Source organism: Schistosoma mansoni, chromosome 1 (genome assembly GCF_000237925.1).
Source record: "Schistosoma mansoni strain Puerto Rico chromosome 1, complete genome".
Lineage (NCBI taxonomy): Eukaryota > Metazoa > Platyhelminthes > Trematoda > Strigeidida > Schistosomatidae > Schistosoma > Schistosoma mansoni.
In genome coordinates this window covers 36,313,904-36,381,416 of record NC_031495.1, presented here as the reverse complement: position 1 = coordinate 36,381,416, position 67,513 = coordinate 36,313,904, and the positions used below count along the sequence as shown (strand labels likewise).

Genomic DNA, 67,513 nt, shown 5'->3' with positions numbered 1-67,513 from the left:
TGTATGGTGCTTCCAGGTTTTCGATGGTGGTCTAGCTTCAATTGACTCATACTTTCAACTATGCATGTTTAAATTATTGATCATTAGGTATTTTTGATAAGTTGAGCTTTAAATCAGATTGATTACACCCATTTGCGGTCGGTGAAACAATTTGACCGGCTTTTAAACAGTGTATCAAAGATTCAGAATAAATTAAATATTTTAAACGTATGTTAGCTCACATAAGGAAAGAAATCAAACTTATTTCACTTATCTTCAAATTAATCATGAAACTCTTCTGGTATAAAGCCTAGAGTAGGAATTCAATCTACGTTGTTTCACAGATAAGAATGAGTTTAGAAATTGAGTGCATACATTTGGCAAGTGAGCTAGTTGAATTTGTTATAGATCATGTGTTACAGAAAGCGAAAACAAAAGATTATTGATTACTCTTCGATCAATATTTTGATATTTGATTAAATATTTGTGGTTAACCGGTAAACTAAAACTTGATTGAATACTTTAACAGATTTTAGTAATTTTTATATTTGAAATCATGAATCAATTGAAGCTTGACCACCATTGAAAACCTGGAAGCATTGGACGGTCGTTTCGTCCTACTGTGAGACTCCTAGGCAGAGCGCATCCACGATCCCGTGGACCTAAGACCTAAAGGTGTTGGATGCCGGCCCAGTGGTCTAGAGGTTAGGCGTTCGCGCGTGAGATTGATAGGTCCTGGGTTCGAATCTCGCGAGGTGGGATCGTGGATATGCACTGCTGACGAGTCTCACAGTAGGACGAAACGACCGTCCAGTGCTTCCAGGTTTTCCATGAATACTTATTAACTTAAGTTATAACTTGAAAATCAACCACCGTTTCAGTCAGTCGACTTGTAGCTCTGTCACTGAAAGTTCATCTGCTTCAAATTTCTTGATCGTTATTTTGAACTGAACACGTCAGTCAATTCAACAGCTTAACAAAACATTTAGATTGTTTGGTCACTGTTTATAAACATTTGTTTATTTCAGGTGGCTACGTATGTATATTCTGTAAGGGTATATTATTTTCTACCTCAGTCACTGACATTATTCATGAGGCAGAATATAGGGTCGACTATTTGACTGTATTGAGGTTTCCAAGTTGACTTGGGTATTCACAAAATCTAATCAGGACTATATTTTAAGGAGTTATAGTCTTCAGAATATCGCCATAATTACCGTATTCTTTTATTTTGCTTACTTTTTACTTGAGAACTGTAAAAATCTTTTTAGCTCATGTTGATCAACATCAGAAGACTATGCTATCCATATGCAGTTCCATTTCTTCTGATCATTTTATTATTGTGATCACTGAAACATAAGTTTGATCTTATGAACGAATTACTCCGTTATTTGAATGACTAGTGGTTATAAAACAGTGTAAATTGATTATTCTCATAGTTATCCTGAAGTTACATTGGCTCTCTCATTCTATGTGACTCATATGAATTTAATGTGATTTAGATTATAGCAAATCTCCTACAATTAATTTTGTCAAGCCCTTCAATTAACTTAATTTAAGACAATGTTATTAGAACAGCAACAATCCGTCTGTTTCTTTGTATCATTATGATCACTATCATGTCTGTATAAAGTGTATGCTTGATCACATGTGACAACCTACGCACATGTCTCTCTCTAGCTTAAATGTTGATTGATTAAATATCGCATGATGAATCATTCTCTTCCCCATAAATATAGTGCTTGAATCTTATCAATTACTTTAGATCCATATCGGTTCGATTTAACTCTGGCTGCACCTCTGTATTCTCTTGCTCTCACTCATTAGCCTTCACACTCGAGTTCGTACTGTGTGCTTGTGACTTTGCTATCTGCTCCATCCAATAATAAACTGAGGTCGCCGCTTCTTATTGCCTTCTAAATTCTTACACCGTCGGCATTTATTTAATAACGGGGGATTGATAAACGAGGCCTGAAGAATTATCTCGAAGCCGAGTCACCCCAAGATGATATTGATTTCAAATGGTTGATTTTTAAACTAAAATTAAACCTGAAATGAAACGTAAATGAAAATCTTTAGTCAAGTGACGTACTGTCCTAGTTAACTTTCAAACAGTTTTTATCATTTCATTAATCTACAGAATCGTATATCGCATTATTTTAATCTTCCTTTAATAATCTCTGGATTTCATGTTTATTCTGTGAAATAACATTTAGGTTAATACAAAATAGTTCAACGATTAATGTTAATGTACTTGTATTTGTAAACAATCGAATCATTAAAATATAATGTTCCAGTATCAAGATGCAAACAATCGTTATATTAAGTTATCATCCACTTTCTTCTCTGGGAAAGTTTTATTACGAAGAAACTAGTTATACAAACGTATTTGTTAGTTATCTAGAAAAGGTAAATAACTGGCTTTTTTTACTTTAGTAATTTATCATTATACATATAAATATATATTCACTTTATGGTGAAACAACTTTATTGAACTTTATAAGAACGTTAGACATCTTTAGAGCGTGTATATGCAGAATGAAGATAGTAAACGCTCAGACTGTAAGCGTTCATTTCTATAAATGTTAGATCTATGCTGTACGCGGCATCTGTATCTTTGATGATGATGTAGCTGTCCTATAAACTAATAAACAGTTAATGATGTGGTAATGTTTCCTTGCTGGTTTTTAATTGCCGAAAAAATCCAAACGTTTTTGTTATTGAAAAGTTCGAAAGTGGATATAAACGTTATTAATTTTCATTGGAATCACAAACCGATCTAAGTTAGAGGACCATCGTAACCCTGGAAGCATTATACAGCCGTTTCTTTTGAGTATTGGACTCTTTAGCAGGGCGTATCCACAACCCCGCAACCGGGAATCTAGTCCAGAATCTTTGGTCTTGCTTACCAACTCATAAAATCTAGATCACTGAGCGGGAATCCAATGGCTTAAGAGTTTAACTATAATCAATTCTCGATAGTTACTCTGAAGAAATTGATAGTTATATTATTCACGACGAATGTTTGATCTTAGAAAGTAAATTAAAATAATTGTTTTTTTTTCTCAGTCTTTCACAAATTAGTAACCTTGATTTCTTCTTCCGAATCCAATTTTCTTACATTCACTTTTTTAATCAGTAATGAATATATATGGTGTGATCGAAACGTTCAGTAAGAAAGAGATAACACAATATGAGGCCACAATCATAAAAGACTGAATAGGTATTCACAACAGATTTAAGGTTAACTTTTTCTTTTCTTTGTTATCACTAATTTCTTTTGTTTATATCATAATTGGTTTTTATACATATTAGTATTATGAAAATTTTACATTCACGACAGGATCTTTCATTCAATTTAATTATGATAACTCCTAAATAAAATGGTCAGTTGATAAAGGAATTTCACTGATGTTTGTATTATAAGATACTTCTTACTGTTTTGTGATATTTGTTTGTTGTTTAAATTAAACAAGTATGGAGCATATTATGAAACGACTTACAAATAAACCCCTCTTCTGTGTTTGATTGGTGTTCTAGGGATTATGGACATCGAATGATATTTTGTTAATACATTTTTAAGACTCTTGATATTCAAATCAAACACTCTAATTATATAATTTAATTACTCACATTCTAATTATGGTGTCGTATTCCTATATTATTAAACAAAAAAATAATCACATTGAGTTTTGTTTGTTTGAATCTTCTCATTGATGTTTAGGACTGCCACTGATCAGTCTCTAATTGGCATATGTGCATACTGTGCGTATTGCCTCGATATAGCCTTATTTCACAAGCATTGTAAGCAAAGATGGATAGTGGCCAGCAGCTGACGAGTTCCAAATAGGATGAAACGCTAGTCACTATCCATCTTTGCTTACAAAAAAATAATCTGTTTTGTTAGCTTGAGTTATGTTATCATCATTCCAAAGAATTCTAGGTTTTGTTCTATCTATTCAGAAATATATATCTGATTAGCTTCTCATATATATTCGTAGGAACATATATTTTTATATTATTATTAAAGTTGTTGTATATTTCTTTTATAAATAGTCAACTTAATATTTAAAAACATGAAGTTCAGCGAAAGAATTTATTATCAAGCTGTACAACCATATATATATATATGAAAATGTCTTGTTAAAGTATTAGTTCCGTGAGGAATTGTAAAGCTGGATAATAAATTCGTCGAAAAGAGATCCCTTCGCTGAACTTGGTGTTTTAATGTTTACATGAGAATTATCTGTCAACTTAATATTTACGAATAATTCGCCTTGAAAGAGACTATTAAACATTTCATTCGAAGATAATGATCTGCAAATTCAGTAACTATGTTATTGAATTACTTAGATATATTATATCTAAACAAATCACTCACTATATTATTCTGTAACTAAAATTGTCATCCACTGAAAAACAATTGTCAGGTACTATGAAATGGAATCACCTACCAAGTTAATAGCTTCCAAACTGAATGTTGTTTTATTATTGAGACGCAATTAGATTGCAAGATTTATCTGTTAAGAACTATGTTACTGCCTATGTGGTATATTCCACCTTGAAACTTACCACCATATTATCGAGTAAATTCAATTCTTTTTCTCTGAACTATACAAATTCTCACAAAACACTGACGTAAAAAGAATTGGGATGACTAAAATTTGAATACACTTACTTCAATAAGCAATCCATGGATTATTAATTTCTCTCTTGTTATCTATTCAATTATAAATAAACATATTTCATATAAATCAATGATATTGGTTATATACTTATTATATTTACAAGAAATCAATAATGGAAATCATATGCCATTGAAAGTAGATAAACTTTCTCAGTATAATGCGTATAGTTCACTTTGATTTTGTGAATACCAATGTGCTTTTTTATTATTACTACAAGATATATGTAATTTACATCTTATCAACCTTCATTAATTATGATAGATGAAGTAAATAAGCTATATCTATTTTAGCCATTAAAATCTACATTAGTATTTAATCATAATCAACCTAATATAATAGTTTAATCTTTGTATATATAAATTCATAATATTTTCTTGATTAGTTGAGTAGGGAAAACAAATAGCATATATTTCAATATATATACTGGTTAACAATCCACCTAAATAAAGAAATTCGCTGAATTTAGTGTTTTGAATGATTTATGAGTTACCATGTGTCGTTTTTTCCATTGCTCAACGAGACTGATCTTGGGATGTTAGCAGAACTGATATTTGTAGCGCCATAGGAAGTACGATCGTAGTCTAGTTACATATTATTTCTAAAAGTTTCTTCGACTTAGCATTTAGTACATATCGTGTATAGTGGAGTCGTTCCATCTATGACTTTTAAAACTTATGTAAAACGTATTGAAGTTATACTTGGTTATCTTCATTATATGTCTCGATTTTTTATAAGTAATTTGGTTGTACATTGTACTGCTTGAATAACATCTTCAAACCCTAATCTTTCCGACTACTGCTTATACTCTTACTACTTCTACCACTATGGGATTTGAGCCAACAGCTGCATCTCTGTGCTAATGTGGTATGGCAACTCGAACTGATGTACGTACGTACGAAGTTCTACGTTGTGACTGACTGAATGACTACATATTGCATAGTGCATGCATGAATGAGAACACTAATATATATGTATAGATATTTGTCTTTATTTTCATGCATCGATAAGGTATCTTTTCCAACATCTACTAAAAAGTCTGTTTTTATTATCTATTTCAAAAATCCTTCCGAGAACCACTTTAATCAATCATCTTTGTCAAAAGCTGTGGACACGGATTAATTTTATTAGGAAGGGTTATATTAAGACCATGTAGTTGGGGAAAATTATAAATATTTCAAGTGTGACACATTTATATATTTCAATCATCTGTGTATAGAACGCAGTCTGTTTATCTATCATCGTGGATACGCACTGCTGAGGAGTCCCATAGTAGGACGAAACGGCCGTCCAGTGCTTCCAGGTTTTCCTTGGTGGTCTAGCTTCAATTGACTCATGAATTCAAGTATATATAATATTGGTATTGTTAACTGAACATCTATGAATCACATTCATTCACAAAAAAACATGCTCTTATCATTGATATGAATTTGCAAACCTCAAAAATTGCTAAATGCAAAGAATGTAAATTTAACTGCTATTGAACTAAAATAGAACAAATGTGCACATGATCTAGAAAAAGATTTGAAATAACTGATTACTTGAACATATCAAATAATTGCATAATACATATAAATGACTAATGGAATCACTCATTAAAATGGATATGTTATTCATTCTAACCAGATGATTAAGCAAAAATTTCAAATCATACTTCACGAAAACCATTGCAAATGGATTATAAAAAAAGGAGTGAATAGCATTGACAGATTTACTGCTGTTCATTTTTATAAATAGAGCTTCTTTCTGAGATGAAAGTTTTTGTTAAATTATCCAAATAAATTATTAACCAATTAAACTGTAAAGAAGAAATTGAAAAATCGTTTACTTTGAAAAGGTCAGTGATCTCTTTTTAAAAGCCAAATGAAAATAACTTTCCAAAATTCATGGCTATGATTTTATTTAAACTGATGCCATTATATAAGTTTTAGATGCATTACATGTGATAGAGAGTTGGGTAATATGATGATTTACAGTGAAAACATTATTGAAGTACAACCGAGGTATTTTGCTAATCACTTGAAGTTATTGAAAACCTTCAATAAGTTTCTCTTTGCCTCTTCTGAAACCGAATCGATTAATTAGGAGTTTAATTAAGAGTTGAATTTCCATTTTACGGTTTGTGTTATAGATATGGTTGTGGCCCCAGAATATGAATGTAGCTGCTATAAAAAGTAATTAAGTACCTTTCCTCTCAGTTTGAGGTACAGATACAAGTAAATTCATGTTGAGAAATAAACAATGTATACAGTTTAGGAATTTAATTTGTAAAGTTGTGAGTCTGTAATCTGACTTTTTCATCCATTTCAATCATTATAACAATCTTAACCTCTAACTGAATTGTTTTATTTGTACTAACTAGTTTAAGTAGTTCGCTTAAAAAACACCACCTTCTCACAATAAGATTAGCACATTCAAACCACAAAAATCTGAAAAATTAAATTTATAAGCTTAAATCACAGTGAATAAAGTTGATCAATGGGTTGAACAAATAAGTGACCAAGTTATTATCCTAAAACATATAATGTATAACGTAGTTAAGGGCTATTTTTAGCTTTGGAGAATATATTCATTTGATCATTGTGTCTTACTATTCAGAAATCAGATATTCATTTTAATCTCGACTTGAACATTATCAAAAAAATGTTAACCTCACATCTATTCTCTATAAAATGTTCGCCTTTCAGAGAAACAAATAGAATATTTACGATATCTAAAAGTCCCGGGAACAGAAAGCTGTACTTTCTTAAATTATAGCCTAATAATGTTTGGAAAAACAGTGTTTTTTTATGGATCATAAAAATTAAATAAAGTGCAAACAAAATATCCTTTTAAAGTAGTTTAATTTGACGTCATGCAAATTAAATCATTTCTTTCAAGTCATATAACTAAAGACAGGAGAAAAAAACCCAAGCTCTTACACTTTTTGATGATGGACTGTCATACAACACTTAACATTCTGCCCATCTGTTAATGACCGCTTGTATAACCATTTGTATTCTTTCTGTACAACTCATATGGTTTATTATGTCTGCAAAAAAGTTTTTTAAAATATTATTATAATTAAAAAGTTGTCTAAACTACAATTGGTCAATTCACGTTACCATGACTACATCAATTGACCAATCAGCTAGGACTACTGGTTACAAAAAGAAAGTATTAATAATTTGTTTCCCTATGTATATAAAACCAATTATGACGTAAAAAGTGTCCGATCCGAACATGTTTTATGTAGAGATTCCATTTAATCTGAGTAGACAGTAATCAAACCATTAAGTAATCTAAAGAATTTTATTCAGGTAGATTCATATGGTTTTTCAGTTCTAACAATTTAAAATCCTTGTTAGGCTTTTTAAACCGAATTAAAATTTCGGCAACTGATTTATTTCATTGGATTTATTATTTTTTTTTGTTTTTTAATATCACATGATCCTAGTTAGTTTTAATGATGAAAGTTTTTAAACTTTCATCTTTTTCTTATTTTGTTTGTTTTTTTTTCTTTTTTTTCAAGAAAAAAGCAATTAATATGAAGAAATTCAATTGACGAACAAGGGAGTACTTTCACTACCTTCATTATTGAAACCAACGCAAGGATTCTTTACTTTACACATATCCTTTCTTTCATTTTTTTGTTTTTAAAAACTTGGACGTGTGTATTTACTTTATAGGAGATTACTGGGTTTTTTTTTAATTTTGTTAAATTTCAATAATGAACACATTGTCTATCAATAATTCAACCAATCATTTACCTATCTAAAGATGCTTGTAAACAATCCCCACAATATTACTTACTTTGTTTTCAAAGTTATTCTCTGGCAGAAAGTACAAAGATTATCCAACAAAATAAGCTATATGGATGTATGTTTTATGAAGAAAAAATGAAAGATTATATTGGTTGCTGTCAAGTATAAACTGTGATTATACTTAATTGAATTTGTATAGTTGTCGGCTTTCTAACTTCATATATATATATCTATTTGAACGATATATTTTGTATCTTATCAACTGGAATTTACAATGTATTCAATCAATTACAAATGATTCTGCTTTTAAATAATTATCATAATTCACTCTTAACATCATCATTATTGTTATTATCTTTAGTGTTGTTGAATAATTTATTCATTCAATGTGATTTATTATTGAATGATGAAGCGCATCCTCATAACAACAACCGTCGTGATCAGGATATGATCATTAATAATAATAATAAAGAATTATTTCAGCATGTCGACAAAAGTACAAACATGGAGAATCATGCTTATCAAAGATTGAGAGCTGATAAATATCGTTCAAAAAGTATTACGAATGAGAGCACAAATCAAACTGGCTTCTTGTCAAAAACTACAACTGAAATAAATCATGATAAATCATTACCTGTAACATTGATTAAAAACAATAATGTTTCTGATTATAAATTACCAATAACTAATATAGTTCCAAATAAATCATCATTGTACAAATATTCATTGAATCAAGATGTATCTAATAAAAAATTAATTAATAATAAAAAGTTATCTAGTAGTAAATATTTATCCTCTTGGGCATTTTCATTACCATCTACACAGATAAAATCTACAACAAAAATTGTTGAAAATTGGCCACTTAGCGATCATCGTATTGAATTCATTGAAGGTAAGCTATTTTTTCCTGGCTTATTTTACCAAATGCATTCACCTATTTTTCTTTGAAAGCAAGTAATGCATGATTCATAAAAGAATCCACTTAATTTCGGAGTTAAGATATAAATATCATAGTAATGTGTACTTTAAGACATTAGAAATAATTTACCAATTGAGATTTGGAATATTGTTATATACTTTCAGATGATAATAAAATATATTATGGTTATAAGGATCGTTTAAACGTGATGTTTAATACTCCTGATAACAATAGATGCTTTTATATACTTCAAAAGACTTTACTGTAGTATTTGATGTTACCTGATACCTATAAAAAGCCATGCAGGATAGGTAGCTTCGGCTTCATGAATAATTGAAGTATATTTTACTAAGGTGTGAGTAAAATCCAGACTACTGTTTTTTTTTATTTTACCACTATATAATGATCACGGAAGTTTCCTCTAAAATTTCTACTCCACTGCTGTTGCCTCAAAAGTCACTAATATCAAATAAGTGAGGTAATGTTTTTCATCCACCTTTTAATAGATAAAAATGTTCCTTAAACGATTAACTTGAAGTAATGTTTTGGTAAAAGCACTTTATCATGTTTTCACTCGAGGTAACAGATTATAACATATCCTAATATATATCTCACAATAATCTTATCTTTATAAAACATTCTTATGAGTTCTTAAATTCTACACTGTATCTTGTGTCTTACAATCTCTGTTATGCAGGGTATTACTACTAACAGAAATTAACAACAGTATAACTAAGATTTACCAAAATAATGAAATGAAAACTATCGAGAACTAAACTAGCTTTGGGTGATTTCATCCATATTAAAATATTACAATTTCAGCTCTAAATGCTAAAATTATTTTAATGGCTTTGCTTTATATAATTTTAAATCTGAAAAATAGTAGTTAAGATTGTTTCTTTTCAATAATAAAAGTCTAGGTTTCAAGCATTAATGACTAATTCACAATGTATAAACCAATTAGACGTTTGATAAAATGGTCACCTTTTAAATTATAATATACGTTTACATTTGTTGTGTTTGTATTGATCTTTGAAATCTTTGAAATAATATCCTCATAGTATAAATCTAGTATACATAAAAATACATAACAATTCGTGTATACTTATTTCAAATTGAACTTGATAACTTAACAAACAACTGTGCAATATTTTGGGCTAAAATATGAGTTTTCGACAAGTTCATACGTAAGAAATTGTTTGCTGTTATATAATTTTAAAATTATAACCATGCTTAAATTTTAACACAATTTCTATTTATCGGATCATCATTGATCTCTCTGTGTTACATATGTGTAAACAATAAAATTTGCTTATTATCAAACTATGCTCATCATATGGATTGAAACTTATCTCCCAAAACAACCACCACTTTAACGTTGTTTAATATCTCCTGAAATTTTCGTGAACCATTCTCATGTTTCATTCAGAGTCATTTCCATGTTTTCTGATGTATAACATGATGTCATGTTTAGGAACGCATTTGATCAATAAAAAGCTTTATAATTGTGATGCACATGTGAAGAAGAATTTTCGATTCAATTTTTGCTCATTTTTCGAGTGTAACAGTATACAAAAGCTCTGAAATACCACGATTTGTCAGAATCATTCACTCTTTTAAAATGTCTTCATACCGGTGTGCAAATGCAGTCAAGCACCTAGTAGAGTAATTCAAATGGGTTTAATCTTGGTCTTAGCCATAAGATTTATTTTTTAGCTTTTAGGATAAAAAAAATAGACTTACTGAAGTTAGACATTATCACCGTTGGATGCCGGCTCACAAGGTCTAGAGCTTAAGCGCTCGCGTGCGAGACCGAAGGTCCCTCGGGCGGGATCGTGAGTGTGCACTGTTGAGGATTCTCATACTACGACTAAAGAGCCATTCAGTGCTTCCAGACTTTCCATGGTGGTCTAGCTTTAACTGACTCGTGAATTCAAGTAATAAATTACCAGAACGTTTTGACCTGCATTTATCTAGACAAAATACATACAATGGTTATGGAAAATTTGAAATAAGAAAAATCATTACCGTATTTGCATATCTGAAAATCGGTTACCTATGCGTCTGCGGAGGTCGCCGATCAATCATAGAAAAATTGACTACGTCCTTGAACTTAAGGTTCCAATCATTTTCCTACTTACATAGAAGTAGTTCCAATTATAAAAATGCAAAAATTATCTGTCTATAAACTACCTCTTCGCTGAATTCTCTTTTTCTTATACAAGAATTGTTGAGAATCGTCAGCTCTAATATATCAGTAACTGATTACATCAGGTAAGATGCTTGATGCTGTCGGTAATTGATTATTCGACAAGATTTGAGCTAGAATCGAGTCATCTTTTCTAGTCATACATTTTCCTCTTTAATTCAAACTACAGTCACTCTGCCATGGTTAGTTAGCTTCTTGACAAATACCCGACATATGATGGTAACTTATTGTCATTTAGCTGTTGTGTTAGATTGAGATCCAAACCGCATTTGATTATTCCTGACTCAATATAAATAGTAAGATTTATTTAAACTTCCAAAGTCACATGACAGAAGTTGAAAATTGTTCTCCCACTTCAATAAAAAAGATACTTTGATGATATGTTCTAAGGTGGGTCTAAATCGTGTAAATCCTAGTAACATCACATAGTCAACTCTTGGAGAAATCTTGTAGATCTTCATCTGATGTGATGAAATAATTCCTCTTCATAAATTATTCTCTTCATTTTAAAATCACTAAGAAATAATTCCTCAGCAAAATTGTTAAAATATTGATATTACAAATCGCGTTTTTTGGCTGTTAAATACGAAATAGTTTTGTTTGAACATACCTATCAAAAACACCATTGTAAAAAATCATATTGAATAACAAGATCAGTTCCCGTATTTGTTTTTTTTTTAATCACTGTATATAAATTTCAAAATTGACTTGTGCTGAATAGGTGAAAAATAGTCAATTGCAAGGAATGTCTTGTCAATTTTTTTCAACCTTTTCTTTTCAAGCTAATCACATTTTTGTTTAAATTTACGTAATCAGTAAATGTGCTAATTGCTTGAGTTTTGTTACATTATACAAAACGGATTAATTTTAATTCTTGTTATTCTAATTAGTACTGTGTGTGTATAAAAAATAACAAAGTGAAATAATTCCAAAACAAAAACGAAAAAAATCTCAACTTTTGAAGTAAAATATTAACATATTTGTATTCATAAACACCTTTGCTTTCAAACAAATCATGAATGGGATTGGTGTATTCCGTTTTTTAAAATGTTTTTAAATCTAAAGTTTGTATGTAGTTAAGTCTCCAATTCCACAAATTTCTTGATAATTCTGTGTGTAAAATTATTTATTATAACATTTATTTTTAATGTTTTTGCCGAAAAATTAGAATTTAATAAAACATTTTATACAGTTGAAATCATGAGTCAATTGAATTGAACTATAGAAAACCTGGAAGCACTGGACGACCGTTACGTTCTATTGTGGGACTCCTCAGCAGTGCGCATCCATGATCCCGCTCGGCGAGACTCGATCACATGACCTATCAGTCTCGTGCGCCAGCGCCTAACGTCTAGACCACTAAGCCGTCCAATGCTTTCAGGTTTTCCATAGCCGTCTAGCTTCAACTGACTCATGAATACAATTTTTAAATTACTAAATTCTCCACAAAACCTTTTTCTCATATTCAACATATGCTCACTAGTGACTGGCTTCAAGAGGTATTTCCTGGAGTTCTAGTGAGAAGCAGTGACCAGTGGTGTTCAGCCAGGTCTGTTGGGAGATAACAACTCACGGGAGACATTGGTGGATGTGTCGCTCAATTTTGTGAATCGGGTGACGTTAAACAATAACACCGTTGGATGCCGGCCCAACGATTCATAAGTTATGCGCTCGCGTGCGGGACTGAAATGTCCTGGGTTCGAGTCTCACGAGGAAGGATCGTGGATGCGCACTGCTGAGGAGTCCCACAATAGAACGAAACAGCCGTTCAGTGCTCCCAGGTTTTCCATGATGGTCTAGCTTCAATGGAATCATGATCTCAACTATATAAATTTACTAAAAATCTCCACTCAACCCCCTTCTGATAATTGCTATTATCTTCATTTTCCTTTTACTGTAATGATAACAAGTATCACATTCTTCTTTTGTTCAATAATGTCATGATATCTTTCTTGATTATTTCGTTCATCCATATGATAATAAACTTGTATAAATATTGAAAGTAATTATAATTAATTTTTAAAAGAATGAAGTGATTAATTTAGTACAACCTCGATTCAAAGTTACACTTGTAGAACATTTTATTTATTTATGCAAACACGGTACATATTTATAAGACCTGGAACCTAGAAATTGAAACGATTTCATTTCACTTAACAATGTTTGTTATCTCTGAATTACAAAATAAATTTCAATTAATAGAAAAGCGATAATTGTGGTTTATTATGTATCATATGAATTAAGTGGTTTAAATGTACAACTATTGGATTTAAATAATTTGTAATAAATTGAAGATTTGATTGACAGTAGACAACTTATATAAACCATAGAGATAAACAAGTATTGTGGTGTGGGTTAATTATATCTACATAAGTAGTATATTACGATAGTCGGGCATTGAATGTATTTCAATAGAAGATCGATAAGGAAAGAACGGGAACGAAGCGCTATTGATGTGAAAATGCATGTACAAAAATAATCAGAGACGATAAACTGGTATTTAACGAAGGGATGGTCAAGATTAAGTCAACTGATTGATAATTTGTAAATTAACTATTTACTGTATGGTTATCAGATTTTAGTAAGAGAATTTGTAATTAGTACTTTAATACTTTCGATTGTCTCCACTCGTGTTCTTGTTCACTACAGTATGACAATCGTTGTGAATTACTTATCAAGATAATTATGTTTTAAAATGTAGGAAATAGTTCATATTTTTGCTTGATATATACGTATATGTTTCTAAAGTCAAGGATACTTCAAGTAACTACACATTCTTTTGTTGAAGGATAAAAATGCAACTAATTGGAAGATAATTTTTATTAACCGATTCCTGAAGTTGTTATTTTCTCTGAATAATCAAGATTATTAGTGTCTAGCAGTTACCATATAACAGTGTTGAATGTGTCAACTAAACAAACTATTTATTTTGATAATCATTTTTGAAAATCCATGCGAATCATTACGTTTTCAATTGTACTGTAATAGAAGTAAAAAGTCATATTTGCGTTATTTGTTTAATTAAAGTTCTCATAGTCGCGTTATCAACATATTAAATGATGTTATATGGAAATCGCTATGTGAAATCGAACAAACAACTTCAGCGTATAAATACTGACCGAATTCAGGGATTATGAGGTATCCATTTTACAAAGACATCTTATCAACCATGTAGATGAATACTTCAAATTAAATTTATTTCACTATATGTTGTTGTTTGGGCTTATATAGTTCAAATTCAATTTGTGTTGCAAACTGGAATCAATAATAGTTTATTTGAAAACATTGAATACTAAATGGCTGTTACGTCTAAAGTAGCGTTTGTCTTCATTTGGATCATGACTTTCAAAAATTCTATAGTTAATTTACTGTCTTGATGACATTATCTTCAAATACTACTCTATCAAACTTAGATTTAGGATGAGAAAACAACTTTTAATTATATCTTTTAAATCATCTCATGTAGTTTTATATTAGTTTAGAGTTGATCATAATATTTTATATGATTTCGATAGTGTAATAAAAAGACGAAGATTATCAGAACTATGTGATATATTAGCGTGATACATTTCGAACAGTCTGATCACACATATACTTGTTAAGAACATTTATATATAAAAATAAAAGATCAACTAGACTGGAAATGCGGGGTAAGAGTAGACAAGGATAATAATAATAAAAATAATAGACATAATGTGAAAACAATTTTAAACCTAATCATTCTGCATAATAAGCTAATACTACCAGGGTAGGTTTGAGGTGAGAACAAACTGTTTTTGAATACACAAAGGGGGTTTTAATTTTCGTATAGCTAAAGCTTCAATAAACCTTAATATACACCCTTTTACGTTTTTATACAACACCACAAAAGCCAAATTAAGATCAATTTTATGGCCTATTTCGATTACATGTTTGGCAATAGAAGATGATGGATGTTTACCCCCTACTTTTATCGGGTCATTTGATTCTATTTGTTTCTACAACCATTTTGGCACATGTTGGTACATAGTTCTGATAATCTTCGTCTACTTATTACACTATCGAAATTTATCAAAGGGACTAATTGCTTTAAATTTCTATATAATTGTTTAAATCTAATTCTAAATTCAATTTTTTTATAATTAAAATTGACTTAATAAAACTGTTTTATTTATTTGTATTAATGACCTCAACCACCTGCTTATAAAATTTCACTTAGTTCATCATCTGTTAAATGAATTACTATTATTCTAATCAGTAATCTGTTATCATAACAAATTTCATAATAAAGATTAAGTATAATTTATTTATTATAAGAAAAAATAGAATTTTTTACTTATACTACTTATAATTAATATTTATTTCTATAATATTATATTCAGTTTTTGTTTCTTTCTTTCAATTTGGTTAAAGCCAATTCTGGAAGCGAAATATGGAATTATTACCAAAATAATTAATTAAATATAATTCGATATCAGAAATAAATAAATAAACAATTAAGATAGAGATTATATTCACTTGTTGTTTACTTGTATCTTGTTTGCATATGTGCATCCTAAGCGGACTGCTTTGATATTGCCTGAAGTCACAAGCTTTATAAGCAAAGATAGGTAGTGGCTATCAGTGAAATTCAGGAAGTGGGTTTCGTCTTATTTGGGACTCGTCAGCTGGATGTACCTGCATCTCAGAGTTGATGTTTACTCTGGGACTCGAACCCGGTACTATTAGTATCAAACGCCATCGCGTTATCCACTTAGCTAGGACGAAACGCGCGTCCTGGATTCTACTGCTAGCCACTATCCAGATTTGCTTAGAAGATAGAGATTGTTTTTCTTTAAAGACTGAAATCATTGAGATTATTTCTACACAGAATAAAAGGAAGTATGTTGTTTTGTATAAATTTCATTTACATATTTGCAATGAAATAAATGTACTACTATTGAAGATAATCGTTTATATAGTGAAACTTTATATCTATCCATTCAAGATAAATTAAGTTCATGTTAAGTGATAAGAATAATGTTAATGTTGTTGATTAAAAACATTGTCATTTACCGGTACTACCATTTCATCGGTTATTATTATTATCTTTTTTAAAAATAAGATTGGCGATTATTTGTAGAACATCTTGCTACATCAAATTTTGTTCTAATGTTTGTTTCGTTTTTATATCTGAATTATCAGATAGACTAAACATTGATATAAAATAAAAGTTAATAAAATCCCATCCCATAAATAAAGTATAAATTTCAGTGAAATATAAACATATCTTTTAAAGATATTTAATCATAATCAAAAACGTCTTCTATCAAGACGGAACTAAAAAAAAATGCCGCCGTAAGAGAAATTCAAATAAACATCTTATTTACTATATTCTTAGATTATTATTATCTTGAAAAATGTCATACTGTAGTGAACAAGAAGACGAGTGGGGACAATCAAATGTATTTAAGCATAAATTACAGACTATCTCACCATACAGTAAACAAGCAATACTAAATGAATTCAAACTTCACCCCGTTACACAAGCAAGTGGCTATCAAGACTCAGTAGCTGAGTGGATAACGCGATGGCGTTTAAAGCGAAAGGTACTGGGTTCGAGTTCCAGAGTGAACATCAACTCCAGCTGACGAGTCCCAAATAGGACGAAGTGAGCGTCAAACTGGATTGCACTGCTATCCACTATCCATCTTTGCTTAATATACAGTAAACAGTTAATTTGCACAATTGTCTCAATCTTGACTGTTCCTTCTGCAAATATCAATCCATATTCTCTGATTTCATTCTTCATGCACTTTCATACTGATTGCGCTTCGTTGCTGTTCCTTTCTTATCGATCTTCTGCCAAAATTCATTCTATGTCTGACCATCACCATATACTACTTATGTGGGTATAAATAACCCACACCACACTACAAAGATGATCAACAAATTCCTTGTTGATGTAATGGTCTCTAAAATAATCATCAATTTATTAAGTTCTACACATTTGAAGTTTCATCCGATACTTATCATTTCGTGAATAATTAAAATTCCTTTTTTGATATTGTATGTACATGTAATATCTAGTATGATAACGTACCTAGAAGCTACAACTAAAGCTTCTATTTTCTAAATTTTTGAAAAGTTATCTCTGGAAATGATCTTCTTTATTTTCATTCATTACATAAATATCTAACTATTTGTATGACTTAAACAAAAGACTCACCATTCATCAAAATTATTTTCATAAGTTAAGTATAATCACTAGCTGATAACAACCAAGTGATAAAATTTACAATTCTGACAATAATCCATAAAAGCTCTTAGATACATTGAATCATTTTATAAGAATAGCTAAAAATGGTGTAACGCTGTATTCTACAAGGGATACTTTTTAGCTACATACACACTACAAATTTTTCGCAATACTCTCCTCTAAACTATAGTGTAGAGAATGTTATACGTTTATTCATAATGATAATTTTGTTTGGAGATTTGTATTTATAATAAATCTGATGACAGTTAAATAGCTTCGTTTGGACCTTGTTTTGAATACAAACGACAGAGATTTATCAAGTTATATTTCAACGTCCGAATGGCCTTCTTGAGAGAAAACTTTGATAACAGGCACTGATTTACTAGCTTGACGAATTTAGCGAACGACAAGTTTAACAGTGTATAGTATGTTATCTGTATAAAAATGTTTATGAATGTTGCTTGGAATCCACTGGTAATTTCTTAACCTGGTTATTTCAAAAAAAGATCATAACGAATAAGTAAAAAGTCAAGTTTCTACCCATTCCATTTTCTGAAATATTATCATGTGAACATCATACTTTAAAAAGCAGTCAGACACATCAAACAGCTGTTGAAAATTTTGTTTAGATCTTTCTAAAGTTTAAATATCATATGTTACTCAGTTTAAGTAAACGATTCAATGTTTTGCTTCAAAAATAAAGACCGCAAAGTTATGAAACTAAATACCTATTGCCGTGAATATCATAAAAGGGGCTTACCGTAGACATGCTTTTTTTCAAAGGTCCTGACAACATTTGTGCATTCTGTTACTGGTGTTTTTTTTCGTGAATTCAGTCGAGATTATGGCGGGTTAAAAAACTTTAGGCAATGAACTGGTTTCACAACATTAAATGTACGATTGTTGTAACGAGCTTGGATATTATTATTTGTCAACATGATCGCTATATTGTCAGAAATGTTACAGTACTATACTTCATATCTTATGGATAAAATCGTTGGGTAACATAGAGCCAAATATTTAGCTTGAATCAACTCGAAAATCAAGCAGTTGAATTTAATTCATTTTCTCTATCAAGATATTTTCGTATCCAAAATAGGATAATAAAAGCATATATATATATATATATATATATATATATATATATATATATCGTTTCTTATACTATGTTACCAAGGTGTGTTGAGATAAAACACACCTTACAATAATCTTTAGTAGTAGGCTGAACATGAAAAATAAATGTTAAAATAAAAGCCATATAGCTAATACACCACACAATATTAAGTTCGTTGGCTTTTCGAAAGTTTTAAACATAAGACTGTCGGAAATGGCCTCAAATAGTTCCATTTACTTCTTCTTTAAAAAAAAAATAGAAGATATAACTTACAGTAACATTTTTTCTTCATTTTTCAGACACTACTTATTTCTTTATATTAATAAATGACTAGCCAATGTAAATGATACGAGAAATACATTTTTAAACTGATTTTAATGTAAACATGCTAGAAATTATTTTACTAATGTTCAGTTTAAAAGATAATCAAACGTTTTTTTTAAAGAAAAAAGGAAACCATCTTTAATACCTGTGTTAATATGCTCCTTTTTTCATGTCTTATGTGAACACTATTCTTTTTCTTATTAACAGTGAATGATAAATATGGAATGGGGTAATTATCAAATTAACTAGTCAAGAGAAAAAGTAATAAACGAAAATTTAAAATTTGTTCAATTTTATGTAAATAATTAAGATAAACAAATGTAATAGGTGTACAATGATTAAATATGATATTTTTGGATTCTAATTAATTACATTAGGCTAAATAAGGAGGATTGCTTTTGAATAATATCTGTGTCTTCCATGATGAATAAATCATTCCGACTTGATATAAATCTTTACAATATATATATATATATAGATGAGTCAACATTGTGAACAGAGTACAATCAGTTTTGTTATATACTTATTGTATCGTGTAGTCACATGGCAAATTCTACTTATACATTCGAAATTACCTAAGGGTTTTTGTATCAAAAAGATAATTTGAAAATATCTTTGAATCAATAGATGAATTGCAAGATGATTGAATTGATTCATCATGCACTGGTTGTTTGAAACTTCTCATTGAGGTTTAAGACTTCTAAACTTTGGAATGCAGATACACTTAGCTGATGAGTCCTGAATAGCACAAAATGCAAGTCCTGGATTCTATTTCTAGCCACCATTCATCTCAGCTAATGATGATCGAATTATTGGTAAATGATACTTCTCATACCTTTACAAAAATATTGTTCTAATCTTTTATGTTTGATAATTTGTTTCCTAGATTATTTGATCATCAGTTAAAATTAAACGATGGATTTAAAGATTGTACTCATTTTAACTTATAGATGATAGGATCGTTTTCGAAAATGTGATTTATGGTCGATATGACTTAAGCAAATTATTCAGTAAATTAATTTAAATCTAAGCGACTTTCATTCTCTGAGCTGGATGGCTGGAACGTATTCATTGTCATTCTGACGTTTGTTCTGATGACGGTCCTTGGTAAAATGATGAGATCTTTACAACTAAATCACCGAACTCGAAGAACAAAACTCATCCATAATCATCCACTTAACATTCATTTCTTTTCTATCTAATAATTTATATTGTCAACATATATTTTACGTATAATCAGACTGCTAATTAATTGTTTGTTACATATACACTCATTTCCTTTTCCTAACGTTCGCAATAAATTTTTGCATGATATTTCATGGATATTGAAATAAGCGTTATCTTCTGAAAGCAACTAAAATCCAGTATGTAGTTTGTGATCGATTATTTATAAAGGTATTGAAGGTCATCCAGCTAACTCCATTTAAACTTGCATTTTCTTCCATAAAGCCTACCAAATGTTAGAAGATCCATGGTTACTGATCATGAGTACTTTCTTTCTCTCTTTGGGTAGTCAGTGAAAGACAAAGCATAATCCAAAAGATACTAAAAGTGTAAAACACACTCAATAGAGCCCACAATTTCAAAGCAGAGAATCAATTCAGCGATTTCGGGTCTTTGAAAAAGTGTATTCCAATCATAATAAAATAAAACATTCTATAAATTCATAATCATAAAACCCACTAACGTCTCTTTACAAATATGATGTAAATAAACTTAAGAACTAAAGTTATCTTGATTGAGTACAATTTTTTTAATGAAAACTAAATTGATTACTAATATGACTGAAAAATAAACCATGCTTTGAGTTCAATAGTACTGATGTTCTAATTCGATTATACTTATAACTTCAATTGGCCAAACATTATTATTATTATCTTGATGAATTTTAAGTTATAAGTGTACTTTATTGGAATGATTTATTTCTCAGCGTTGAATCACCCATACAATTCATTATTATTTCAACCATTCTGTTCTAAACTTTATCCATAATTGAACAGTAAAAACGCTACATAGAAATAACTATTCATAAGTTTTCATTCTTTAGCAATGTAGATATGAATGAATTTATTTATCATTTGAAGTATTATAAAAACAATTATAAAAGACAAACCATAATCATTGAAAAGATACTATAGAATAGACTGAGTTCTCAAACTTAGTTGCTTATGATATATCTAGATGAAGAAACGAGAATAAGGTAAAGAGAAGTAATGTAATTTTTTTCTTACTTTACCAGGACAGTACCAATTCATACTGATATGTATTATATGAATTTACAGATTCATTAAGTTAATAAATCAATTACAAAGATTGAAAACATAAGGTCAATAGAAGAAAACACTACTTATTACATTTCATATTATATATTTATTTCAAAATAATGATTGGTGTTTCTGGATAAATTTAAACCAACCGCCTATGTTTCAAAAATACATAATAATTACATATTACATCATTACGGGTCAGACAGTTGTGTGTAAATCAGGCTTTTGTAGTTCAAAGTGATGAATTTTATAAACTGAATATTTTCTGTCTGATATTGAATGGCAAATGTTTTAATCCCACGGTTTAATGTCATTGAACCTAACTTGAAACATAAGCAAGAAATAAATTAAACAAACAATTAACGTCATCTGGAATTAAAACAAGGGATTCGTAAGAATTTAGACTTAACGACATATCTGATAAGAATTTCGTACTTAGGGATGAATCTACCTAGAATGTGACACTTAAACACTTTCAAAATATTTTGTCACAACCAAATCATTCTCTTCATAAGTTTATACAATTATAACCCTATTTAGAATAACAAACAATAATTGAAAAGTAAAAAAAAACTTTTGTAATACTTCAGTCTGTGATGTATCATGGTATTTATAAATCAAAATTAATTAATCCATCTTTGCTTACAATGCTAGTGAATTCAGGCTATATCGAGGCGATACACACAGTATGCACATATGCCAATTAGAGACTGACCAGTTGTAGTCCTAAACATCAGTGGAATGATTCAAACAAACAATACTAAGTGAAAAGTTAATGTTTGTTTATTACTTTTCCAAAATGTAAATGTTCTCTTTTTTGGTCATTTATAATAACATTTGTTTATCTCTTTTTCTTTAAACAATATATCCAGTTTATGATATTCAAAGTTCAATTTAACATAAACAAAAGTGTGAAAACATAAAATAAAATAAATTTAACAATCTTTTACTTCAGCGCCATTTTAGAACACAAATTTTTATAGAACAAATCACTGTTACCCATCTTTTAAGTTAAACATTATGTTCATTTAGGGCGACGATAATATAACCATAACAGTTTATATATGATCATGATTGAAATGAAAATAATAAATATTCGAGTTTTTAAAAAAAGTGGAAAATAATCTATTTTTATGACATAGGGGAAGAGTATACAAATTCCTATAAATAAATAAATAAATAAAACTGAAACTTCCTATGGAAAGAAGTCATCAAACTGTGTATAATATTTATTATTTTTTCTTAAGAATACAGGTGGTCCACTAAGCTATGTACATGTTTATAAGAAACAACCATAATAAAAGATATACATGAAAAAAAGAAAACGGTACGCAGTAGATCTGTCAGAAAATGCCTTATTCAAGGTCTCTAACCATCACTTGTTATCATCGTGTGGATCCTAACCAGGAAGTCTACACCTACCAACATGGCTCAGTCCACTTGTCAGTGACTTCATTGATTTGTGCCACGTTTTGGTCTGGCCGCCCCTAGCTTTCTTCCAACCTGTTCCTACACCATAAAACATTGCACGTCGGGGCAGTCGGTGATTGGGCATACATAAAAAGTGTCCCAGCCATCTCAACTCATGAAGTTTCACTACTTCATCAATCGATTCGTCATCCTTACTTAGTACCCATTTCCTTACAACTGCATTACTTACTCGGTGGTCTCAGGATATACGAGCAATGCTTCGAAGACATTTATGATCGAATATCATCTACTCTTACCGGCAATGTTTCACAGTAAACCCGTCCATTGATCGCTAGACGAATATCTGGCCTACGCCTTAAATGACGCAAGTTGGCGAAAGCTAGACGAGCCTTCTGTATCCGTGATGAGACTTCGTCACACACCAGACCACAACCAAGTATTTCAGGCAACTTCATTGAGGATTATATCAATATATTTAAAACAATGTACAACAAGAACTGGTTAGAAAGAATAACTAGTAATGAATTCTGATTTGGTGATTTCTAGTAATCAATCATATTAATTGTTATTTTTTATTCTTTCGTTTTATTAATTAGTAAATAAACCGACTAATCCAACAGCTTCAACAATTTTATAAATTTTTTTATTTATCCTTTGAAATAAATTGCTTACTTACTCCTGTTACTCCCAATGAAGCATAGGCCACCGACCAGCATTCTCCGACCCACTCTGTCCTGAGCCTTCCTTTCTAGTTCTATCCAACTTTTGTTCATTCTTCTCATGTCAGTCTCCATTTCTGGGCGTAATGTGTTCTTTGGTCTTTCTCTCTTTGTTTGACCTTCAGGACTCTATTTGAGGGATTGCCCTTTGAAATAAATGACCTATCTATTCTGAAATATAATCCATGCTATTCCAATTATATAATAATAAACTGTATTAAAATATCTTTTTGCATTTACTATTATTAATTTTAGATTTAATTCAAAAGAATATTGGAATCAAATTCAGAGATGATGATGGTAATAATAATAATTTTTCACAAATGATTATTATACCAAAAACATCTTCAATTTATTTAGTGAAGAATCGGTAAGTGTATAGAACATTGAAATAAACACTGAATATCATTAAGTCGATTCCATTTATCATGTGCACTGAAATATTTTACACAGAAGTAAATCATATATTACTGATATATATATATATATATATATATATATATATATATATATCAATATGATCACAAACAACGATATTTTATTAAACTTTATATAAAGCTCATAATATACCATGTCAACAGATATAACTAGTATGTATCATCAATCAGAAGTGAAATGCTTGGAGGCACAAGGTTAAGAAGATCAAAGAAAAGAGGACGAGAACAAGGAATGGTTGATGTGGAAACGAAATAACAGTAAAGTCTGAGATATTTTGCAAATTAAGTATTTAATGTATGGTTCTTAGATTTTACTAAGATGTTCCGTAATTTTGTATTCAAATAAATTCGATTGTCCCCACTTGTGTTTTCGTTCAATAAATAAATTCTAATTCCTACATTCGATTTAACTAGCGTTGAATAGTAGATATTTAATTTTGATTCTTATTAACTTTTTGTCGAGTGCCATACATAAAGCTTGGAATACTCTAATTTATTAATTACAGCCTATCTGGCCTTTCGAAATTCAACATGCCAGAGAGTGATCATACAGTTAGATACAAAGTTTATGATTATTTTTTTCCATAAAAGTTAGAAATTATTTGTGTTCACGAGCTAACTCAGGACTAAGAAACTTTCAAAGATGTTCATCGGAAACTCTTCCTGTAGCCCTTCTTGGGTTACTGCTGGTCCCAAACGCATGTTAAAGAAGAAGGTTTGTGCATAGGGTTAGCAACGCCAACCAGATTAAACAAATTAAACCATTTAAACTCTGTCCTGCGAGTTAAAGGAAGAATTATGACGCCTCATGATCAAAGCCGAGATTCTTCGGAAGTCATCAGGTCTGTGGCCCTTCTGACAACCAGAGCAACAACTTCTATAGGTAAATGGATCGTCCGGATAATGTGGGAGAACAAGTCAAATAGCAACGGAAATGAGGAGATACAAATTGACAGTACTTGGAGTCAGCGAAACCCATTGGACAGCAAAGGATAGATACGGGAGAGATGCTGGTGTACTCCGGTCACGGAGAAGAAAATGCTCTACACACTCAGACAGTTGCTCTGATGCTGTCCAAGGAAGTACGAAATGCACTTATAGGATAGGAATCTCACGGATCCAGAATCATCAAAGCATCCTTCAAAACAAAGAAAGAGGGAATCACGATGAATGTTATCCAATTTCATGCACCCACCAGTGTTAGCAACGACGACAATAAAGATCAGTTATACGGGAGACTGCAATCAATCATAACAAAGTGCCCAGAAAAAAGGACTCGCCATCATGATGGGAGACCTAAATTCCAAAGCGGAATCAACAACACCGGATATGAAGATATCATAGGATGACATGGACTGGGAGAGAGAAACGAAAATGGTGCGAGATTTGCAAACCTATGTGCATTCAACAAATTGGTTATATTTCCAAAGGGTAAATACTTTCTAAAAAAGTAACAAAATATATACTCGCTGTCTAAATTATCTTACTTTCACTTTAATAATATATTCACTTAAACTTTGAACTATATACAACCGATTTCATAGTTTTAACAGTCATGGTTTGTGAAGATTGTTGATTTTCGTTAAAATCATGAGCTGATCAACGTTAGACTATCGTTGATAACTTGGGAATAAATAGCCGTCCACTGCTTTTAATTTTTCTAGTGATGGTCTAACGTTGATCAGTCTATGATTTCAATGAAATAATAGTTTTGTGTTTTCGAGGTATTATGAAAATAACTTTTAAACATTATTATTCAAGTATTGGACATTGTCAGGTACGTCAGTCAAATGTCTTCTATATTAAGGGAAAATATACTGAAACACGATACTAAATAAAATATGAATTTTAGATAACTTAAATCTGTTTCTTTGTATATTATTTTATTTATGTATATAACTGTAAAGTCTAGCCAATTTATTTATATTATATAATGATTTTGCACAACTAAACTTGTGTCAAAAAGGCATGCTGTTAAAAGTGTTTTTAGGTGGTAATTTTGGCCTCCTACTGAGGGACATGGAGGTACTTTTGCTTAGTGCATCAACACTCAAACAGACTAAGTCTGTTAAGTACGTCACAGTAATATTACAATTATGTATGACGATTCAGTATATAAGAAAATTATTTAAACTTCATCAATAGGGTTTTAGAAGCCTATTCTATTGAATTTCAGAAATATCATCTCCAACACAATGAAGTAACATAAAACATTTGGCGGCTTTTCATTCAATATCTATTGATGTATTGACCCAGCAATTAACAAACGTGCAATCATCAGAGTTCTAGAACTTTGGGTTTGAAGGTTATCTTTATGGTAAAATATACGAGAACGAATTGTACACTTAACAACATGATTAACACTTCTTTAGTGTCGTACCACGTATGACCAAAAATCTTGCATTTATTAATCGTCAGAACTGAAGTTTCTCATAGAAATAAAACTTTGATATCGTAAGTCATGCATTTAGGAAGTTTTGTCAAGTTCTGGAATACATATGTGTATCGTTTATTATCTGAAAAGCTATATAAATATAATGCCTCAATAATACATTGAATTCCTCGGGGTGCGTAACTCAACAACTCATCGGAAAGTACGGGCTAAAGATGGTGAGATTAATTTCTGGTTAAGCCATAGCATTAAACACAGATATAGTGGGTGCATCGGCCTCATGACTTCCGAAGGAACTCGGCTTGAGACGTCATAATTATTAGTTCAACTCCCAGAGCAGAGTTTAAATGGTTTGAATAATTTTTTCTGGTTAGCGTTTTTTTTAGCGATTTGGTTTTCTACGGGATGGGGTCCCTAACCCCAAGCCCAACCCTCCTCCTTTATCCGGGCTTGGGACCGGCAGTAGCCCTCGGAGGAGCTACAGGCGGAGTTGGGTGAATAATTTGTTTAAAAAAAGAATGAAGTCCTGAAACGTATCCCGGTAGTTAAGAGAAGCAAATTTTGACCATTTACAAACTGGATGAATGACTAAATACTTAATATGATGATAATATATGGTTATGAATTACTTTTCAGATAACTACCAACTAGACAAAGATGAAAATGAAGGTTATAAGAAAACAAACATTGCTATATGTCCAATTGCTATATACACGTAATATTAAGATAGAGTTTTTATATCTGAGATTATTTTGTAATTATCAAATATAATACTGATTACAAGCCATAACAAATCACAAGGTATTTTCATTCAACTAGGTTTTTCAACTTTTCTATATTGTCAAAATAGATAATTTTAATTGACCAAATCAAATACAATTCAATAAAATCACTAAATGTTATAGATATTTTAGTTATTTCTGTGAATACTGGCTAATTATAATTGCAGTGGATTATCAGTTCATAGTAGAATATGTTCGGTAGACGTGGATGAGAAATACTATACACCTTTTAGGCCCTACAGTACTAGAAAAAATGTTGTCAATAGTACCATTGGTAGTGACCATTCAATGTATCGATTGGTGAGAAAACGTCTACGAGTTGACGTCTGTAATTTCTTTTGCAACTAGAATGGTCGAAGTCATGTTATTTAATATCTGAATGACTACAATTCCCTCATATTTGCCGATTTAATGCGCAAAATAATTTATACTGGAGCATTTTAACATATATTTTGAATCTCTATGAAATCGTCCCAGATCTAGTGACAACTTTAGAATAACATGAGTATGTATACTTTCTAACTTATTCAGTGATCATTATATGTTCTAAATAGTAGCTAATTTGAGAAAGCCATGTAAGTAGATTATATAATTCATTCTGACTGTAACAGTGTGTCAGTCACAAGGAATTTGTTCAACCAAAATAAAGTCCAAATCTACAAAAGCAACACCTATTGTTATAAAGGTATGCGGTAAGTTGAACATTATAAATCTGACATGCAATTGTCAATTTAAACGGTGAACAAGAAAGTTAGATGATCTACCTTGAACTTGGTCAAGTAATTTATTCGTAATAATTGGATACGTCAGATAACCACAGTTAATTATCATTTACTTCATCTTTTTTCCCTTCAATTTTTTCAAAGCAGTATCAACTAAAATTTAATTAAATGTGAATTAATTAATTATTTTTTTAATCTGACACCAATATAACGAAAAAGTAATCTATGAGTGGTATGTGGTGACAATTAACGGTAATAATGATCTGAATAACATATCAGCATGAGATAAAGCAGCCTAGACGATAATTTTTAAACAAACAGTTATTAGAAGGGGGTTTTGTGGAGATTTTAGTAATTTTATATAGTTGATATCGTGAGTCAATTGAAGCTAGACCACCATGGAAAATCTGGGAGCACTTGACGACCGTTTCGTCCTATTGTGGGACTCCTCAGCAGTGCGCATCCACGATCCCACCTCGCGAGATTCAAACCTGTATTTACAGTTGATGAGCTTTATCATTTCATTTCTGTTCAGTATGAATTCGAGTCTAGGCTACATAACACAATCTAAGAGTATATAGAAAACAATCGACTTATTCAATGATGAACTGATAAAATGCTATACATCTATCAGTTAGATTGATTTTGTCATTACTTTAATCAATATCGTTACAACGTCTTTCATCTAACTAAAAACTTAATTATCCATTAATATAGATTATCTAGAACCCCGAAGTATATTTAATGATTTCCGTGATTGAGAGATTATGAAATTATAATGAAAGGAATCACATACATTGATATTACCAATTTTTATTTTATTTGAAAAATGAATTATTTTTATTATTTTTAAGGGTACTACATTATGAATGATAATTAGCATTCTTATATATCTCAAAAATCTTTATATTACCATTTGGACATAATAAAACGTAGTTTGAAAGTACTATTCTCCAGATTAACATTTTATGATAAATTAAGCCTTACAGATAGCAGTAATAAACAAAATTATTTTATCTATAACAAGGTTATTCAAAAATATGAAATAGTTTAAACCATAACAGTAAAAAAAGATTTTCACAGTCGAATTGAGATGATGGAGATGAAATCGTTCGGAAGGACGATGAAAGCTCCACGACCAAACCATCCAGCTCAGAGAACAAAACTCCATCACAGTCGAATTACATAAAATACATTTGATTGAGCATAATTCTCAACCTGAAACAATAAGACTTTTTTTCGAATTGCTTATTGTTAAATTGATGTCACCTCATGAAGATGTTCAGTATGCTAAGAGTAAATTGGATATTATATCAACTATTATCAGCATTAGAAGGACTGTCTTAAGAAATGTTTTAAGTCTGAAGAAACTTTAACGTCTAGGTCTTAATCTCTGTATTTAAAACGAAGCATAATAATTCTGATGTTCATTTGCTTACTTTAGATTCCATGATGATAGTGACACAAATAGATCATTGCTTTCAGTGGCCAAATGAGTGAGTGGTTTTGTACAAAAACGTCATAATATGACTATATAATTATTTACAAGATTCGTAGAACCTTTTATAGTGAAATCTTGTCTTTAGTAAATGCATACAATTCGTGGTTCTGACAAAGTGTAGGATGTTTACAGTAGTTAGCGTACAGTAGAATCTTTGTCTAATAAAATGTCATATAAGACTTTTTAATTAAAGCCTTTTTCTTTAAAAACTCTTTTTTCCATTTTAATTTAGAGGAACTCTGTTAAAGTTAGACATGAGGACATTCGAACAACATGATAAATATACACTACCCACGTCATTAAAGTCTGTGTCAGAATGCAACAATTCTGTGAGTTCTATATCATATCTATTTTGATTGCCAGTGTAGATATTATTCACTTTTATTGAACTTGAAGCCTAACTTGAATATAGCATTACTATTTCATTCTAAATATTGCTACACATTTGTGGTTCAAAATCAGTTTATATTTATCAGAAATGTCCTCCGCAATAGTCTAATTCTATTAGGGAGTTAAACCATTTATCTTTGACAGCCTCAGACAAACCAAGGAATCTAGTACAGAATGTTGATGGGTCACTACAGGTTATTCAGTTCCAGAACTTGAGATATTTTTGTTATCATTTGAAAAGAGTAGCTAAATTCCTAATCTATGGTTAATAATGTGATTTTTTGAGACGTCTACTGAGTCCTTAAGTCGTACATGACCACATAAACAATCATTAATTTATGTACCAGGAATTATCATGAACTACCTTTTATGAAGCACATTGACATTTCGGTACAATATGGTGGCAAAATTTCTTAAAAAATCAGAATGGAGATGGTTTTTACGATCAATAAACAAATGTACAGTAACATTATTTTATTAGACATAGTTAAAAATCTAACGAATACCAATTTTGTTCAGTTTAATATTATTTTTATGTCAAATAATATCTGAAGTCATTTAGTTGCACTTCCCCTAGAACTCTGACCGAAGTTTGGGATGGACTTACAGATGCCGATCCCATACAACGGAGCAGTGTCATAAACTGACCTCTCCGCGAAAGATTGACATGATCAACATAGACTATTCCTGCTTTCACGGAACGTAGATTGGTCTTAATTTACCAACAAACCACCGGTTTTCACATATCCACCTAGATAAACGAACATTTCAACTATTTTCAAAGGCTTACTACAAACAGTAAGTGCAGATATAGATTCTTGTCAGTCTTGGAAAATTTTCGCTGCGCTGGTGTAGAGTATATTTCATACTTACGTACACAAATTGCCACTGATTATGTGCTACTATGGCAGCCTGGGCATTACAGTGAATTTTGACAATTTACTCCACATATTCAATGACGAATTATCTTCACTGGTCACCAGGTTTTTAACACCATACGTACTCACTTCAATTAAGGCTGTGTAAAAAATGTTTTTGCTATTGAAATGGAAAGTGAATAGTTAAAAAGAAATTAGAACAATAAAAACTATGGCTGTATTTCTTCACTCTACATGCAACATCAATCTACAGAACTATTAAGGTGTTGATAAACTTCTCGTCTACGCCCTAATAAATAGACATTCTCAAGGTATAGTCTAGACAGGGGAATCAAAGACTGTCGAGGTTGCCCTAAATAAAACCCAGCCTACTCTTGATGAGTTCCACAAGTCCGATGGATTATAATAGAAACTTTTGGTTATTAAACAGTATAACACAATGTTATATCCTAATCACTATCAAACAATCTGCTTACTCTGTTTCTTAATTTGGAAATGACTGTCATAGTACTCCAGGAATATGAGACACTTTTCGTATCCTGAATCTTTACATACATTTCAGCCAGTTCCTTAATTAAAAGTTCATCACCGTCACAGAAAAGAAGAGAGATGTCGATAGCCTGCGTTTCAGGATGTTCAGTGTTTCAGAAGCTAGAGGTTCTTACTCAAGTCTACTTGATCAGGTTGATCAGTAGTCACTGGCCGATAGGCCAAAGCGTCATCTGTTAAGCGTTGTTTGAGATTTAGTCTTGTTTAACTGTCCTGCAAATTGCCCTATTCATCGCTTAAAACATCTTTGGAGGTCACTCATTGGCACGTCACTACAGATTGTATCACTGAATTTCTTGATTGCAGTCTCTTCGGTAAGCTGGAAACTCTTCTTACAGTTATCACACTGCTTCTTATTCGTTAGCACTCTTTGACTGTTAGGATTTGGGAGCAGTTTGAAGTACATCTTCAGATATATCAATGAGTAATAAATTATGTTTTGTTTAACGGTTCTACAGTAGTTACCGAGTAAGAAGTATGAAATACAAGCTTCCGTTCTTCAGAAATAATATTTAGACATTATTTACGTTTGATAAACCATTGTAGTGAACAAGAACACGAGTGGATAATCGACTGCTTCACTAAAATCTGATAACCATACAGTAAATAGTTAATTTGCAAAATAACAGTTAATTGTCTCAGTCTTCACTGTTCCTTCTGCAAATATCAGTCCATCTTCACTGATTTTATTGTTCACGCATTTTCATACCGATTGCGCTTCATTCCCGTTTTTTCCTTTATCGATCTTCTGCCAAAATACATTCTATATCTGACCTGCACCATATACCACTTATATGGATATAAGTAACCCACACCACACCATGAAGGAAATAAAAGTTATACCAAACAACTTAATAGATTGTTCTTCACATACAAAACCAAGAAGAAACTAATGAACAACTATCTGAAAATCATTTATTGTAAACTATTATTTTATGATAAGCAAAACCTTTTGAATAATCACAATTAACAAATGATGATTTAATATTTAGTTCAGGTTAAGAATAAGATATTTCTAGTTAAAATATTGGAGATTATGGTAAAGTAAACTGTTCATTATTGAAAAAAATATTTCACTTTTTCAAGTCCTAAATGGGCAACCCAAAAAAAGCTTATCATTTATTCATATTTAACAGTTTCCCAAAACGATTGTAGACAGATTATTCAAATTCACCATGGCAACTTTTGATAGAATGTTTTTTATCAGCTCCATCTTTAGTTAATATTTTTTAAAGAAAAAACAGTACAAGTAACCAAATATATTGAAAGTAGAAATTAAATACATTTCAATGAAGAAAATACAGCAACAACAACAACAACAACAGGGAATTGCAATATTAAATTTGTGTCCAATTTAGTACCATATATTGTGATAGACAAGTGTTAATCTAATAACATTATTAGTTTTATATAGTTTTATTAAGCTACAACGTCTGTATTATTTAGTTCAAATTGTTTTATTAAACAGCACCAATGAAAAAATAGACATAAATCATCACTTATCTAACTTTAAAAAAGGTGTTCACTGGTCAACTGCCAAAGAAGACGAAATGCTACTGGTATCTATATAATGTCAGAATTTCTACAACTATTAAATTTTCTTAAAAAGTACCAAGTCTTTATCCTAATTCATTTCATTTTATCATTCGTAATTTTTAGTGGTCATGTCATTCAATGAAAGAAATCAGTTTACTTGCTAAAATGCCTGATGAACGTATGATATGGATCTGCTACGTGACTCATCATTCTTACGAAAATCGTCCTAATCTACTTGCTGAAAGTGGTTGCATGGTCCCAACGGTAAGTAGTATCTCCCTGTAGTCAGTTAACTCCCTAAATGGATTTTTTTAGAGTAACAGTGATTAAGTGACATACTGTTTAAAGTATTGTTCCACCTATTATATGAGTCATTTTCTTACCATTTCGACAAATTATTTTCTTTAACCTGCTGCCCCAACTAATTAAATGATTCACAAATCAATGGAAGACATCACTTGACATATTTCATAACAGTTACCCAAAGCTTGAGATTTCAACGCGTAATAAGTTACGCTTCTCAATAATTCAATGCTCTGAATTGCGAATATATATTCAAAACACTCCATAGTTTTCACCTGTAAGTATAGAAAAGTCAAAATGCATTTTTAGTTTACTTGAAGTGATTATTAGCCAGTGATTCAGTTGATCTGGCTGTATTGCCTATTTATTTCATGTTTTATTTATCTTCATCTGTCAGCTAATAGAAATCCAAAAGTCATGTAACAACACAAACGTCTCACTAATCGTCTAATATAAAATCGATACGTCTATGAACAACTATTCGACACTGCAAAGACTGCTATAATATCGAGTGTATCACGCATTGCAACCAAATTTTTCCCACAGAATGAAGTTATTTGTTTATCCTACGCTTTTATTTTTAGCCACTAAGACATATGTTCAACCATCCTTGGCTCCAGATCTTGGTTGCTCCTATCCATATATGTGTGTCCATACACATACAAGTTGACGTGCGTAATATTATTAGATACAATCATTACAATCTGTTAGGATTCTCGCTGAAGCATTGACCTTCACTTTTCAATCATGAGTAACTGTATTGCATAAAAAGTACTTAGGATCACTAATTTGACATCGTTTCAATATAAGACTATTTAAATCACCAATCAAATGTAGAATGAAGTTAACATGTTTTTGACCCAAAAATCGTAGTAGGTTTTGTCATATGGCTACTTATCCGTCAGCTTATGAAGTTCAATGAATAACCATTCGTCATCAATATTTTCATTAAATGCCTTCTACTGACAGAGTAAAGACGCCCTTTCTAACTTTTAATTGGAATACAAATACGTAAATGTCTAGATCTCACAGTAGTTTCAAATTAGTTGCTGTCTAAAATTAGAAATAATCTAATCATACATACGTTGTGATTGTAATAACAAAAACTACTAACGAAAATTTTTCTAAATAATTGTGGACACAAATGATAATTATAATCTAACACAACACGTCGGTAACAGTCTTAAGTACATTTTGTCAGTTTGAACTATTATAAAGCCATTGCGTTTTATAAGACTGGGAAATATCACTGTTTCCCCTCCGACATTTGACTAATAAAAACAAATAGAATAGAACGAATAAGTGATAAATCTGAAGAAAGTCCTGGTGACTATTTATAGAATTTATTGCCTACAACGATTTTAACTACTAAAACACTCTAAAGAGATTGTCAAAATCAACATAAAAATAGATTTATCATATGATTTTCAATTTCAAAGAAAAGATCAACAACTATGGGAAGAAAATATTATGATTTATCATACCATCTGATCAGAAAGATATTTCGTTTTCAGACTCACACCTGGCACTATTGTCACCAAAACATAGTTAGTTCGCTAAAAGTACATCAAATCCTCTAACAGTTGTTAAGTAATAAACGCTTGACTTTTAATCATGAAGAGACATATTGTGATTTTTTGTCTTAGAAATCGAGATCATGTACACTTGACGAATATAATTCAATCAAGATGTTTCGCTACACACTTCTCAAATATTTTATCAAATCAAGTACTCATAATGACACATAACTTTTGTAATAAATAACTATTTGTATTGATGATAAAACGTTGAATTTGCAAATATTCCATTGTTACTCGTAATAATGTCTATGAATTTATCTAAATATTACATATACCTCTATAAAATTATATAGACGTTTCTAGTTGACCTGTTTCAAAAAGTCAGTTTACCTCTATTGAGTTGTATTACAATAAGCGGTAAACATCTATATACGATCATACGTAATGTCTTGAGTTAATCATGTGATTTTAAATCATTGATATCTAATATAAAACCGAATAACATTGGTAAATAAAGTGACATGTGACGTTCCGCAGATCAATATTTTGCACTGTAACATATTTACTTTAATAATGGAAGAATTGAGGCGACAATTTGTGAGCAAGATAAATCGATTTTCTTCATTTATTTATTTTATGAAAATTAGTAGTAAGAAATTGAGAGATAACACTTATTTTCAGAGTTTTATAAACACGTACGGAATAGTTAAAAATCGAACTCAAAGACCCATTTCATTATACCTAAACGTTAATAACAGAAATAAATTTCTTCTTATTGATTAGAATAGGTTTTTATCTCCTTTGGTCAGTGATTTTTATAAATATGATGTGTAACTGTAAACAACTTACTTACTTGGCATCTCTTCACAAAGTATTCGGTTTCAAAAGAGGAAATGTACTTTATATACTGAGGTAATTTATTCAATCTTTTAGAATACTGAATAACCAATTCATACAGATACATGAAGTTGGTATTTATTGCTTTAAATTACTGAATTTCTGTATCACTTGCGTTTCTAACACTATTCTACAACTAATGTAGTTTATAATCACTTAGCGTTAATGACTGAAGATGATATCTTCCTAACAATGGTATTACTTACCTCGGCGTATTAAATATTTTTTACTTTCTTAGTTGACTTTCAAAAACAATGGTAGAGAATACCAGATGTCAGTTGTGTTATAGTACAATATATCTCAAGGAATTGTCTTAAATTATTTAAGACTTTTATACTTAAACCTCAGTCGCTACTGAAATTAAGGTCATGACTTCGTTCTCCATCAATAAAACTAGTACACTAATTGATTAATAGATGCTAATAGTAGGGAATATAAAATGTACCAATGGTTGATCTTCAGCATTCTTTCGAGCACCACAAAAATAAAATTTACGGCAAAATCCCAAAAGCTTTTTTTATAATTATATAAACTGAGAAAGTTGTATATGTATAGTAATCAGCATATCACTTAATTAAATATTTTGTAATTTAATTAAGATAAAACAATATAATAAAACTTTAACTGAATTGAATAAAAAGTATGAAATTACTCCCGTAAACTAATGTAGTGCACAAGAATACAGGTGAGGACAATCGACCATATTTAATCACAAATTACAGACTATCTCACTAAAATCTGATAACCATACAGTAAATAGTTAATTTGCAAAATAACAATGAATTGTCTCAATCTTCACTGTTCTTTCTGCAAATATCAGTCCATCTTCTCTGATTTCATTGTTCGTGCATTTTCATACCGATTGTGATTCGTTTCGGTTCTTTTCTTATCGATCTTCAAGTGAAATACATTCTCTGTCTGACCCCTGCTTCGGTCCGGGCACCCGGGCAGTAGCACAGCCCCCACACAAATCGAATAAGATTTGTGTGGCGCATAAGTATCTGGTGCCCCTTTGTACAAATATTTATGTGTTCAAATACATAAATAAAGCCTTACCATCACCATATACTACTTATGTGGATATAAGTAACTCACACTACACTATCCATACTAATTAGAAGTATTATTTACAAATTAAGTTCATCTGTTACGTATATAATTTTTGTTTTATTTTTGGCGTATGAATAGTTCAAAGGACGTTGATTCTAATAAATTATATTATCAATCAATAATCTTCATAATAATGAGTGGATTAAAACTATCTATTTCATTTACTTATATATCATGTACGAAATTTCAAACATAAATTGTTGACATTTTCAACAAAACTAAATAAAACAGTCTTAGAAACAAATCTTTTGAACTAAAATTTCAAAAATGACGCTGATACTCGAATTGTCACCATTCTACTAGAAATAATTCTTTAAGTCAAAGAAAAGTGATATAGAGAGTCGATCAGAAGTAGGTAAAGGTCAAGTGCATATCACTGAAATCAATTTCTAAGGATACCGTGGTATATATATAAATGAATGAATATTTACGCATTTTATTCGGTAGTCCAATACACTTTCTTGCTTACTCTTATGTTCTCGCTCAAGTAGACAGTTTGAAGGTTAGCACGTAGCATACCGTGTATCACAACCAGATTTCGAACACCGTACGTCATACCAAAAAGTTTTATTACAACAGCACAATTACATCCCCTATTAACAAAATTGTCATATAAAATCAAATAACTGAAATTGTTTACGATATTTTGGAAAATAATTTAGTGATATCAACAAATTCTAACAAGCGACAATATTGACTAAAATTCATCAGTATGTTAATAAGGTGGTTATCAACCAATATGAATGACCTAGACGAAACGTTTCCGCCAATACAAATCTAAAAATAATTCATGTATAAAAGAATAAAATTCGTTTATAAACTTTTAAGTAAAATTCTTTTTCACAATTTATCAATAGAATAGTGTTTAAATTTTGATATCATTCCATAAAAATTTTGTATACACCTCCGAATAAGAAGAAAGTATTCGGACAATATATATATATATATCAATTTCATTTTAATTTTGAAAAGGAAAAACAAAAATAAACAATAAAAAATTTAGTACTAACAGATGACCAAGTGAAAAATATGAAAAAAAGATCTTTATGATGTTTTCAAGTTGGAGTTTAATTTTTGGATGAATAGCTGTAGTGAGAAACAAAGAGCCTTTTACTGATTATTATTATTATTATTATCTAAGTACATAGTGTTGGTTACTGTATTCATCCAGGTGATATAACCATTTGATTACTAAATACGATAAAAACATTATCATGAATGATAGGTTTCTTCATTACTTAGTTTGTATACATAGATTGTAAGAACTTAAATATAATGAATAAGACATGTTTGTGTAAGCAGAAATAAAAGTTATGAGAACTATTCACTTAGTATTGTTTGTTTGAATCTACCCATGGATGCTTAGAACTGCAACTGCCAATAAGAGACTGACAAGTTGCAGTCCTAAACATCAATGGGAAGATTCAAACAAACAATACTAATTGAATCTAAACTTCATCCCATTGCACAAGCAAGTGGCTATCAAGACTTAGTAGTTGAGTGGATAACGTGATGGCGTTTGAGGCGAAAGGTACTGGGTTCGAGTCTCAGAGTGAACATCAGCTCTGAGATGCAGGTACATCCAGCTGACGAGTTCCAAATAGGACGAAAGGCGCGTCCTGGATTCCACTGTTAGCCACTATCCATCTTTGCTAAACCCAATAAAACCAACAAAACAAGAAAGAATTTTCATATGAATAGTGAATTGGAATAGAAAAAAGCAAAAACTTACTCATGTTGCCATGATTGTGAAAGTTTTATTTATTGTACCAGCAGAATTGTAAGAAAAGTACTTTTTTAAAAAACTTTTTCGAAACGTGATTAAAACGTTTATTTAATATTGAAAATTCAAATATTATGTAACTTTTACTCCTTTGTAATTAAAATATCACGTTCTATCCACAGTACGAAGAATCGACTTAAATTTGTAACTAACGCAAGACGTTTGAATAGAATATGTATTTCATTTAAAATAATATAAAAAGTATAATTATTCTACCCTCAATAGACTAGTATCGACTAAGTAGATTAGTTATTATACTTAGTGATTATTTTAATGTTCTTATATCAGGTCTATTAACTCTTTATTGTGTACCCTTCGTCATACATATATATTATTAATTATTTATTTATAGTTTATGGTGTGAATTCATGAGATTAATTCATTCTCATAGATTAATTAAATTTCAATCTGAGCATGGAATTTGTTTTTGAACTATGTGTGATTATTGAAATCTATCCACAGTGATACTATTTTATTTACTTGATACTAATTAGACTATTTGTTGATTAAACGAAGTTTGATAGAAATTTTAGTAAAATTCAGTCTAATGAAATGAAAATTGTGAAAGATTGCTCGATGTTGGCTCTATGTCCTGCCTGAACTGAATGGGCTAAAAATAGAGCTGTTAACCGTTTTGACTACACCTTTGCTTAACCACACTAGGAGGTGCTCACGAGCCAAGTTATATAGGCAGATGTTCTAGGAATTTGTATACTCGGGCTCATAAGCACCTCCTAATGTGATTAAGCAAAGGTCTAGTCAAAACGGTTAACAGCTGTATTTCAGCCCATTTAGTTCAGAAGGGACAGAAATGAAAATTGTTCGAAAATGTGTTAGAATTTTTTCAAGTGCTTTTATAATCAAGGTGATCGGTCACTACTGAATATTTATATACCATCGTTTATCATGACAACTACTCTCAATGGTTTAAACAATAGCAAATTATATACTACACCAGTTACAAGCACAGTCTGGTCAAAACCCTGGATATAGGTATAAGGATATTTTATTTAGACTTTCTGGACAACACAACTCAGGTGTTACGAACAACTTTATATTTGTGTAAATATTTTATTAAATTGTTAAACTTTACAGCTCAGTCCAGGCAAATAAAGAGTTGTTGATATATTTTCAAATCCGTTGTTAACAGAACTCTTTAACTGTGATCTTTTTTTCTTTGTTAGGTTGAAAATCTGGCCATACCATTAATTCAATGGGAAAATCCCCATTTCAATTCACTATATCCTGATAAACCACCCAGTGTTCTGAATGCAGCTGATGGATTCACTTATATATCTGCATTTACTTTAGAATACTTGCGTATATTTCGTGCTTATATGCCAGATTGGAATGGAAATTTCAATTGGACAGGTGCATTGGTCACTGATAAAAATCCAACATTTATAGCAGGTGAGCTCCAGTAGTAGATATCCAATCACTAATTAGCACAATTGAGAATATAGATATTGAAAATTAAACTTCTTTGTTCAATATTTTTAAGAAACGCATATTGTTCCCAATGGCTGATTAAGTTTTCGTTTCACTTTTTAAGACATTTAGCATCCTACGATAATGACCTATGAATAAATCAATCTACATTTTACATGTGTTACTCCATTTCAAGAAACAATGAAATGGACGCAATTTACAATTTAAGCTTTTTATGTCTATCATAAATTCAAGAGACAAATAAATCATCGGAATGGCATTTAAGGATAAAACGAACACTCACTTTATATTCAAATGCTACATCAGACGAAATTGCATACGCATAGACTACAGAATTAACTGCAACCTTTTCTACATATATAAATCATGATGTTAAGTTATTTCACTAAGTGCACAATTTTATCAATAATATCTGGTTCGATAACAAATATTTAAAAACTAAATGAATATATGTGTTAACTTAAAGTAGGTAGGTTATTAAACATTAAGATGTAATGTCAAGTAAAATTAAATAGGAAGTTTTGGGAAGCATCTCTTTCTTAGAAAATTTGTACTGTAACTGACTAGTTTGATTTCAATATTTAAGTATATTTCACAGTTCCGGTTGTATTTTTTAAAGGATATAGATTTTATCACTGTTATTAACAATAAAGTCAGTTTCATCTTGAGATGGTAGAGAAGATTTGTAGCTCAGGTGGATGATTTTGATGGAGTTTTGTTCTCTGAACTGGATGGTTTGGTCATGGAGCTTTCATCGTCCTTCTGAACGACATCATCAGCACAAACTTCGGGTAGAAGTGACGTGTTTGAATTTCTCAACATGTGATTCACAGCTTATCCTGTGCACCTCGATGTTGATTGGTTCTTGTTGACCTTAAATCTGTCATGGTTTATTTCTTTGTTCTGGTTATATCTCCCATTATTTTGATATTTGTTTCTATATTTCTGCATAATTTTCCTGATTGGTTTATGAATTAGATTGATTTCAATGTGCTTGTTTATTGCTGATTGACCTGAGTACCAAGCTTCTAAAAATTCTCTGGTGTCGTTCAAAAGGACGATGAATGCCCCACGACCAAACCATATAGTTCAGAGAACAAAACTCCATCAAAATCAGTTTCATCTAGTTTCTATACATACATTTCTAGTTGATGTTCAAGTTAATATTCAACATAACATGATTCACTAATTTTTCAGATTAAGTAAAAAAGCTATAATCTCACACTGTAATACTTTAAAATATAGTAATACTAGTAAAATAATAGATGACTTGTAACTTGATTTCAGGTACAATATGGTTTATTCCATTTGAAAGAACTATTCGTGAGAAAATTATTTTTTAATTTTTTTTTCTTTCTTTTATTCCACAATGAAACTTTTTTATCTCTGAAGAAGTTACATTCAAAATTCATTTTGTCTTGTAAAACTTTCATCATAGATCTAACCTTCACATCATTGAAACTCTTCGAAAAACTAATCATTTCTGGGTTGTTTTTTTTGCTTGTAAATTGTAAAACGTCAACCTCTTATTATTTTTTTTAGAACAATTTACAAGGAAATGAATTTTATTATCTTCTTAGAATTGTCGGTTGACTTTCACTATACACCATATTATCAGTGATTATTGTTGTATTGATCTATCATTGTATGATGATGGAACATGACTTGTTCTTTTTTTTTCTTAAAAGGAAAATTTAATTAATCATAATACATGATATTAACATGCTGCAATAAATCTAGGAATGTTCTCTTTTCTTTTTTTCTTTCTTTTTCTTTTTTTTAATTCACAACGAAAATACGTTACATGAAAAATGAGTTTATCTGAGTTAAATATTATTCTGGAATTAGTTAGATAATGTGAAAGTGATGATTGTGAAATATACCATAGTTTGAATACAATTGTTTAGCATTTATCAAACAATATTCGTAATCTACTTTCATTGTTACTAATTGCTTTTAGTTTTGTAGTTGTATAACTTAAATTTGATATGGTTTTAGGAATTTATAACTTATTGAATCGATTAATCATCAAGCTTTATGAATTATTTGTCAAAATAATACCAGTTGTAAAGAGCAATGGTATATAAAAACACAGTTGAAATATTAAAATGTCAAACTATTAACTATTAATTTTAATAGTTGAGATCATAAATCAATTGAGGTTAGACCACCATATAATACCTGGAAGCACTAGACGGCCATTTCGTCCTATTGTGGGACTCCTCAGCAGTGTGCATCCACGATCCTGACTCCCGAAATTCGAACCCAGGACCTCTCAGTGTCGCGCGTGAGCGCCTAACCTCTAGACCACTGAGCCGGCGTCCAACGGTATTAATGTCTAACCTCAAACATTCCACGAAATCGCGCGACAAACTTCCACTGTACTGAGGTAGATACCTGTCTCTACCTGACATGAATCAACTCTACTGGTCACGACTTCTCACTAGAACTCCAGGAATTACCTCATGGAGCCAGTCACTAGTGACCATATGATCATTATCAGAAGGGGATTTTGTGAAGATTTTAGTAATTTTATATAGTTAAAATCATGAGTCATTTGAAGCTAGACGACCATGGAATACCTGGAAGCACTGGATGACCGTTTCGTCTTATTGTGGGACTCCTCAGCAGTGCGCATCCACCATCCCGCCCCGCGAGATTCGAACCCAGGACCTATCAGTTTCGCTCAACCTCTATACCCTTTAGCTTTCAGTGCTCCTAGGTTTTCCATGATGATCTAGCTTCAATTGATTCATGATCTCAACTATTAAAATTACTATAATATCCACAAAACCCCTTCTGAAATTAACTATTACTTGAAATATGGGATTTATTTTAACTTTCTTATAAGTTGGTTTTGAAGATTGTTTGTAGGATATAAAGTTCATTTTCATTTCGAAATGACATTAGTTAGAGAATACTAGACAGACTGAGTGGTTTAATAAATATGAAGCCTGTCATTATATGTGAGGACGATGAGTAAAATCCTCTTTGAGATCTGAAGTGCTCACTACTGAAAGGACTTAAAATATTGGGAGAATTACTGTTTTCTATTCACTGGCTTTTACAGGTTTTTCAGTTGATGTCACTTTTTCAGTGTGAGGTTGTGGAGATTGCTAAATTTTTAATTGGGATCATGAATCGATCAATGTTAAACTACTATTGAAAACCTGTCACCTTTTGTTTGAAACTGTTTCCGAATATCACTTCATTAGTGTAATACATTATTTAATTCACTCCACCTTTGTATTTTATTACTTGCCCGTTGATATTGATAGAAATGTATTTGGTTTTTATTGACCTAGAAATATAACTCTATATTCACATTTTTTACACAGTTTACAAAAGGATTTACTCGAGCCTATATTAAATAAAGCTTATTGATCATTAAAATTGGACATCGAACTTTACAGTGACGTCTTTTATAAATACTTTTATTCAGTAAATATTTAAGCAAGAATAAATAAATCGATATGAATCATCACAGGATCTTCTGGATAAAGCTCTACATTTCCTTTCTATACAACTCTCAAAGACGAAATAAGCTTTTTATATACAAAAGTGTACATACAATTTTATTTCTTAGACGGAAATGATTCATATGACAACCTGTTAACTGATGTTAGTGAAATACTAATCAGAGTTCCAAATATGATCTTTGGAATATATTTCCGATAGTCTGAATAAAACTGAGATAAATCTGCTACACAAAGCCACCTGACAAGAAAACCATCTAGTTTCTCATAAATACGCGTGTAGTGTTACATTAATACTTGGTTGACATAAAAATGAAAACTTTTATGGGTGGTTAAGAGACATATTAGATTCTTCGATTGACACCCATCGGAATATTTGGGTAATACCAAAATGCATCACAAATAAAACATTGAAATGTATTCTTTGAGCTTGTAGATTTCAAATAATTAAAAATAAATTTAATTTAAATAAGCTTTTGATTTTTTACGTTTGAAGGTACCACTCATCCTGAAAATTGACTTGTTCTAATTTTAAAAATTTCACAGGATAGTGTATCCTACTTTCTTCTTTTATTTATACAAACTTTTAGAACCTGCGCAAATTTTATTAACTTTTGAAACAAGTGATGAAATTTATTTCGTTCTTCGAGAACAACCTAATTCACAAATGTCCAAATGTGAAATAAATGTAGGTAGTTCTATAGACCCTTTATCTACTGTTGAGAAATTAAAACGACTGCACCAGCCTTATTGTTTAACAAGTATTGCACGCTTAGTAAGAGTTTGTAAAGGTGATCCAGGTGGTTTACCACATATCAGCTCAAATCGTTTTGCTACATTTGCAAAAGCTGACTTAATATGTCCTGCAACAAATGAAAATGGTGGATATTTTAGCTATACACACATTTCAACAGCTTATTGGGATAATAATACACAATTACTTTACGCAACATTTACAACGGAAAAGTAAGTTTTACTTAACTTATGACTATTGAGTTTTGAATACTAAAACTTTAGTATTTACACATTCTTTGTTTGACAGTTGAAATAAACTCTGAGAAAATATGTATCAAGTTATTTTGTGATAAATCATTTATAATTGCTTCACAATTACTTGACAGCTAATATGAGATTTTGAATGATATACAGCAGTGGAATACTTTACGTTTATTTTATTGACTAGATATGTATATTCATTTTTGTGAATCCACAACATTATTACTGTCTATAGTAATTTATCCACTAGACTAGTAACTTGTGGTATACCACTGATGTTCAATAGGCATTATATATTCATAGTTGTTGTAAAGTTCTTTATTTAACTATTGTTAATGGTTTGAAACATATTTGATGTATCTGTATAGATAGTCACAATTGGAAATATAATCAATCTGTCAATTTGAACAACTTTAAGTCATCTCGTTTAGGGTACCCATATACTAACAGAGCTTGATCAAACCAATCTTTAATGCAAATGAAAAGCTAGTGAACTAATAATTATACATCAGAAGGGGGTTTTGTGGAGATTTCAGTAATTTTATATGGTTGAGATTATGAGTCAGTCGAAGCTAGACCATCATGGAAAACCTGGGAAGCACTGGACGGCCGTTTAGTCCTATTGTGGGACTCCTTAGCAGTGCGCATCCACGATCCCACCTCGCGGGATTCAAACCAGTGGAGCTAATCTATGTCAGGTAGAGACAGGTATCTACTTCAGTACAATGGAAATTGGTCCCGCAATTTCGTAGATTCGTTGAGGTTAGACATTAACACCGTTGGATGCCGGCTCAGTGGTGTAGAGGTTAGGCGCACACCCGAGACTGATATGTCCTCGGTTCGAATTTCGCGAGGCGGGATCGTGGATGTGCACTACTGAGGAGTCTCACAATAGGATGAAACAGCCGTCCAGTGCTTCCAAGTTTTCCATAGTGGTCTAGCTTCGATTGTCTCATGATCTCAACTATATAATAATTATATAATTGTGATTCACAAACTTATTTCAGTGGTGAGATAACTATTAAGCTTAGTATGTTTCGTAAATCTTCATAACTTTTATCACATTATTAACTGTTCGTAAATGATCTGATAGGTTACTGATAAAATTCAGCAAAGTATAATGACATCAGAACACATCGTTTTTACTTTGTAAATATTTTGAATTAATTATGACTGATAGAGACATACGCGGTTTTCAAAATAATCTGATCTAGATTGAATTATAAATCAGACCAAATTATAATATCAAATTAGCAGTTTGTTTCTTTGTTTCTCTGATAATGATAATCCTTATTTAAAGACACACTACCTCAAGAAATCAAGGATTTTAACTGAATCTTTAGTAAATTTCTTCATTTGTACTTTAGTCAAAAATATGGATTACTATTGGTTAAAAACTATTTGTATAACTGTCACGCTTGAAGCGATTACGAGTTCACCTGGTCTGTGAACGGAACAAAGACTCGTGAGCAAAGACCAATAAGCTATCTATTCTGACTCGTCCCAGACCCGCTAACCAGAATGAAAAGTCCAAGTTGAAAGTGAGGAAAATATATTCCGTAAGCAGCCAGAAGCACAAGCAATCGCAACAGGTAGAAATCAAACGTATATATACAGCATAAAATTGTCCTTGGGATGCGTTACAAAATGGCATACTAAAAGATACAATGGACCAATAGCGTTTAAGATTTTCCCAAGTTGGAAATACGACGGGAAGGTGAAAATAGTGCTTTTGGTGCGAAAACAAACAAATTCACATTTTCAAAATAAAATTAAATAAATAAGTCGTTTACCAAGTGAGTTCTGGGGATCTAACATCCCCAACAATAACATGATATGATACCATTCTATACATAAAAATTAAGGATCTTCCAGACATTTCGTTAAATGAACAATTGTATATTTTGAGGAACTCATCACTGTTGAGTCCATGTTTTTCTGGAGAGCTTATGACATTCATTCTGTACGAAATTAGTAGTAACATCTGTCATGAAATCTTACTTATTTAGAACTAGGAAAACTACGACATAATAATATTATTGACGGAATGTGATTAGGACTAAGCATCATGAAATATGAGATGGGTTGTCTTTCGAATCTTACTAAAAACGTCAACTTGCTAACTATTTTAGATGACATTTGCCTAATGTATACCAACGAATGGAAAGCAAACTTCAATTCTTCTTGCCAATTTCTCTAATCATCCGGCATCAGTAGATACTACTCTACATTTAAAGATATCATTCTTGTCACATTAAATAAAAACAAATTATCTATGGTTCCAAGTTATGTGAACTAAAACTTATTATTTGGTTGTTGTTTAGGTAGATCACTAGCCCACATCCTCTTACTGTTAAGATGCTCAAAACATCCAAACAGCATTTTACACCAATATATGGTAAGCGTACACCAGTAGTTTTTGACATTAGCTGGATTCTTTAACTAAAGCCAAACAACATTAAATATGATTCATTTATTTGATTGTAGATCAGCTCCAGTTGGAAGTGCTTTATGCATTTATAGTTTAAATGAACTTAAAGCTTCATTCAATGGACCACTTGTTCGCACTAATGAGAAACAAAATGATTTAAAATCATCTCCTGTACCAAATTCATTTTCAAATATTGTAAGTATTGCTTTTTCAGGCTTCTCCATAAAGTGAAGACGTAAACAATGTACTTAAAAACTTACTTTTTAGTTGGCTTAAATGAAATAACATATCCTTAGGTATGACATATCCCACATGACTTATATTTATAAACTGGTTGTATGAGTTAAGCTTCAGCAAAATCTAAGTTTTCGAAATCGAAAGTACAGGAAAAAAGAAACATTTCTATTTTGATAATTCCAACATGCGTTCCATGTCATACAACGTGGAACAGAAGTACTTATATTTTACTGAAAGCACAAGTCCGATTACAATCTGTTGAGTATTGAGAACTTGTTTAAATAGTGTGACCCACTCAATATTTACTAAAACTCCTACATACTTTTATAAATATACTAATTTCAGAGGACCATAAGAAAATAACATATTGAAATGATCAATAAGTTCAAATTCTATGAATTCGGCGTTCATCTTGTTGTGCTAACGAGGTATGGCAACTTGGACCGATGAATAAAAGTGCCTGGTCCTACGTTATAGCTGACTGACTGACTGATTCATAAGGAACATTATATTCGAAGAAAACTTGATAACCTTTAGATAGCATTATACCATTTTAGTATTTTAGTTTAATAATCGAGATTTTTAATTCATATTGCTGTTTTGTGACTACATATTTTAATCAAATGATTAATCTGATAGGACAGAATGAATCATTTATGATTTAACATGTTTTTTATTTCATTTTATTTAAACGCATAAATATTGGTACAAGGAAGCACCAGATAAATATGCGCCGCACAGATCTCATTCGACTTGCGTGAGGGCTGTGATACTGGCCAGGTGCCCAAACCGAAGCAGGTGGTTTTCTTAGCGAGCCACACCCGGAGCCTTTGACCTAAGGGTCTGATCCACAAGGCAGTGGAGCATCGTAAGGAGATGCAGTCCCATGGTAGCCGGTGACCAACGATTGATTCATACGCCATTTGTTCCCTCAGGATACCGGAGCCCATGTGCACCATTGGTTTGGAATCAGGGTTTTCCAACTGCCCTAGGTGGATCCTCTATATCCACCAACCCGGTTAAAGCGCCGGACATTCGCTTTTCGTCCTCTCAATTTCGTAAACAACACCCCTGCCACGAGAAGGCAATGAGTAGGACTTCCCTGACAGAGGCTATATACGCGTGGCCATATGAGAGCATTTTTAAAAGGAGAGCAGACTCTTCCCACTCTCGGCCGTACCAGGGCATTTGCGGGCGATTTAACATGTAAATCCAATTAATAAGAATTAAACAGAAAAGAGAAACTAACTAGTGATCTAACATCCTAACTTGATCTACTTTGCCATTATGGTTAATTCTAGCTAATTTTTATTAAAGTTATTTAGATAATTATAATTTATATTCAGCTTTTGTCCTGTCTTCGGTTTGACTGAAATTGGTAAACACATTCCTTATACATAGTTAGTTATCTCAATGATCGTTATGTGTTACGTCATTTAAAAGTAGCAAAATTTATCTTTGAAATCACTAAGATTGCTGATGATACATTCAAAACGAAATATCCAGGTAATGAGTGTAATTCACACATTAAAGGAAGTTTCTTAGTTCAGTACCTTTCACCTTTTCTTAGTATTATTGAATGAAAACATCACTTATGGACTTTATATATTCAGTGATGGTTTGGAAGTAAATGAATATTCATTAACTAGTACAGATGAAATAACCTTGAAACAAAGTGTTATGCTTACCGCTATTCTGTCACTAATTCGATGTTCATGAGGTTGAATAAGCTGTAAGTGTATAAATCAATCAGAGTAACACTGAAACCAGTGTTTAAGACTCAAGCATTATATCAGTGAAATTCATTTTCTGGACCCTTTTTATTTGTTTGATAAGAAGCAAACTAGTCTACTTTTAGTTAGATTTCTAAAGTTATGTTAAACGTTAATTTTATGATACAATCACGGGAATGTTTTATTCCAATTTCAGTGCTCAAGATTCAATTCCAGAAACATGACTGAAGAAGAAGTAACAGTCGGACGACGGTTATCATTACGTTTCCCATATCGTTATTTGCCAGTCAAACCACTGCATGGTCATGCATTATTGTCACAAACTGGTGATAACTGGGTGCATTTGCAGGCTTATAATTTGCCTTCACTAACAAATTATTATCAGGGTGATGAACAGATCAAAACAAGTATCATATGGATTGGTACAACGAAACATTTGATTCAATTCGTAGTATATACATACAACGATGTAACATCCCCTACTGGAGAAAAGTACTTAACAGATAACCAGTACAAAGCGACACCAATCATATGCAAACTCAAAGAGATTTTACTCGGACGTCAAATTGAAGCAATAATCCTTCAGTTACCGCCAGATAGATTAGACTTGGACGCTAACAGGCAGTTAGAAATACATGGTGACACCATTTGGAATAAAATGAATCTTTCCAAACAAATTGGGGATGTAAGTGTGGAATCAGTTAGAACATCACAAGTAAATAGACTTTACAGGGAAGAGATAATTGGTAAAGTAAAAAAAGAAGAAATCCGTCGTATCGAAATATCAGTAAGAAGATTTTATGATTATTGTCTTTCATGCATTTTTTATACTTGTTGTGCGAGCTTCCGAATACCTATGTAGTGAAACTAGATCTCGTGTTACCTGAACTTCGATAGTTTGTTGACGAAAATTCTGTAGCACCTACTAATGTGGTAAAAAGGTTGATATTTTAATATGTAATGGGAATGAAATTGTCAGTTTGTGTTCTCTGTCATTAATTAATAGGAAAAATAATCAACTGAGAAATGAATCTTGTTTCTGCTAACACAAAGACGTCATAGGTATAAACATGGGTTGCAACCCATATTAGTAATCCCAAAGTTTGTACACAAAATCATTTCTGTGTCTCTATGAGTAGGATACGAAGAATAGAAGTGAATCCCTCTAAGTTTTATTTGGCTCCAACTGAGTATAATCTTTTTATATACTAAACATTTATTGATTATTAAAACTATGTGAATTGTGTGGATTTATTTAAATTCTGTTTGGCTAAACTTCTTTTTAACTGATGAGAACTAGAGTAATTAAACATAGGAAACTAGAAAGTTCTAGACATACATTTTGTCCTAATTTAAAACTCTGTAACAACACTCACCTTTGAATCAGTAATTTCTTGTTCTCATTCAGAGGTTGATATTTCTCATTTTCTGGGTGTGTTCTCAAAGACTTAGATTTCCAAATGTATTAGATTTGTGGTATTGTGTTACAATTATTCGTTGGGTGCCGGCTTAGTGTTCTGAAAGTTAGACGTTCACGCGCGAGATCGAATATCCTGGGTTCGAATTCCCGCTTGCAGGATCGTGAATGTACACTCTTGAGTCGTTCCATACTAGAAGAAACGGCTATCCAGACTTTTGGTGGTGTTTTAGCTAAAAGCAGTCTGTGTTTTGAAAGGTGAAAATAATATCTTCTCCACAAACCCATATACTAATAAAGGACATGTGTCTCTCATCCAAAGTGGTTAACTCTGTCTCTCATAACTATTCAATTTTCTCTTGTTTTTACCAGTTTTCTGAATGATGTTGATCCTAGATGAAGAGCGATCTGAAATTCATTTAACTCCTATAAACTAGTGTAGCGTAGAATATGATGTAATTTTACTTACTTACTTATTTACGCCTGTTACCCCTCGTTGAGAAGCATAGGCCGCCCACCAGCATTCTCCATCCAACTCTGTCCTGTGCAATCCTTTCCAGTTCTTTCCAGTTGCTATTCATCCTTTTCATATCTGCTTCTATTTCCCGGCGTAATGTGTTCTTTGGCCTTTCATTTTTCCGCTTCCCTTCCGGATTCCAAGTTAGCAATTGCCTCGTGATGCACATTGGTGATTTCCTTAATGTATGTCCAATCCACTTCCAACGTCTTTTCCTAATTTCCTCCTCAGCTGGAAGCTGGTTTGTCCTCTCCCATAAAACGCTGTTGCTGATAGTATCCGGCCAGTGAATGTTGAGTATTTTGCGTAGACAACTGTTTATAAATACTTTCATCTTTTTAATGATGGTTGTGATAGTTCTCCAAGTTTCGGCTCCATACAGTAGAACTGTATTGACGTTCGTATCGAAGATTCTCACTTTGATATTGGTTAACAGTTGTTTTGAGCTCCATGTGTTCTTCAATGTCACCCTTGCTTTAACAATCCTCGCCTTTACATCTACATCAGATCCTCCTTGTTCATCGATGATGCTTCTCAGGTACGTGGATGTTTCCACCTCTTCCAGAGTTTCGCCATCAAGTGTGATTGGGTTGGTGTTCTCCATGTTGTATTTGAGAATCTTGCTTTTTCTTTGTGTATGTTGAGGCCTATTGACGCAGAAGCTGCTGCTACATTTGTTGTCTTTGTCTGTAATTGTTCGTGTGTATGAGACAGGAGGTCTAGGCCATCTGCGAATTCCAAATCATCTAATTGATTCTGAGATGTCCATTGTATTCCGTGCTTTCCGTCAGATGTCGAAGTCTTCATAATCCAGTCAATCACCAGAAGAAAGAGGAAGAGGGAGAGTAGACAGCCTTGTCTGACTCTGGTCCTTACTGGAAATGCATTTGTCAGCTGTCCTCTATGCACGACTTTGCACTGTAGTCCATCGTATGAGTTTTGAATAATGTTGACAATCTTTTGAGGAACTCCATAGTGTCGAAGAAGTTTCCATAATGTTCTCCTGTCCACGCTGTCAAACGCCTTCTCATAGTCAATGAAGTTGACGTATAGTGATGAGTTCCACTCAACTGATTGTTCAACGATGATCCGTAGTGTCGCAATCTGGTCTGTGCACGGCCTATCCTTACGGAATCCAGCCTGTTGATCTCGAAGTTAATGAACCATAATTATTCAAGGGACTAAACAAACTGACTGAACAAACTTGACAGTCTTCAAACAAAGATACGATTAGTCACCAAAATGATTTTAAAATAATAAAACGTACTCATTTACAATAAATCTCTTTAGATTTAAATATTATCCTTTAGTTTTGTAATGATTTTAATCATAGAAGCTTATTAAACTGTAGTTAGGAGATTACATTGTTTATATTACAATTATGGTTTTTTTCTCTTGTATTTACAAAGTTTGGGAAATGGATACTTTAACAACAGTAACCATACTACTGTCGCCATTAAAATTTACTTTTACTAGGTATTGACAAAATTTAGACTGAAGTCATAAATCTATTTTATAGTATTCAAACCTTCTCATAAAACTCATCGTTTCTACAAACTGGGAACACATTAAAATAATATCGTGGTTTTCATATTTTCACTTTGATGATGCGATTACTGGCTTAACAAAAATAAGCTTCTTTTTATTTATTTCTATGTAAACAAATATATTAAGTAGCAAGTTTTTTTAATATAAATTATCTTAGAATATCTATGTGTAAGTACCAAAACTTCACTGTTTCTTATTTCACAGGTAAATTTCTGCATTTAAATTAGAATAATTAGAAGGAGGGGGTAGATCAATAAACAATATTAAATAGTTAATATTGATGATGTCTAACTTCGAACGATTCATGAAATGGAGCAACCGTCCACCATTGCCTTCAGTGAGTTCATATCTCCCAACAGACGTGGTTGAACTCACTGAAGACATTGTTGAATGGTTGCTCAACTTCGTGGATTTATTGAAGTTAGAAATTAACACCGTTGGATGCCGGCTCGGTGGTCTAGTGGTTAAGCACTCGCTCACAACACTGATAGGTCCTGGGTTCAAATCTCGCAAGGCGGGATCGTGGATTCTGAGGAGTCCCACAATAGGACGAAACGGCTGTCCAGTGCTTCCAGGTTTTCCATGGTGGTCTAGTTTTACTTGACTCATGGTTTCAACTATATTTTGCTTTTCATTATAAATACTTTAATTTACAATTATTAAAAACATAAAATATATCATTCATTTATTTAAGATAGAGAATGATTTATGTATTTTATTTATGCTAATTCTGTCAATTTAAGTTAAAATAAAAAAATTTTAAATTAATGTTGAAAATAATTGAGATTTTTATTATATGTAGCTCCCATTGTTTTAGTTACCTATATTCTTTGGTCATGTGGTACATTGTTGTAAAAACAGTAAAATTGGCATTACCATTAATGGTCTACTTTTATTTATTTTGTTTCTACATTTTACTGGTTTATAATTTTAAGTTAGTGATAGGAGACGAAAGTAGCAAGACGGTTGTTGTGTATACTTAAATTATTACAAAAAGCAGATGATAGAGATTTGGAAGTAGTCAACTAAAAACCCCTGAACCTTGAGCTTCCTGCTATTTAACACTCTTTAGAAGGGTATACCCATGGTTTTAAAAGGAAAGATGCTCTCTGATGAATTCGACCACGGGTCACACAGCTTCACAGTCTACCAAGTTAACACTGAGTTATGAGAGTCTCGGTTAGCCTTATGTAGAACTGGGCTGTTTACAATCTGTTGTTCAATCAATAGTGACCATTTTTATGTATATTTAGTCCTTTAAGTGATGATTGAATTCGATCTTTATCGAGTCACTTAGGCTAGCGAACGCACTGCAAGCTTTCACAGTGAATTAGTATGAAATTATTTAATACTTTTGATACTTCTTCATTAGTTATCTTAAAAGGTAGATTTTCTTCCTTGTGAATGAACCAAAGTTAATTTGAAAATTCGAATTCTACCAAGATCATTCTTTAATGTCAAATGCAATTCCTATAAAATCCATCACTTCGTTTATTTTTTTCACTAATTCAACAAAAAGAAATCTATTCTAGTGCATAAATGTGTGTCATTTCTGAAAATTACAGTTTCATCTTTCCACTATGTATTATATATTTAATATATAATAATCCCAAACTGTTTTCAACAAACCAGTTATTAACAAAAACTGGCTAATACATGAATAGTGTGTCTTACTTTTAATGAAAAAAGAATTATTACTCACAATAAACTTATAAAAACCTTTCCCACGGTATTATAAATTAGTTTTCACAATTAAAATGTGGATTTTAGTGAATTAATATTCATCTCTTGTTTTACTTCTATAAAAGATCGTCAAAAGTTGGATAAATTCATCCCAAGCCATGAATATATCATTTATGACCTTATAAAATTTATATGATATGAAGGTTATTCTTTTGTACTATTGACTACACTTACCAAGCTTATTTGAAGTGATGTGATTATAGTCCTTTGTATATTTGTATGTATCCCATAGAGGCACGTCAGCTATAGTATGAAAAAACATGACTCAGTTTAATCTTTATTTGGTCTGAATGACATACTCTTTCTGTTTTTATAAGCAAAGATGGATAGTGGCTAGCAGTGGAATCCAGAACGCGCGTTTTTTCCTATTTGGGGCTCGTCAGCTAGATTTACCTACATCTCAGAGTTGATGTTCACTCTGGGACTCAAACCCAGTACCACTGGCTTCAAACGCCATCGTGTTATCCATTCAGCTACTGAGTCCTCAGTTCTGGGTTCGAGTCCTAGAGTTAACATCAACTCTGAAGTGCAGGTACATCCAGCTGATGAGTCCCAAATAGGAAGAAACGCGCTTCCTGGATTCCATTGCTGGTCACTATCCATCTTTGCTTAAAATGCTTGTAAATTAAGGCTATATCGAGGCATTACGCACAGTATGCACATATGCCAATAAGAGACTGATCAATCGCAGTCCTAAGTATCAATGGGAAGATTCAAACAAACAATACTAAGTGGATTTCGTTCTGTTTTTGTTTGTTTAATCTTATTAACTTAATCTGAATTAAGAAAACAACTTGAAAACTGTATAATTAAAAAATACAAGGTATGGCAAAGCCTCTTGAGTCCATGCTCATCTCACCTGTATTCATCTGGTTTTTTGAAGATTTTACAGTTGATTCTAACTGTTTAGACAGGTAAACAAATGTTTTAAATAACGTTTACATCTGCTAGGTTAGTAATTGATGGGCAGGTTACCAATGCATGCTCATTTATACGTTCTAGGGTTATTCGACCATACACTAATGGATATTCCACTTGGCGGGTTTTAAAAGTATCAATTTCTCCAACTTTTGTTAGTTAAAGCCGTTTTGCTATGAATTTGTTTTTATGCAGCACTAGTTATTATTTGGGTAATACTGTCTACGTATACGCTAATTATTGACTATTCTTACGTACTTACTTACTTACTTACGTCTACTACTCCTCCAACCAGCTATATCCTGGGCTCCCCTTCGCAGTTGATACCAGTTGCTATTCATTTTTTTCATATCTACTTACAATTCCTGACGCATTGTGTTACTTGGTCTTTCTTTTTTACTTTTACCTTCGGGATTCGAAGTTGGCATTTACCTTATGATGCAGTTCGATGATTTCAATAATGTATGCCCTATACACCTCCAGCGTCTTTTCCTAATATCTCCCACAGCAGACTGTTGCTGATGGTATCCGACCAGCGGACATTGAGTATCTTACGTAGACAACTGTTTGTAAATACTTGTACCTTTTTAATTATGGCTGTAGTAGTTCTTCCAGTTTCATTCCCGTGCAGCACAACTTGGAGAACTTACCTTTTATCAATTAGAAAGTGAAAAAAACAAATGGATAAGTAATTTGCAGCGTTCTGTGTTTTTTAGACTTAAAACATATGTGATTACGTACATGTAATATAAAGCTTGCAGTTCATTGCAAAAAGTAATAAATTATAATACATTCATGATTAGGACTATGTAACACAGGTCCAAGTAATAAGTTTATAATTAATTAACAAGAATTTGTTATTTCAGTAATTATTGACAACAGTTAATGGATTAAACAAATCTTGACAATTAGGACAATATCAAAATACCATAAATCAATGATTTAATAAATACAGATTATATATATATATATATATATATATATATATATATGCTGATTCATCAGAGAATAACTGCTAAAAGTTTTACTACATAGATTGGTTTACCTATTCATAACATGGTAAACTTATAAACCTTTTCATAACCATATCGCTAAGTAATATTCCTATTATAAAACTTTCAGTGTTAAGCTAAATGAAAAGCAGGAAATAAATTTAAACGGATCAGTAGTTTCTAACGAAAGGATTCGTTTTGTAGCAAAAGGTTGGAAAGCTAAAATTCTCCACGTTTTTTCATTATTATTATTATAGATGAATCGTTGAATAATTTTATAAGCTTAAGAAGTAGAAAACATTAAAACATGTAGACAAATTAATAAAACCGCCTCTATCATTGTTGTACCTACTACTCAATGTTGACCAATACTTTTAAAGAAATTAAACTGACTACACTAAACATTGACAGCGTCTACATGATACCTAACCAGAACAAACTTTCATTCAGGCTGATAGTTCATAATCTTTAATAAAAATTTTATGTGAACGGTATAAAATGAACGAATACTCAGATAGGGACAACCAGTTTATTATTCCATACAAAATTATAAAATATCTTGGTAAAATATGAGAACCTTATATTAAATATTTCATTTTCAAATGTTCCCTAAATTTTCTTTTACATTCTGTCTGATTCTTCCAATTCACAATTCCTTTCTATTTTCTTCCCTCATTTCTTCAATTCGATTTTCTTAGTTTTCTACTGCCAGCCATTTGATTTCAGGTCGGTGTTACATACTACTTATGTCTGTCAACATAAGTAGCATTCCCCACAGGCACACTGTTGAAATCATCAATTTAGATTAAAATCTAATTCATAAATTTAATTAAGGATAATAAAACCTGAAATCGAAGATGACAGTAAATATACCAAGTATTACCCATCCATTTTATTTTATAACTATCCATCCCGAACAACTCACCTAAAATTGCAACGGTTTATCAAGTAACTCACTAAGAAAACGTATTTTAATAGAAAAAAAAGAACAGGCTGTTTATCTAGTCTCAATAATAATCTAAATATTATTGATAAGAAAACCAAACATTTCAATGAAAATTAACTGCTTGTTTATTTGTGATCAGATGAAAAATACCAAAACCCTGAAGAAATAGAATACATAGAAGAATTTTGTTAATGTCGCTGAAAGCTTGTTGCACTCTGAACTTCATTTTCGTTTTGGAGGCATAATGGAAACACAATCAAATATCACAGAAATTTGTAGTGCCGTGTTTCGTTAATCATTCACCTCGATAACCTTTATAATACTAATGTTTACGGTGCGTAAAATCAGAAGGCAAAGAGAAGCAGCAACTACAGTTTACTGTCAAATAACTCAGGCCAGAAAGCTACCAGCACCTGAGCGAATATCAGCGAGTGAGCGAGCAGCAAACGAACGAACAGCAAACAATTACATAGACGATTCATAGTCAAATTTAATAAGGGCACAGCAAAACAAAATAAAAGCCGATGATAGGATTTGCGTGCATACATATATGGGGAGGAGTATAAGTTATCGAATGATACTTAAGCAACCAACATTTTGGCTAGAGTGTCATGTGTTCTAGTGGTCATAACAGTACAAATAATATGCAAATTGTTATTATCCAAATGACGATGTCTGTTAAGGAAGTTAATAAAAAGGGCTTAACCAAAATTAACCACAATCGAAATTGATTATAGGAGGGTTGGTAGACAATTATTACAAATAATTTTAATTTTGAATATACTCCTACATAGGGGAATGACGTGTTCTTCACAGTAATGTTATCATTCAGTGAAGATAGTTTCCTTCATAAACTTCAACTACAAATCTTACAGATTGTCATTAGTCTTTTTATGAAGAAAAATAATAAAATTTAACCTGTTAAATTTGTTTTCCTTAAATCAAGAAAGCAAGTAGTAATCGTAACTGAATCATTAAATATAATACCATAGTAGTTACAAACTATCATAACTCTTATTGGTATCATTTTTTAAAATGAGAAATTACTTGACTCGTTTTTTTATATTATCATAATTTTCAATCAATTAGACACAAAATTTTTTTCTTTCTTTTAATTGATTGTTTTTTTTTGTTATATAAACATTAGAAAATGTAAATAAAAACATATAAAAAGGTAAACAAACTTTTTTTCGTCCGGTTTCCATTCTTTTTTCATTGTATTTCATCGAGTAATTCGAAAAGTTTTTTTTATTTATTTTGAATGGTAAAGAAAACACAACTTACAGTAATAAACAAGTGAGAGGAAAAAAATCTTAAAAAGTACCTTTTAATCTGACAATCTTAATTTTTTTTAGTTTGAGGTATTCTAGGGGGGGGGGGAAACAAAGCAGAAAATTGTTTTATGCAAATCAGAAAAAAACAATCTTCCTCATCAGCTCAAACACAACTGTTGTAATTCATTTTAAGTTATCTGTTCATCTTTAAATTTTTTTATGTACAGAGAGAGAGAGAAAACAAAACACTGTACCGTACTGTAGTTTAGTATACCCAGTCTACATTTGGTTAAAATTACTTTATTAATTAATCTTTAAAAAAATTATGATTATTTATGTACAATTAAAATTTATTACTGATTATAATAAACAAAATAATTAGAAATTATAACCATCTTTTATTTTTATAAAAGTGACTAATTTTTTTTCTATCTAAACAAAAAATAGGAAAACTGAAAAAGTTTTTAAAAAATAGATTTCTATTTTGATCTCATGTTACATTTGAATATTTGAGAGTTAAATGTCTATCAAACTTTTGATTTTAATACATTAATTGAGTCAAATAAATGAAAATAAGAATTATTAATTGTCTTATTTAATAAATTAAGCGCTCACGTGCGAGACTGATAGGTCCTGGGTTTGAATCTTGCGAGGCGGGAAGTCCCACAATAGGACGAAACAGCCATTCAGTGCTTCCAGGTTTTTCATGGTAGTCTAGCTTCAATTGACTCATGATTTCAACGATATAAAATTGAACAAACATTGTTACTATATCTAAACATATAGAATTAACTGTAAATTCAATTTTTTTTTAAAAAGAATCTTTGATAAAAGTTACATATTGGCACAACTTAGTGCTTTGTTTAAGTATTCCATAAAATAAAAAAATATTGATTTTCAATTTCTTTTATTATGAATTGACTGGTTTATTAAAATGGTATTTTATATTATTGATTGTTGGATACTGTTATTTCATACGTAATATTTGTTAAATATTCAACTAAATAAGAACTATTATCAATGCCAAAAACTGAAATTAACTTACTTGATAACTGAGCTAACATTATAAATAATGTATTCAAATGATATGGTAAGCTTTATAACAAATATAATGATTGATTTAAATGACTTCATATCATTTTCTTTGTGTATTAACTTCACAGTTTTGACTATCTTCACAGTTTGTTAAATTGTATGTAGCACTTTAATTATTTGACAAGAGGTTAAGAATCTAAAGCCTTAATCTTTGACTGCTCAAATTGATAATTATCAAAATATAAAGTAGATTATTATGAAAGACAAGAGATAATTTTTCGAGCCAATTAAGTAGGTTGTAATGATATATGATTACCTATGACTCGATATTCTGTTAGAACAGGGGTGAGTACTGATGATAAGTGTTAAAGTAGGATAAACCCGAATTCTAGTACTCCTACTTTTCAGTAATTCTTCAAATGATATCAATTTATGATGAAATTACTTCCAACTTTTTATGTTATACTTTAGTCAAAATTTTTTGTCTTCGAGTTCAAACGATTTGCTAAATCCTTTTTATTGAGTGCTCGATATTAGTTAACTTATAAGGAAAAATGCATAAGAATTTAGCACAAGTACTTTATACACCAATTTCAGTCGATATACTTTGTTGAGTTTTACAATTTTCAGTGATTATTTAGTAAGCTCCGAAATCTACAGTTTTAGTTTCTAAGTACCTGAGAATGGATATAAAGTATTTAAAAGTAATGAGCTTCATAAATATTAAAGGATTTAAGAGTTTCCCCCCCCCATTATGCTGAGTTCAAAATTTGATCTTTGAACGAGTTATTATCCTTTGACAAGCTAGTTCTGCTTGAATTTTATCAGCCATTTTAAAATCCACTAAAATACCCTATGAATTTATATATTTCTTGATGATCCTTCAAAGAATGACTCTGTCTTATGCCTAATGAACTTAATGAATAAATTTAAGCAATAACGGTTGAAATAGTCTATGCTAAAGTGACAGTTTAAATATAAATTAAATATGTAATATCAGTCTTTGTAAGGTTTTAGTTTTATTATAAATGAGCAAAATATTATGCCAATGTAATTAAAAGTGTGTGAACGTTTTCTCGTTTTTCTTCATTTAGGCTTCCTATTTACATATCATGACAAATAAACAATTATTTCGTCTACCACTGACACGTTGCTCTGAATATCAAACATTTGATGACTGTCTCAACTCAAAAGATCCTCACTGTGGTTGGAATTGGTCCGAAGGTAGATGTTCAAGTGGTTATTTGTTTGAGTCTACTGTACAAATTAACCGTTTAAATACATTTTCACCATCGATTGATCATAGACAACGAAGTAATCACCAATGTCCAACAAAAAGTTTTACATTTGACAAAGATAAAGAGAATTCATGGACAAAGTGGTATGATTGCAATTGGATTACTTCACATCAAATAGGTGATCCGGTTCCGATAGCAATTCACGATCAACAAAGTGATGATGTCAATGAAAATGTTGGTGACAAAATCTCAACAAAATTATTAGGCAGTTGTTTATGCCGTTTATGCATCAGTCAAGTTCATTGTGTTCTTGGAATCCAGCAGGTTAAAAACTGTACTCGTAAGTTTTGAATGCTTAAATTTTGAGATTTTACAAGTGAATATGCTTGCTTTTGTATTCATTCACGTAAATAAAGTTTTGGACGGTGATCGACATCAGACCACAGTTCTTAGTCTTTATAAAAGTGTGATAAGCTGTTTTACTCAAGCTTTAATATTGAGCAATGTAGAAATGAAGCCATTAATTATTGAACTAACTGAATGTCCAAACGGTTTTATTTATAATAAAGTAAGTATTAGATTAAAATTGGTTTGCTAATTAATCTCTGATGTTTACTGCTTCTCCGTTAAAGTTGATGATTTACAGTCATATTCTCACCTATTTTAAACAATGGCTATATATGTCCCAGTTTATAGACTATATCATTTAAAAACATACTTTAAGTTATGGAGAAATTTAAATCATATTTAACAGCAATATTAAAATCATTATCTTAACTCTTATATTTCCACAGTGCTTCCCAAACACTCGAATTCCCATTCACTTCTTAAACTTATGACGAAGAATAAACAATAATAAATAAATAAATCATATTCTGGAAATAATTAAAAATGCGAGCCTATTTACAGGCATGATCAGGTAGATATAGAAAGATATGTTACATGTAAAGGACAAATACCTGAGATTAAATCACTTGAAAAGATATGAACATTTGTCACAAGGGCTATGATAATCTGAGGCAGGATTCAGGAACCAGTAATTCTTGACAGAAGTACTAAGATATCCTGCAGAAGTATGGATTGCGTATCAAGAGATAATTTTAGTACTGTTCCAGAGTAATTATAATCATGTACAACAAGAGAAAGAGACGAGGATAGAGAGCTCTGAAAAACAACTCCAAAAGTAATTGTGATGGGTCTCCTGTCATATGTGTGCTAGGTTGTTCTATAGCCTACTGATTTGGATAGATACTATTTAAATTAGTTAAATTGACCAGGATATTATTAGCGCAAAACATCTACAAGAAGGTAAATTTAGTAATTATGGTCAGTACTAAAAATAAACGGACATTTATTGGTCCTATAATTTCACTAGTCACAGATGTAAACATTTTTAATGCAGTTTCAGAGAAGACGTAATCTTAGATGTAGCGAACAAATGATGGTAGCGAATTTATTTCATGGTTACACTGCAGCAAACTATTACAGATTTCAAAAAAACTTACAAAGTGATTCATACAGAAACAAGATTCAAAGTGTGGGAATTTTATTTTAGTTGAGAATGAATTAATTTGTCTGGAAATTATTGTTTACGTGTCATGTTTAGTTAAACAACTGTAAATAGTTGTCTTTTTCTGTCATAGAGAACGACGTAAGCAGACTAAAGTCATCAAATCTAATAGTAATCTGTTGCTTTTACGAGCAAGGATTGTTTATGAAGAAGATATTAAGTCTGTTATTCTTTGAAGCAAAATCCATTACTTCCAATTCAGAAACATTACATACATTCACATATTTTTAACCTATACTCAACACTAAATTAACTGTGAGAGTTTTCATTTACCTGAAGGTTTCGATCAAAATTGGCTACCTTGGTCTATTTGGAGTGACTGTGATCCAACTACTAATATTCAAATACGGAAAAGGCAATGTCGATCCAATGCAGTTTGTTCTGGAAGTAGTATCGAACGACGATCTTGTTTGGACGATGACAGCTGGTTTAAAAAATCCAATGTCATACCAAAATCAGGTAATCAAATAACATTTTCATTTAATTACTTACACATATAATATAAACATCCAATTAGATAGTTTTATGTTGTTTTACTGGAATCATAAACCTGTCTACACTGAACCACCATTGAAAAACATAAGACCCGTGGACGGTCGTTACTTTCTAGAACGGGACGCCTCATGGGTGCGCATTCGCGGTCCCACAACCAGGAATCAAACCCAGGACTCTTGACCTCAACCGTAAACCCTGAACATCTAGACCGTTGAGCCGGTATCCAACGTTGTTAATGTCTAACCTCAGTCAATCCGTGACATTAAGTGATCATCTTCTATTGTCTTCGATGGGTAACTGCTTCACACCCGACATGGAAAGTTATATACTGATTTTATTTCCAAAGTATCTTTCAGTGACAAAATGGGGAGTATCGTTATTATCACCACTAAAGGTTCACAGACTTTTGATTTACATGGAATCGTTGTAATTTTTAAGTACTTATAATTTAAATCGAAGCAAAATGGCAGACTATGGACTCAATGCATGAATATATATTACCAAAATGAATTTAATGGGTACAATTTTCCTAGGATTTCTATTCCATCACCATTATTCTGAATGAGATCATCAGTACAAACGTCAGGTACAAGTGAGTGTTAAAACGATCCGTTTTCCTTTTTACATGAATGGGACGTTAATTTACCCTAGACGAATATCTACACTAGATCCCCTCTCAGTATCTACTCTACAGGACTTCAACGCAACTCAAATCAAGAACACGTGATTAGCCTGACTAGAACGTCAATATATTTCCACACCAAAACTGACACAATCCAAAAACAAATGGACAATTAATAAATAATAATAAGGACAGGAGAATATATAATACACATAACACCTGTCACACTATCTACAAGTCTGACTAAGCAAAACAACCAATCATTATCATTCTCGCCTACACGTCAGTGAGGTATTTGAATTTTTCCACATATGACTTACAGCTTGGCTTGTTGACCTCGATCTTGATTGATTACTGCTGACCTTTAACCTGTTATTATATATATATATATATATATATAGGCATGATGAAAAACGAATTGAAAAGAAATTTCTTCGTTCAAGTTGTTCCTTTCTCTCGGTATATATGTATGCAGTTATCAGTTTTCTTTTCTGTGAAACTTTTTAAATACCCTAGGCTGAGAATTCTATATCGTACCAAAAATATAGTATTGAATAAAGCCATTATTAGTAACAATAATAATAATAGCAATAACCGAATTGCACATTTTTAGATATAATGTCTGAAACAAATGCTAGTCTATAACAAAACCCGTCCATTGCTCTCAATTAATGAAAAGAAATACATTCAGATCTATGTTCATTCAGGGAATGAACTAAATTTAAAGATGAAGTATGAATGAAGTTATTCCAAAAAAGTATTAATTTAAATATCCTTCTTAAAGTATATTACAAAATGAACCACAAATTTTTCTAACATCATTATTTTAGTCGTCTAAACGACTGGAATATAATAAAATCCCCGTTAATGTTTGTTGACTGTTCATTATTGAATCTCTTAAAAGTTTTTATTCATTAATCATTTTGTTTTTTTCTTTGTATAACCTAGCCAGCTACTATAAATCAAGAATTAATTACACTACTCAAGCTGAAGGTTACACTCTAACACATTTGATACTTGTTGTAATATGTGGATTATTAACTGGAAGTTTAATAACAGTTATATTGTTTTGGTCATGTAGATGTCATCGTTGGTCATATGATGAGGATGATATTGCCAAGTTAACAAATAAAAATCATATAAAAACTATTTCCACTCATTGTAAAAGTCGTCTACCCTATGAAAGTCAACAAACTTGCTTAACAACTACTAGTGAACCGTTAAGTAAACATTCATGGAGTTTAATTGATGAAAAAGAACCTATTTGGTGTAATAAATCAGATATTATAGCACAAGCATCAACAGATACACGATATGAATATCTACCACCTACTCACATCACACCAGCTAATACCAGATTTAACAGATCAGTTAGTCGAAAGCCAACAAAAATACGTCATTTAAGCACCCCATATCATGATATATCGACAAGTGTATACTTACTATCCAATACACCATCACCAACATCAGTAACAAGTAACCCGTCAACAACTTCAACATTACTGAAAGACAAGTTTACATTTGATTCATTTGCTGAACAAAATTCAAATGTTTTAGGTGATTGTAAAACTAATCTAATTAATATTACACCAGATAACAGAAATGACAATAACAACGAAAATCTAGGGAATTTATACTTAACTGGTTATTTCTATGCACCAATAGAACCATTACATAACCAAACGATAACACCAACAAAAACTTCTTTACCTACAACAAGAATCAATGTTGAATTACCTGAACATCATGACTATCAAACTAGACAAACTCCTACAATATCTTCACACTATAATCAAATAAATACTGGTTTTATTATTCCAAAATCCATTCTTGTACAACCTGCATTATCATCATTTAGAGAAAATGAACATTTAAACAATAGTATCATTAATAATACTATGATAACAACAAAATGTATTGATGGTGAAACTTTTACAATTACTGAAAATCCAACACAACTTTCATAATCTTGTTCTATAGGTTATAAACATTTTCTTTTTAAATGGTTAAACAAAAGAATTCAACTTGAATGTTTTTATGTAATTGAACAATTTTTCAAAAAGTGTCAACATTCAACATTTTTGTGTAAAACCAAATTTTGTTTTTTCTTTCATATCCTTTTTCATATAAACGTTGTTTAAAATAAATTTTTAAAAAATGAAGCGAAATTTTCAAAAGTATATTTCACCACATTTTGTGTATAATCTTGTTTATCAGCTTAATATATTTAAAATGATGTTTATCTTAATTATTATCGTTATAAATATTACCATTATCAGTAGTAATAGTAGTAGTATCTGTTAGTAAACCTATATGTTTATATGGAAATCTTATATGGATTACTTTACAAACACTTAAATTTAATGCATTATCTCTAATGGAATAATAGAAGTTTAGCTTCGAATATATAAGACAATATGTAAAATTATCTATGTATTTAGTCATTTTAATTATAAATTGTAAAGTTTGTTTATTTTTATTATAAAGAAATAGTATTGCATGCTAAACATTTGTCTTGTTGTTGTCTTATTTTCTCACAGTTGTCAAGAGAGTGAAATCATCATCCAAATGAGATACAAATCAATTTTGGGACTTATTGTTTAAGTTTTAATTTAATTCAGATAAACGTAATCATGTTCGTATAAAGCTACTTATAACATTAATGCAACTTATGTATGTTAGTAATTAAAACTATGGACAAAGTATGATAGATAGATCTAGTACATCACTCAACTACAAGGATTATTACACTTCAATTTGTAATTCGAGCAGTTTGGATACCAAAGTTGAACTAGCCAGACTATAGATAACTGATGAGCCTATTTGTGAACGATAGAAACTATCGACTGATATTTTTGTTTGATCTTCTTGGTTAAATCTGTTGGTTGTTGTAAATTAGATCGGTTTCATAACTAGTTCTATAAGCTTTCTGATAGTAGGGTACAGAATGAATTTTGAATGACTGTTGTACTTCTACTGAAAAAAGAGCAACCACGCAATATTGATCCACTCAGGTAATTTACTACATTGGATTTTGACTATTAAAAATTGATCAGTTCTAAAGAAGGGCTTAACATACATCACATTAGTCACTATTCAGTGATCAGTCAGTCGTAAACATATAACATTTGTATTAGTTTATTTTTAATTTTTCAGATTAGTAATTTGTACTCCAATTAATCATTCTGTTGGCATACTTGCATTCTGTGCGGATTGCCTTGATATACCAATTAAATCAAACGTATTTTAGGCAGAGTTGAATGGTGGCTAACTATGGAATACAGGACTCGCATTACATCTTATTTATTACTCATCAGCTGAATCCGCCTAGACTATAGAGTTGATGTCTAACCCAGGATTCAAAATAATAGAAACATTACCTATTTCTTGGAATCTACCATATGTCAAATGGGTCTCTAAAACAACTTATACTGACAAAATGAAGTCAGTTATAATTTTTAAGTTTTCTCTAGGCACGAACAGTAGGATTTTTTAAAATATAAATGAGTTCGTTTTATTCACATTTCCATATGTTCGGAGCACGGAATTATCAATTCGAGACAAATTATCGATACACTTCAACTAGTTAAAATCGAAGTCAATTAAAGTATTGTAATTTATCTAACGGACTTTAATTTCTTACCCCTATGCTTCATATGTTACAGACTTCATATTTCTATTCAGTTAATTGGGGCTTTTGTCAAATCACTGAATATTTACTAATTCCTTATGATTGTAAACAATAAATAAATGTGTATTGTTATCAATAAGATCTTGTATTTTTACTAGTATTATTGGTAGTACAAGGATTGAAGGAACCTTTATTTTTTATCGATTCTCAAATGCTTAATATTTCGATTATAAGACTACTTTTAGGGTGTAAGTAATCATCATTTTCTTTGAAGAAGCTATTAAAGTTTTAGCCATTTTATGATTTGACCTCAACTGTTCTATGATTTGTCCATTAAAACGATGGATTTATGATTGGTTATAGCTCTCATACAAAAAGTAGTGAAAGATAATAAACTTTTTATTTTTATCTATTTCGATCTTACGGGTTGCAATTCAAGGAGGAATGTTAAGATTTATTCTAATTTTGTTAATATTTTCATATCATTCTCTTACTGTGGCAACAGGATTTGACAAATGTGTACAAATGTTGATTGATCTTCCCAACTGTATAATGGAGAAGTTCAGAGATCGTAAGTTTATTTATAAAACAATTCAAGATCTTATTGACTGATTTTACTAAAAATACTAATTGTACACTTTGAGCCTTAAAGTTAAATTTGAGCCCGTAAATTATGAATTTAGGTTAAGAAAGCCATTACAAAGATATTTTGACCAGTTTGAAGTCTTTTTCTTTGTCAATATGTTGTTCTGTGCAATGTAACCTTTCAGGGAGTATCCCTTGGTTGCTATTTATTTCCCCTTACTGAAGAATAATTGGACATACTAAAAATTCACTT

At 31.2% G+C, this 67,513-nt stretch overlaps 1 protein-coding gene and 1 non-coding gene across 2 annotated transcripts; both read left to right on the top strand.

Moving 5' to 3' along the window:
- Positions 1-8,375: 8,375 nt before the first annotated feature.
- Smp_159050 (putative plexin) lies at positions 8,376-65,011 on the top strand (the record flags this gene model as incomplete). The annotated part of the gene is made up of 11 exons (XM_018794256.1): positions 8,376-9,299; positions 23,863-23,977; positions 32,727-32,817; positions 32,918-33,058; positions 39,592-39,817; positions 43,923-44,298; positions 46,816-46,954; positions 48,926-49,414; positions 60,214-60,697; positions 62,207-62,386; positions 63,993-65,011. Exons 1-11 carry the CDS (start codon positions 8,702-8,704, stop codon positions 65,009-65,011), a joined length of 3,858 nt encoding a protein of 1,285 aa, XP_018648687.1. The 5' UTR covers positions 8,376-8,701.
- Smp_tRNA_01676_Sup_TTA.1.1 lies at positions 17,061-17,127 on the top strand. Its single transcript has one exon. It is a non-coding gene (tRNA).
- Positions 65,012-67,513: the final 2,502 nt, after the last annotated feature.